This window comes from Acipenser ruthenus, chromosome 59 (genome assembly GCF_902713425.1).
Source record: "Acipenser ruthenus chromosome 59, fAciRut3.2 maternal haplotype, whole genome shotgun sequence".
Taxonomy (NCBI): Eukaryota; Metazoa; Chordata; class Actinopteri; order Acipenseriformes; family Acipenseridae; genus Acipenser; species Acipenser ruthenus.
This window is the reverse complement of record NC_081247.1, coordinates 90740-162828: the sequence shown is the minus strand read 5'-3', so window position 1 is coordinate 162828 and position 72089 is coordinate 90740. Positions and strand designations below refer to the sequence as shown.

The 72089-nt window shown below is 41.0% G+C and overlaps 2 protein-coding genes and 1 long non-coding RNA gene across 3 annotated transcripts in view; 2 read left to right on the top strand and 1 right to left on the bottom strand.

Annotated features, from left to right (window-relative positions):
• LOC131725018 (macrophage mannose receptor 1-like) overlaps positions 1 to 4700 on the top strand; it is a 14691-nt gene extending 9991 nt beyond the window's left edge. The window contains exon 7 of the mRNA XM_059018346.1: positions 4675 to 4700. Coding sequence (XP_058874329.1) covers positions 4675 to 4700 — 26 coding nt within the window. The remainder of the gene's footprint in view (positions 1 to 4674) is intronic.
• Positions 4701 to 5950: 1250 nt separating this feature from the next.
• LOC117965816 (uncharacterized) lies at positions 5951 to 9944 on the top strand. Its single transcript, XR_009320408.1, has 3 exons — positions 5951 to 5994; positions 6432 to 6473; positions 9903 to 9944. It is a non-coding gene; the product is annotated as an uncharacterized LOC117965816 (long non-coding RNA).
• Positions 9945 to 37535: 27591 nt separating this feature from the next.
• Positions 37536 to 55774, bottom strand: LOC117965817 (C-type mannose receptor 2-like). Its single transcript, XM_059018447.1, has 7 exons — positions 55727 to 55774; positions 48792 to 48839; positions 47492 to 47833; positions 45419 to 45760; positions 44551 to 44874; positions 42027 to 42368; positions 37536 to 37979 (listed from the first exon to the last, which is right to left on the bottom strand). The coding sequence occupies exons 2-7, from the start codon at positions 48826 to 48828 to the stop codon at positions 37585 to 37587; spliced, it is 1782 nt and encodes a 593-aa protein (XP_058874430.1). The 5' UTR covers positions 48829 to 48839; positions 55727 to 55774; the 3' UTR covers positions 37536 to 37584.
• Positions 55775 to 72089: the final 16315 nt, after the last annotated feature.

Genomic DNA, 72089 nt, shown 5'->3' with positions numbered 1-72089 from the left:
AAAGCAAATAAGATGGCAACAATGGCAAAGCATGCATTCACTATACTGAAAACTGAGATCTAAGACACTGCATTCACTATACTGAAAACTGAGATCTAAGACACTGCATTCACTATACTGAAAACTGAGGTCTAAGACACTGCATTCACTATGCTGAAAACTGAGGTCTAAGACACTGCATTCACTATACTGAAAACTGAGATCTAAGACACTGCATTCACTATACTGAAAACTGAGGTCTAAGACACTGCATTCACTATGCTGAAAACTGAGGTCTAAGACACTGCATTCAGTATGCTGAAAACTGAGGTCTAAGACACTGCATTCACTATGCTGAAAACTGAGGTCTAAGACACTGCATTCACTATGCTGAAAACTGAGGTCTAAGACATTGCATTCAGTATGCTGAAAGATGAGATCTAAGACACTGCATTCAGTATGCTGAAAACTGAGGTCTAAGACACTGCATTCACTATGCTGAAAACTGAGGTCTAAGACACTGCATTCACTATGCTGAAAACTGAGGTCTAAGACACTGCATTCAGTATACTGAAAACTGAGGTCTAAGACATTGCATTCAGTATGCTGAAAGATGAGATCTAAGACACTGCATTCAGTATGCTGAAAACTGAGATCTAAGACACTGCATTCACTATACTGAAAACTGAGGTCTAAGACACTGCATTCAGTATATTGAAAACTGAGATCTAAGACACTGCATTCAGTATAATGAAAACTGAGATCTAAGACACTATATTCACTATGCTGAAAACTGAGATCTAAGACACTGCATTCACTATACTGAAAACTGAGGTCTAAGACACTGCATTCACTATACTGAAAACTGAGGTCTAAGACACTGCATTCACTATGCTGAAAACTGAGGTCTAAGACACTGCATTCACTATACTGAAAACTGAGATCTAAAACACTGCATTCACTATGCTGAACACTGAGATCTAAGACACTGCATTCACTATACTGAAAACTGAGGTCTAAGACACTGCATTCACTATACTGAAAACTGAGATCTAAGACACTGCATTCACTATGCTGAAAACTGAGGTCTAAGACACTGCATTAACTATACTGAAAACTGAGATCTAAGACACTGCATTCACTATGCTGAAAACTGAGGTCTAAGACACTGCATTCACTATACTGAAAACTGAGGTCTAAGACACTGCATTCACTATGCTGAACACTGAGATCTAAGACACTGCATTCACTATGCTGAAAACTGAGGTCTAAGACACTGCATTCACTATGCTGAAAACTGAGGTCTAAGACACTGCATTAACTATACTGAAAACTGAGGTCTAAGACACTGCATTCACTATGCTGAAAACTGAGGTCTAAGACACTGCATTCACTATGCTGAAAACTGAGATCTAAGACACTGCATTCACTATGCTGAAAACTGAGGTCTAAGACACTGCATTCACTATGCTGAAAACTGAGGTCTAAGACACTGCATTCACTATGCTGAAAACTGAGATCTAAGACACTGCATTCACTATGCTGAACACTGAGATCTAAGACACTGCATTCACTATGCTGAAAACTGAGATCTAAAACACTGCATTCACTATGCTGAACACTGAGATCTAAGACACTGCATTCACTATGCTGAAAACTGAGATCTAAGACACTGTATTCACTATACTGAAAACTGAGATCTAAGACACTGCATTCACTATACTGAAAACTGAGATCTAAGACACTGCATTCACTATACTGAAAACTGAGATCTAAGACACTGCATTCAGTATATTGAAAACTGAGATCTAAGACACTGCATTCACTATGCTGAACACTGAGATCTAAGACACTGCATTCACTATGCTGAAAACTGAGATCTAAGACACTGTATTCACTATACTGAAAACTGAGGTCTAAGACACTGTATTCACTATGCTGAAAACTGAGATCTAAGACACTGCATTCACTATACTGAAAACTGAGATCTAAGACACTGCATTCACTATGCTGAAAACTGAGATCTAAGACACTGCATTCACTATACTGAAAACTGAGATCTAAGACACTGCATTCACTATACTGAAAACTGAGATCTAAGACACTGCATTCACTATGCTGAACACTGAGATCTAAGACACTGCATTCAGTATACTGAACACAGAGATCTAAGACACTGCATTCACTATGCTGAAAACTGAGATCTAAGACACTGCATTCACTATGCTGAAAACTGAGATCTAAGACACTGTATTCACTATACTGAAAACTGAGATCTAAGACACTGCATTCACTATACTGAAAACTGAGATCTAAGACACTGCATTCACTATACTGAAAACTGAGATCTAAGACACTGCATTCAGTATATTGAAAACTGAGATCTAAGACACTGCATTCACTATGCTGAACACTGAGATCTAAGACACTGCATTCACTATGCTGAAAACTGAGATCTAAGACACTGCATTCACTATACTGAAAACTGAGGTCTAAGACACTGCATTCACTATGCTGAACACTGAGATCTAAGACACTGTATTCACTATGCTGAAAACTGAGGTCTAAGACACTGCATTCACTATGCTGAAAACTGAGATCTAAGACACTGCATTCAGTATGCTGAAAACTGAGATCTAAGACACTGCATTCACTATACTGAAAACTGAGGTCTAAGACATTGCATTCAGTATGCTGAAAGATGAGATCTAAGACACTGCATTCAGTATGCTGAAAACTGAGATCTAAGACACTGCATTCACTATGCTGAACACTGAGATCTAAGACACTGCATTCACTATGCTGAACACTGAGATCTAAGACACTGCATTCACTATGCTGAAAACTGAGATCTAAGACACTGCATTCACTATGCTGAAAACTGAGGTCTAAGACACTGCATTCACTATGCTGAAAACTGAGGTCTAAGACACTGCATTCACTATGCTGAAAACTGAGGTCTAAGACACTGCATTCAGTATGCTGAAAACTGAGATCTAAGACACTGCATTCAGTATACTGAAAACTGAGGTCTAAGACATTGCATTCAGTATGCTGAAAGATGAGATCTAAGACACTGCATTCAGTATGCTGAAAACTGAGATCTAAGACACTGCATTCACTATACTGAAAACTGAGGTCTAAGACACTGCATTCAGTATATTGAAAACTGAGATCTAAGACACTGCATTCAGTATAATGAAAACTGAGATCTAAGACACTACATTCACTATGCTGAAAACTGAGATCTAAGACACTGCATTCACTATACTGAAAACTGAGATCTAAGACACTGCATTCACTATGCTGAAAACTGAGATCTAAGACATTGCGTTCAAGGCGGCTCTTTCCTGAAGTATGGAAGGAAAATGAATTGCATGTTTAATGATTGTTTACTTTATTTCTTTCTATGCTACCTGTGTTTTAATAAAGCTGTAATTAGCAATATTAAACCAAGGCAGTTTTTTAAAATTAAATTATATTTCAAAATTGTATAATGCAACAAAATTAATACATTCAAAGGGTTAGTGCGTCGTCGAAGGTTCCTCACTGATAATTCATCCTTTCTCAGTTAAAACGGCACATTTCTCAGAATCTAAAAAGGGAACGCTGCTCCTGTTCTGTGCTGCACATTACAGACTACGTGGGGTCTTATTGTTTGACATGGGGTTTATTTAATTATTCAGCTCAGTGTTTGTACCCCAGTCTGTGAGCAGGGACTCAGAGGCTCAGTCCATCTGATCCTACAGTAGCTGTCTGACCTCCAGAGCAGGGCAGGGTGTAGCCTAGAGATCTGAAGAACCAGAATCCAGCCCGGTCATTAAGAGTGTGAGAGGGAGCAGCTACCCCTCATTGTTATACCCAGGAGAGACGTGTGCTGTGATACACATTCTTACTGTCTATTCATTATATTTATTTGAAAACAATCAACCATGTCATTGTCAGCATTGCCCTGGTGGAGACAGCAGCATAGACACAGTTTCATTGAAATGCATTTGAACAATACACTTGAAACAGGAAACACTAAATAATCTTGTTGTGTGTTTTCTTTACAGATTCAGACCCCACAAGCCCCCCTTCCACTCCGGTCTCTCAAGGTATGCAGTGTAATCACTTCAGTGTGATTCACAAACCACAGTAGAATGGCAATCTCATGTGTCACATGAACCACTAGACCCCCCTGTGTCTGCTGGTTTTCATTCCAACCGAGCTCTCAATTACTTAACTAGACCCTTAAATGAACTGATAATTTGCTTAATTAGACCTTTTTACTTGTTTTCAGCTCTTGAACAGTTGCATATTTCAAGTTAGCTGTAACATTTGATAAGTAACTTGAACTGCAACTGTTTAAGAGCTGAAAACAAGTAAAAAGGTCTAATTAAGCAAATTATCAGTTCAATTAATGGTATAGTTAAGTAATTGAGAGCTCGGTTGGAATGAAAACCAGCAGACCCAGGACCGAGTTTGAGAAGCCCTGATCTAAACCGCTCACTGTAGACGTGTCAGTGCATTGAAATCCACACAAAGGAATGGTAATGAGGTCTAAACTGTCATGCAAGCATTCAAATGGTGCCTGATGGAAACATCTTGAATACTGTTGAAAATTGCCCCAACATTAGACACTCATCTAAACATCTAAATACAAGAGTTCATCTCTGAAAGTCTACCTCTACACGTCTGCTTCTTGTGTTCTAGGTACCAGCACCCCACCTGAGCCCTGAACTTAACTCACATTCTGTGCTGCACATTACAGACTACGTGGGGTCTTATTGTTTTACATGGGGTTTATTTAATGGCTGTGTGATCTCTTCTGTGCTGCACATTACAGACTACGTGGGTCTTATTGTTTGACATGGGGTTTATTTAATGGCTGTGTGAACTCTTCTGTGCTGCACATTACACACTACGTGGGGTCTTATTGTTTTACATGGGGTTTATTTAATGGCTGTGTGAACTCTTCTGTGCTGCACATTACAGACTACGTGGGTCTTATTGTTTTACATGGGGTTTATTTAATGGCTGTGTGAACTCTTCTGTGCTGCACATTACAGACGACGTGGGTCTTATTGTTTTACATGGGGTTTATTTAATGGCTGTGTGAACTCTTCTGTGCTGCACATTACAGACTACGTGGGTCTTATTGTTTGACATGGGGTTTATTTAATGGCTGTGTGAACTCTTCTGTGCTGCACATTACACACTACGTGGGGTCTTATTGTTTTACATGGGGTTCATTTAATGGCTGTGTGAACTCTTCTGTGCTGCACATTACACACTACGTGGGTCTTATTGTTTGACGTGGGGTTTATTTAATGGCTGTGTGAACTCTTCTGTGCTGCACATTACACACTACGTGGGTCTTATTGTTTGACGTGGGGTTTATTTAATGGCTGTGTGAACTCTTCTGTGCTGCACATTACAGACTACGTGGGTCTTATTGTTTTACATGGAGTTTATTTAATTATTCAGCTCAGTGTTTGCACCCCAGTCTGTGAGCAGGGACTCAGAGGCTCAGTCCATCTGATCCTACAGTAGCTGTCTGACCTCCAGAGCAGGGCAGGGTGTAGCCTAGAGATCTGAAGAACCAGAATCCAGCCCGGTCATTAAGAGTGTGAGAGGGAGCAGCTACCCCTCATTGTTATACCCAGGAGAGACGTGTGCTGTGATATACATTCTTACTGTCTATTTATTATATTAATTTGAAAACAATAAACCATGTCATTGTCAGCATTGCCCTGGTGGAGACAGCAGCATAGACACAGTTTCATTGAAATGCATTTGAACAATACACTTGAAACAGGAAACACTAAATCTTCTTGTTGTATGTTTTCTTTACAGATTCAGACACCACAAGCCCCCCTTCCACTCCGGTCTCTCAAGGTATGCAGTGTAATCACTTCAGTGGATTCACAACCCACTGCAGGAATCTGGCTTTATTATAAACTTTCTTTTTTTTTCTTTTTCTTGTTACAGAAGCAGAATCCTCGAGCCCCCCTTCCACTCCGGTCTCTCAAGGTAAATGCAGTTTGAAGAAGGCAGTTTGTTTAGTGTGATTGACAGCCCACACCATGAGTTATAAATGAATCTCAGTGTTCTTATCAACCTCACTAATTTAACAGTGAGTTCACCATTGCCCTGCTGAGGACAGCACCACACACAATGTCACTCAAATATATTTAAACAATAATGTAAAAAGGCAAATGATGTATTTTTTACTCCTGCAAATCCAAACCTCTCAAGCCTTCTCTCAACTCCAGCCTCTAAAGGTAAGGAGTGTATTAGTTCAGTTTGAATGTGGCTTTGTAATAAATTACTTATTGTTTGAATTTATTAGTATTTATTTATTGTCCTGGTGGAGACAGCAGCATAGACACAGTTTCATTGAAATGCATTTGAATAATACACTTGAAACAGGAAACACTAAATCTTCTTGTTGTGTGTTTTCTTTTCAGATTCAGACCCCACAAGCCCCCCTTCCACTGCGGTCTCTCAAGGTATGCAGTGTAATCACTTCAGTGTGATTCACAAACCACAGTAGAATGTCTCTCTCATGTGTCATGTGAACCACTAGACCCCCCCTGTGTCTGCTGGTTTTCATTCCAACCGAGCTCTCAATTACTTAACTAGACCCTTAACTGAACTGATAATTTGCTTAATTAGACCTTTTTACTTGTTTTCAGCTCTTGAACAGTTGCATATTTCAAGTTAGCTATAACATTTGATAAGTAACTTGAACTGCAACTGTTTAAGAGCTGAAAACAAGTAAAAATGTCTAATTAAGCAAATTATCAGTTTAATTAATGGTATAGTTAAGTAATTGAGAGCTTGGTTGGAATGAAAACCAGCAGACACAGGACCGAGTTAGAGAAGCCCTGATCTAAACCGCTCACTGTAGACGTGTCAGTGCATTGAAATCCACACAAAGGAATGGTAATGAGGTCTAAACTAGCATGCAAGCATTCAAATGGTGCCTGATGGAAACATCTTGAATACTGTTGAAAATTGCCCAAACATTAGACACTCATCTAAACATCTAAATACAAGAGTTCATCTTTGAAAATCTACCTCTACACGTCTGCTTCTTGTGTTCTAGGTACCAGCACCCCACCTGAGCCCTGCACTTAACTCACGTTCTGTGCTGCACATTACAGACTACGTGGGGTCTTATTTTTTGACATGGGGTTTATTTAATGGCTGTGTGATCTCTTCTGTGCTGCACATTACAGACTACGTGGGGTCTTTTTTTTTGACATGGGGTTTATTTAATGGCTGTGTGAACTCTTCTGTGCTGCACATTACAGACTACGTGGGTCTTATTGTTTGACATGGGGTTTATTTAATGGCTGTGTGAACTCTTCTGTGCTGCACATTACAGACTACGTGGGTCTTATTGTTTGACATGGGGTTTATTTAATGGCTGTGTGATCTCTTCTGTGCTGCACATTACAGACTACGTGGGGTCTTATTTTTTGACATGGGGTTTATTTAATGGCTGTGTGATCTCTTCTGTGCAGCACATTACAGACTACGTGGGTCTTATTGTTTGACATGGGGTTTATTTAATGGCTGTGTGATCTCTTCTGTGCTGCACATTACAGACTACGTGGGTCTTATTGTTTGACATGGGGTTTATTTAATGGCTGTGTGATCTCTTCTGTGCTGCACATTACACACTATGTGGGGTCTTATTGTTTTACATGGGGTTTATTAAATGGCTGTGTGATCTCTTCTGTGCTGCACATTACAGACTACGTGGGGTCTTATTGTTTGACATGGGGTTTATTTAATGGCTGTGTGATCTCTTCTGTGCTGCACATTACAGACTATGTGGGGTCTTATTGTTTGACATGGGGTTTATTTAATGGCTGTGTGAACTCTTCTGTGCTGCACATTACAGACTACGTGGGTCTTATTGTTTGACATGGGGTTTATTTAATGGCTGTGTGATCTCTTCTGTGCTGCACATTACAGACTACGTGGGGTCTTATTGTTTTACATGGGGTTTATTTAATGGCTGTGTGAACTCTTCTGTGCTGCACATTACAGACTACGTGGGTCTTATTGTTTTACATGGGGTTTATTTAATGGCTGTGTGGTCTGTAATGTGCTGCACATTACAGACTACGTGGGTCTTATTGTTTTACATGGGGTTTATTTAATGGCTGTGTGAACTCTTCTGTGCTGCACATTACACACTACGTGGGTCTTATTGTTTTACATGGGGTTTATTTAATGGCTGTGTGAACTCTTCTGTGCTGCACATTACACACTACGTGGGGTCTTATTGTTTTACATGGGGTTTATTTAATGGCTGTGTGAACTCTTCTGTGCTGCACATTACAGACTACGTGGGATCTTATTGTTTGACATGGGGTTTATTTAATGGCTGTGTCAACTCTTCTGTGCTGCACATTACAGACTACGTGGGGTCTTATTGTTTGACATGGGGTTTATTTAATTATTCAGCTCAGTGTTTGCACCCCAGTCTGTGAGCAGGGACTCAGAGGCTCAGTCCATCTGATCCTACAGTAGCTGTCTGACCTCCAGAGCAGGGCAGGGTGTAGCCTAGAGATCTGAAGAACCAGAATCCAGCCCAGTCATTAAGAGAGTGAGAGGGAGCAGCTACCCCTCATTGTTATACCCAGGAGAGACGTGTGCTGTGATATACATTCTTACTGTCTATTTATTATATTAATTTGAAAACAATCAACCATGTCATTGTCAGCATTGCCCTGGTGGAGACAGCAGCAGAGACACAGTTTCATTGAAATGCATTTGAACAATACACTTGAAACAGGAAACACTAAATCTTGTTGTTGTGTGTTTTCTTTACAGATTCAGACCCCACAAGCCCCCCTTCCACTCCGGTCTCTCAAGGTATGCAGTGTAATCACTTCAGTGTGATTCACAAACCACAGTAGAATGGCAATCTCATGTGTCACATGAACCACTAGACCCCCCTGTGTCTGCTGGTTTTCATTCCAACCGAGATCTCAATAACTTAACTAGACCCTTAATTGAACTGATAATGTGCTTAATTGGAGCTTTTTACATGTTTTCAGCTCTTGAACAGTTGCGTATTTCAAGTTAGCTGTAACATTTGATAAGTAACTTGAACTGCAAATGTTCAAGAGTTGAAAACAAGTAAAAAGGTCTAATTAAGCAAATTATTAGTTCAATTAAGGGTCTAGTTAAGTAATTTAGAGCTCAGTTGGAATGAAAACCAGCAGACACAGGGGGTCCCCAGGACCGAGTTTGAGAAGCCCTGATCTAAACCACTCACTGTAGACTTTTCTGTTCATTGTGATTGAAAGCCCACCTCATGTGTCATGTGATCCAATTAAAGCTGCATCCAGTCCCTGAAGTAGTTACTGATCTCATTTCACCTGTTAAAGCTGGATTGGAATGGCCCAGCACTGTGATTGGACACCCCTGCACTAGAGCTATATAAGCTGAGGAAGAGTGTGTGCAACTATTCAGCAACAACACTAGGAGAGCTGAAGACTGTTTTTTGGCTTGGAATCCTAATGTACAGAGTTACATTATATTGTACAGTACAAAGAATATGTATTTTTAAACAAAATCTACTGCCTGACAATGTCACTCTGCACTCGAATGATTTTCTCATCAGTAGGCTATGCTGCAGTGTGTACAGGTTACATTGTCGCATGTGAGATGCAAGTGCAGTCTGGCTCATGGATAATCTGAACCACAGTGCTGTCATAAAGAAGTGCAGGCTGATGGCAGCTGTAGAAGCACATTTTAAATATTACTGCAAACATTAAACCAACACTCATGACTGGCACATGAATAGCACATGAGAGTCACACACATAAAAGCATATTAAAGTAAATAATTATTATTATTATTATTATTATTATTATTATTATTATTTTTATTATTATTATTATTACTATCATCAGCAGGCAGTCCACTCCCCGAGGAGCTCCACCTGATCTCTCACAGTATGGTCTGGCCGGAGGCTTGGCAGTACTGCAAGGATCGCTACACTGACCTAGTGAGCCTCACAAGCCTGGCTGCACAGAACAGAGTGTCGGAGCTCGTCAGGAACAGCACTGCGTCGCGATTCTGGATCGGACTGCACAGAACCGTTGTGTATGATAAGTGGTACTGGGTTGCTGGTAAGGATAAGAAGGCCCGTCTAAACTACACTAACTGGGCCCCCGGGGAGCCCAACAATCCTTACTATGAGCACTGTGGGGAGATGGTGCTGCGGGAGGATGGGGGGGCTGAGTGGAATGATCTGTGCTGCTATGAACAGCTCCCCTTTATCTGTTTCAAAGATTAAAAACATCCTGAAAAGCTTTTACAGCAGTGGCTCTCAAACTATCTCCAGCTGGGACCCCTTTTAAAGGCACTTTAGTCTGAAAAAAAACATTTACTAAGAAAATGATAGAAATACCTCAATCTAAATTGTGTGAACATGGAATGTGTGAATAATAAAGCAGAAAGAAATCTCGTATCTGACAGAGTTTGCAATGCCATGTCCGCTCTATAAAGAGCTGCTGCAATGCACTGCAGCCATCGCGGATGGTAGGTCTGCTTGAGATGTGGTCATTAAAAACCTTTCTGTGACCCCCAGGGGGTCCCAACCCCCAGTCTGAGAACCACTGTCTCCACAGAACCCAGAGCTTTACTATAGGAGTAGTGCAGCAAAATACTACACATTCCTATCGAAGAAAATCCTATGTAGCAATCTTTAAGGATATACATCACTGTGATATTCCATTCCGTACTTGTTTAATATCCTATTGTGTGTGTGTTCTGTACAAGGCTCGAAATTAACGTACATTTGGTAGCATTTTGCTGCCAAAACTCTTAATTTGTTACTAGTTTTTTTATGCATTAGCATTTTTCTGATCCCTTACGCTGCAGTTTATATGACCGACCCTGAATGAACAGGAACACAATTACCGCTATTAGTTTTTTAAACACGTACATTACTAGCATCTTTCATAAAGCAGGACACCATTTCTAATAGAGCTTCCTGATCTGTAGATGCCTGAGGTTTGTACCGCTGTCGTGCCGAATTCTGCCCCTTGCTGGATTTTGAGACATGCGCATGCGTGTGTGTTTTGTTGAAGTTTGTCTGTGTGATTTATTTAAGCTATTAATTTATTCAACGTTGTTTACTGTGAACTTTCGCTATATCTAGCCTCAGACGACTCATGTCATTTTTAAATATATATTTAGAGACTCAAATTAAAGGTCGACCCATTTAAAATCATCTAAATGTATAAATCATGCGCCCGTTTCCACACACTGCATGTGCAATACGATCTGTGTTAGTGGTGAGCAGTAGTCTTATTAGCAGTGCAGTATTGCACCACTGAGAAACTGTACATGCAGACTGGGGTAATTGTTTTCCATATCTTAATGTGTCTTTGGAGAAAATACGATTGATCGCTATTTAGCTTCAGAATCACACATTAAACAAAAGGCTACTTCAGAGGCTGCTGAACAGAACGGAAAATAAACAGCTTTCAGAAACCAAACTGGAAAGTCAGCGCAGACAATAAGTACTCCTGTCTGCAAGTTAAATCAGTACTAAAATGATCCAGCACAGCCACCTCGCTTCAACCTGCTGCTTACTTTTTCGCAGTTGGAATTTTAGACCCGAATAGCCACGTTTTCTTTGTTTTGACTCGGTACTAATAAAATAAATTATTGGATGGGACAAATATGACAACGAACGTGCTGCATACATTGCCTTTATTAAAGTATACCAGATGCCCCTGTGTAACCGAGTTTTTGGGCTGTTTCTAATCGATTTCCACATCTGTATAACTTGGCAAAGCTTTGCCTTAACTTCCAACCAATTCAGTGGATGCAGACGTGCAGTCTCTCAATGTATGGGCAAGTCAACTGCGGGGGATGCTGCATACTCGCCTTTAACAAATGCCAGCACTCTGTTTCAGTAAGGAAGCAAGTACCACTATTTTTAGGCTTTACAGTGTTCTGAAATACTGTCTACTTCGGTTTATTTAATGTTTAAACAGGTCCGCGAAATCCTAATTTTATTCTGCAACATAGCAGTGAAAAATATGGAAATTTACCGCGATTTAAGTAGACCCCTAATGATAACACGTTGCGTGAATCTTTTAAATGTAGTGGTACCGTGCTGGAATTAGCTTTCATTTTCAAAACAGATCGATTGTGGTTGCAACCTTAATCAATCAATCAATCAATCAATCAATCAACCGATCTTTATTTTATATAGCACCTTTCATAGCGGACCACCATCACAAAGCACTGTACGAGACGCAGAAACAAGATAATCCATCATCATTATAATGTCATACAATGCAGGATTCAACGATAATGAGGCACATGTTCATTTTTTTTTAGTCGCTGTATTTATAGCTGTGTATGATTTGTTAGTTACGGAAATCTCAGTCAACAACTGAAGACAGATAAGAGGATAATTTCGCACCACTTAATGTGCACCGATGAAACAGAACTTGGTTAACCATACTGATTTAGATGACAGATATGGTTGCATTCTTGTAGAACTTAAGGATAAAACGAAATACATTTTGACAAGGAATCGCATTAGTTCCATTACTTAGTTGAGTTTAGGTGGTTTCAATAAATACTTTCTGATTTAAATATAGGCCTACTAGGTGATAGTTTGGGTTATTCAGTCTATTTAAAACAGTCAGTAGGTGTTTGTTTTTTAAAATTATTTTTATATATAATTATTAGTTGAATAAACCTCTACTGAATAAGATGATTTTGCTACCTACTTTCCAGACAGGTAGCAAATCCTCACGACTGCCTTAAAAAGATAGCTTCTAGCCCTGGCTCTGTATGATTCTCTCTTGTTTCTGCTCCGAGCATGATCATCTGTGCTTACTAACTATTCCAGCAATCACGGCTTCTGAAAAGACTCCTCAAGGCTGATTGTGATGAAGCAAGGTGGGGAAGCATACAAGTGTTGCTCATACTTCAGTGTACAATGCTTCAGGGCTTCAGTGCACTGCACAACGCTAAAATGCTTCCCCACCTCACTTCCTCACAATCAGCCTTGAGGAGTCTTTTCCGAAGCTGCTTCACTTGTTTTTTTTTAATTCCGGATCCACAGCTGTTTAAAATGCAGCGCGTAGATAAACTGCTGCATCCTGGTACCTTTGCTGTGGTTCACTTGGTCTGATTGAGGACGTAGCAGCAGCTCGGTTTTAGTTATTATCATCTAGAACGCTGCCTTTGAAATATCTACATGTTCCCAACTGAAGTATAAAACACAAGCACAAGAAAAGGGTCCAGTGATAATACTGTGGGGTCAGTAAGCTTTCAGAAAATGAATCGGACCACCTTGGTTAGCAGTGCTTTAGTGTAGGATAGAGGGGAGAAGCACAGAGGGGGGACGGGTTAACTTGCCATTCTCATTAGTGTTTCTTTTAAGCACTTTCTTGTCTTTAAATATAACAATAGTTTTACAATATTGTGTTAGTTTTTACATAGTTAGAAGTTTTTATATATTTAAGAGCGTGTGTCTGTAGTTCGGCCTGTATGAGGTCATCAGCACCAGTATACAAAAACTCCACTTGGAAAACAAAAGAGAATGAAACCTTTTATTTTCCTTGTTTGCACTTTTGTGTTGCTTCCCTGAGCTGCAGCAGAGCGGACAGTCATACCCTCTGCTGCTGCAGGTAGTGGCAGGAGTGAGTCTGGTTAGGGTTAGGCCTGTTTAGTGACATCAGAGTGACACAAAGAGTGTCCAGAAAGCTTCAAGGAGGGAGGAAGCTTGTGTGCCTGCCTGCCTGCAGCTGAAACGACCTGCCTCTAGGGAATGCAAACAAACTGGACAGCCAACAAGGCCTGGTTTCTGATGAAGCAGATTGCACCTCATGCTGTTCTATTGAATGTAGTAAACAGGCACACCGTAGTTATATTTGAATATGATGCTGCAGTTTTAACTAAACAGGAAACATGTAATAGAGTGAGTCATAGCTCACTGTTTATAGTCTGTATTTCTGTGTGGATTTCTTGGGATTATAAGATAAATAAAGGTTTACTGTTTGAATCAGTCTTTTTGTTTCTTGATTTCTGTATATATAACAAATATCACTATATCACTAAGAACTTCACAACATTTTAATCATCCTGAAATATAATCCACTGTTACAGAGGAGCTGGTCTAAACACAAGATGTTTGGAGTTATGCTGCCACCTACTGAGGTACTGCAGGATTTATAAAGATACTAGGCAAGATATCAACTATACTACATTGCAGACAGCAACTTTGTTCTTCATATTTCAATTGGTTTATTCAGTATGTATGAATTGATATATTTTAAAGATCATGTACAAAATAAAAAGGCTATACTGTTTAAAGTGATAAAACATAATAATAGTACAACACTACACTTTGTACTATTATTTATTTATTTAAATAATACATACCAAGACCGAGATCAAGACTGAGACCAAGACCAAACATACCCAGACCGAGACCAAATGTACCGAGACCAAGACCAAACATACAGAGACCAAGACCAAACATACCGACACCAAGACTGAGACCAAACATACCGAGACCGAGACCGAGACCAAACGTACCGAGACCGAGACCAAACGTACCGAGACCGAGACCGAGACCAAACGTACCGAGACCGAGACCAAACGTACCGAGACCGAGACCAAATGTACCGAGACCAAAACCGAGACCAAGACTGAGACTGAGAACAATCGTACCAAGACCGAGACCAAACATAAACATATATTTTTGTTGTGACCAACCAAACTAAATTAATTTTCGCTAGAAGAATAAGAACAACAACAACAACGATAATAACTATTTATTGTTTGAAAGCTAATTTTCTTTTGATAAACCAAATAAACACAAAAAATGCAACAACTGAAAAATGTGTTCTATTGACTTTTTCCAGTTACAATCAATTCACTTAGACACTACATACCCTGAAAAGGTGTATAAAAACATTTACATTAAATAGTTACATATAATTGGAAACATCTTAAAGAGGGTCCTGATCAAAATGAAAGACTTGACAGGTATGTACAGACAGTCATATTTCTCTGCATTTGTGTTACTCACACCATTTTGTTAAGATAACTAATATATCACAGGAAATGTATTTGGTGGCAGGAGGACAGTTTGCTTCATGGGGGAGGCTGAGAGACGCTGTAGCAGTACGAAGTCTGATGTGTTAAATTTAGTAATTTGAATGCTGCTCTACAGTATAATGGCTACATTATGTTGTATAATAGCTGTCAATGTATACATGTGAGTGAAATTATTATTATTATTATTACTTAGTCGTTGCCAATTATTTTTTATTATTTTCTCTCCAATTTGGAATGGACAATTATTTTTAGGCTCAGCTCACCGCTATCACCCCCGCGCTGACTCGGGAGGGTGAAGATGAACACACGCTGTCCTCTGAAGCGTGTGCTGTCAGCCGACCGCTTTTTTTCACACTGCAGACTCACAATGCAGCCACCCAAGAGCTACAGCGTCGGAAGACAACGCAGCTCTCGGGCAGCTTACAGGCAAACCCGCAGGCGCCCGGCCAGACTACAGGGGTCGCTGGTGCGCGGTGAGCCGAGGACACCCTGGCCGACCTAACCATCCCTCCCCCGGACGACGCTCGGCCAATTGAGCGCCACCCCCTGGGAGCTCCCGTCCTCGGTCAGCAAAGGAATAGCCTGGACTCGAACTCGCTATGTCCAGACTATAGAGCGCATCCTGCACTCCACGCGGAGCGCCTTTACTGGATGCGCCACTCGGGAGCCCCATATGAGTGAATTTTGAAGGATAAAAAAGGATATATGATAAAAGAGGAAATAAAATAATCTTGAATTTTTACGAATGAGACCAATCTGTGTGTTGCCTGCTATCAAGACCAAGACCAGACCCGACCCGACATGCCAAATAATTCATACTGCTCAATCCTTTACTTGAACACATTACAATTCATAGCAATATAGAGTTAATATAAATGTAGTATAACTATGGAGATAGTGATATCTGGTAGCCCTTCTTGACACACAGCACATTGCGATCGTGTAACAAAGCATCGTTCATTGTGTTGTTATTATTATTAACCACGCCGATGCACGTACAGTACAGGACACCGGACAGTTTAGCAGAATGCAGTTCATGTACCGCGTTACAAACGGGACGGCGCTGCACAGAGCGGGACAAACTGTGCGATTCAAATCTCCTGCAGTACTACAGACGGGCCGCCGATACTCATCTCTGATTAACCCAACATGAATATAAATACGATCCGAACTCAGTCTGTTTCAAAGAGCGTTCAGAGTGACGGCGTCGGAGAGTCTGCAAGCAGGTTTAATAATAATGAATGCGCCTGCTGTGTCTGCTCGAGCCTCGCATCAAACTCGCCGTTCTCTATATAATATGAACACATTACACACCCCTGTACCACACACGGGGTTTCCAGCGGGTGGAGTGAATTCAATTCCAATAACTCACCGCTCTCTTTCTCTCTCTACCTTATATTCTTTCTGTTTTCTCGTGTCTTTTTCTCCAAGCAACCCAAACAATGTAACTTCCGATTTAAAGATCCCCCCCATAGGGGAAACCAGTGCCTACATGTTGTTAAGTACCGGTTTGCTAATACCTCACTTGGGGCTCACACCAGGGACTACTTCCAGTAAGAGACGTATGAACCGCAGTGAACAAAATAAATAAAAACTTGCATTCATAACAAAAAACAAACATATTCGTCCCATATAAATCTACACACTTTTTGTGATGCTGGAACAGGGTATATATAAGGAGTGTTGATAATTTCACCCTAAACTTGCACACTGAAAGTAACATGTCAAAGCAAGAAGGAATCCAGTCTTCAGGGAACCAGGGAGAGAGGCAGATAGATAAGTTCCTGCTTTTTGTAATTGTAACTACTACATTTGGTGACATTGTAAGGTGGTGTTTGAATTGGCTGAGTTTGTGTGTGATTAGTACCAGGTGAGTGGCTAAATTGATTAGCAGTTGATTTTGCTATTTGATTGGTTTCCACACAGTTTAGTTGGTTCTTTTGCCAAGCAGGGGTAACAACATTTATTCAAGCAGCTTATTTTAGCGCCAGCACGAAGCGCCAGCCAACAGAAGAGCCTCAACAAAAGAGCCGGGAGTCTAGCTGTGGGAGTCCAGCGAGGGGAGGCCTGCGCTGAGACGCTGTTCGACTAGATCCGAACCTACCAGCGCTCTGGAAGAAGCCATCTACTAGTCAGGTCTGTATCCTCCACCCCACTGCTCCTACTGTGCCTTTTGTCTTGCTTGTCCTGCTATGACTGTCTCTCACATCCCTGTTCTGTCCTCCCGTCCTCGTCCTCTGCCCTCCCTCCGCTACTGCTCCTCCAACCCCTCTAACCTCATTTCTCTGCCTCTCCCCCCCTCCCGCACACTCTCTGGTGCACTCTGGAACTGTCACTCTTCTGCTAACAAAGCTGATTTCATCTCTGCCTTTGCCTCCCACCTCTCGCTCGATTTCCTTGCTCTCACTGAAACCTGGCTGTCCCCTGATAACACTGTTACTCCTGCTGCCCTGTCCTCTCTCTACGTCCTGTCCCATACCCCGCGTCTCACCGGACGGGGAGGTGGGACGGGTCTTCTCCTCTCTCCCTCCTTACTCTTTTCTGTCCCCTCTGATCTCACCTCCCTCTCTGTCACTACCTTTGAATTTCATGCAGTCCAACTAACCTCTCCCTGTCAACTCCTGCTCATTGTTTTGTACCGCCCCCCTGGGCCTCTCACTCACTTTCTGGATGAACTCGACTATCTACTCTCCTCCCTCCCCTCTCTGTCTACCCCGACTGTCCTGTTGGGTGACTTCAACATCCATCTCTCCAACCCCAGCCACTCTGCTGGATTCCTCCCTCTCCTTCACTCCTTCGACTTCTGTCTCTCTCCGTCCCCTCCTACCCACAAAGCTGGCCGTCAACTGGACCTCACCTTCTCCAGGGCCTGCTGCCCCTCCAACCTCTCTGTCACCCCCCTGGACCTCTCTGATCACTATTTCATCTCTTTTTCTCTGTCTCTCCCCCCTCTCCCTGCTCCTCCTACCCCCACTGTCACCTCTCGCCGTAACCTCCGCTCTCTCTCCCCCTCTGTCCTTGCCTCCACTGCTCTCTCTCACCTCCCTCCTATCGACTCCTTTTCACAACTCTCCGTAGACTCTGCTACCTCCACCCTCTTCTCCTCACTCACCTCCTCCCTCGACTCCCTCTGTCCCCTCACCTCCCGACCCGCTCGCCCCTCCCCTCCCCATCCCTGGCTCTCCTCTGTGCTCCGCTCGGCAAGAATCACACTGCGATCTGCTGAAAAGAAATGGAAGAGAACCAAACTCCCTGCTGCCCTAGACCTTTACCGCACTCTTCTCTCCTCCTTCTCCTCTACTCTCTCCTCTGCTAAATGTGCTTATTTCCAATCTGTAATCCAAGCCTCCACTAACAACCCACGTAAACTATTCTCTACCTTCTCCTCCCTCCTAAACCCTCCCCCCCCTCCTCCTCCCTCCTCTATCTCCCCTGACGACTTTGCCTCCTTCTTCTCTTCTAAAATCTCTGATATCCGCAAACTCTTTAACACCTCTCCCTCCCCCGCACCCCCTCCTGCTCCAACCCCTACACCCACTACATCCCCTACTAACTCACCCTCCCTCTCCACCTTCTTGCCCCTCTCAGACTCTGACCTCTCCTCCCTGCTCCAGGGTCACAAACCCACCACGTGTGCCTTGGACCCCCTCCCCACTCACCTCTTTCAAGCTGCTGCTCCTGCTCTACTCCCCTTCATCTCCTCCCTCCTCAACACCTCTCGACTTTCTGGCATCTTCCCCTCTGCCTTCAAAAAAGCCTCGATCATTCCCCTCCTCAAAAAACCTACCCTCGACCCCACCTCCCTCCAGAGCTACCGTCCTGTCTCCCTCCTACCCTTCCTCTCCAAAACCCTCGAGCGGACTGTACACCGCCAGCTCTCTGCTTTCCTGTCCAACCACTCTCTGCTTGACCCTCTCCAATCTGGCTTCCGCTCTGCTCACTCCACTGAAACCGCCCTTCTCTCTGTCACCAACTCACTTAAGTGTGCCCGAGCTGCCTCTCTCTCCTCTGTCCTAATTCTCCTCGACCTCTCTGCTGCCTTTGACACTGTTGATCACTCTATTCTACTATCATCTCTTGCTGACCTGGGGATCTCTGGCACTGCTCTGGCCTGGTTCTCCTCCTACCTCTCCAACCGCACTTACCAGGTAACCTGGCGTGGAGCAACCTCCACACCTCACCCTCTCTTGACTGGAGTCCCCCAAGGGTCAGTCTTGGGTCCTCTCCTGTTCTCTCTCTACACCCGCTCCCTGGGCCCCCTCATCGCATCCTATGGTTTCTCATACCATTTCTATGCTGATGATGCTCAGATTTTCCTCTCCTTCCCCACCTCTGACTCCACCATCTCCTCCCGTATCTCTACCTGTCTGTCTGCTATTTCCTCCTGGATGCACTCGCATCACCTCAAACTCAACCTCTCTAAATCTGACCTCCTTTTCTTTCCCTCCTCCTCCCCCTCCTCTGATCTCTCCATCTCTGTTCCTCTGGAATCTACCACACTCTCTCCCTCTTCCTCAGCTAAAAACCTTGGAGTCACCCTGGACCCCTGCCTCTCTTATTCCCAGCACATCTCCACTCTGGCACGCACTTGCAGATTCTTCCTGAGCAACATCCGAAGAATCCGACCCTTCCTCACCAACTATGCTACCCAGCTCCTGGTCCAGGCCCTGGTACTCTCCCGCCTAGACTACTGCAACTCCCTCCTGGCTGGCCTCCCTGCGTCCGCCACCCGTCCGCTCCAGCTCATCCAGAACTCTGCTGCTCGCCTGGTGTTCTCTCTACCTCGCTTCGCCCACGCTACTCCACTACTCCGCTCGCTCCACTGGCTCCCGATCACCGCTCGCATCCAGTTCAAGACTCTTGTACTAGCCTACAGATGCCTTGATCAGACTGCACCCAGCTACCTCCAGACCCTCATCTCTCCCTACACCCCCACTCGATCTCTCCGCTCCGCCTGCACTAGAAGACTGGCTCTACCTCCGCTACGCTCCCCTGCCTCCCGAGCCCGCTCCTTCTCCACCCTTGCTCCGCAGTGGTGGAACGACCTTCCTACAGATGTCAGGACTGCCCAGTCCCTGACCACATTCCGGCGCCTCCTTAAGACTCACCTCTTCAAACAGCACCTGTAGAACTCCTCTGTTGTATCCTGGGACACTATCACCCTTCATTTAAATATGCTTTATTTTGCTCTTATCTGCCCCCTATTTTACTGCATTTAATCCTGTACCTCAGAATATTGTAATCTCCCAAGTGTTTAATCTGTAGTATTTTGTACTTAATCATATCCTGATGTAACTATCACTACTTAATCATATCCTGATGTAACTTTCACTATTATCTGCTGTATTATTGAATTGTGGTTTGTCACACTTGAGAATTATTGTATTTCTTGTTCTTATTGTATGACTTATATTGTAACACTTGAATGTATTTGTATTTGCTTGCGATTGTAAGTCGCCCTGGATAAGGGCGTCTGCTAAGAAATAAATAATAATAATAATAATAATAATCTAATCAGCAGAATATGCCTGTGTAATCACAACTCAGAGGCAGGCAGACCTATGGCAGCATGGGACTACAGACACAGGCAAGGGATTCTGGGAATTGTAGTTTGCTTGCAGCATTGTGATGGACTAATTGTATAATGAGATGGCACCGTCATTGTAGGTGAAGTGTCTGTTATGCTCATTTCAGCCCAGATTGATTAATTGAGAGAGAAACCAGAATATGATCTGTAAATAATTGGCTAGAGGCAGAAAGAAAGGCAGAAGAAAACAAAACACCAAGGCAGGACTCGGACTAGAGAGATAGACGTACCATCAATTTTCAATCGTCCTTCTTTTATATTGTCTTCTTAACCAAAGACACTGGCATCATAAAGAACATTATATGTTTTGACTTTAATAATTAAATTTTTTATTGATGTCGATTTTTTTTATTTTTGCTCGCGTCCGGTGTGCATAGCGCTTTTAACCTGCAAGCCCATTGACGTGTTTGATTTGGCATTGTATGTTGCAGAGCTGCGCTTACACTCTGACTTTTAAGAATGTGTTTATTTATTTAGCTTTTTATTTTTTTTTACAGAACTGCCCCTTTAGTCACAGTCGCGCCCCTCGTGTTTATGTATGAATTACTGACTCATAATATTTGTGATTTGATTACACCAGCAGATGAACTGATAATGTATGGATGTTATTTTGTGAAAACAATACAATATAAAAAAATAAATAAATAAATAACACTACAACATTTTATAAATAAATACATGATACACCAGACTGAAGCACATTCGTTTACTCTTAATATCATAACAAATATACTTAATGTAAATACGTACCTTCTTTTATTTGTTGGAAAAAGGTCTGGAACTGAAGTAAAGTGCTTTTTAATACAGTGCTACTTGAGTATTTAAAATATGGTTATCTTCAAAATTAAAATATCAGCAACGGTGTGTTAATTAAACGAAGCGCCTGACGCCGCTCGGAACTTTCACATTTTTAAATCCTGACGTAAACGAGCATATTTAAAGTTACATTTTTATTTGTTTTTCTATGATCGAGTGTGAATCCGCTCTGCAGCGCACTCCATCACCCACACTGCTCCCTTACCTGCAGACCGCAGGGCAATTGCTGTACAAAGGCTGTTTTATCAGTCCCTGCTGTGGATTAAAATAATAATGGTTTTAAGAATAAATAATTAAATTCACATAGGGAGGTGTCGGGCCGCGGGGCTTCCTGTGCTGTAAACCTGGACTTCATGGAGACGGGCAGAACGCAGCTCTCGCTATTCCTTATCCAATGCTGCCATCGTGTGGCCATTTACTAGAACTGTTTGTTCTAATATTTATTTTTTATTTATCTGACCACTCAGTTGCCCTTTGAAATGACTCGAATTAACATTAACCTCTGTGCAAAAATACACATTCAGATAAATTCTTAGAATGCAGCAAAAATAATATTTACAGAATAAGCAGGAGAGTACTGTGTATAAATAATGAAGTTTTTTGTATTTGCTCTTATTTGAAATCATTCTCATGCATTTATCATGCTTACTGCCTGTTCTTACTGGACTCATATAAGCAAATAGTTACTATCAGGTTTAGCTGCTCTTAGTCGAATTCACTCTTATAATTTACTGTGTGCTTTATTATTTTGCTCTTACCTGAATTGATCTTATTGTACTTTCATAACTGCCCTTATCTGTATTACGATATTCTGTAATGTGATCTTGTATAATGTGATCCTTTGTACTGTGATAACTTGTAGCAATTGTAAGTCGCCCTGGATCAGGGTGTCTGCTAAGAAATCAATCAATCAATCAACCAATCAATCAATCAATCAATAAATAAATAAAGTAATAAAGTAATTGCTGATTTCACTACCTGTACTACTCATTGCAAACAGCAGAGGGCACCAGCAACCGCTTGTTACTGAACTGTGTTTAGATTAAAAAATATATATTTATAGTTTTTTAGAACCAACTGTTCTACTAAATGGCCACACGATGGCAGCATTGGATAAGGAATAGCAAGAGCTAAGTTAAGCGCCCGCTTGTCAGCACCGCATCTTCACTCCACGTAAAAACCTTCTATTGGTTTTAATTTAATTTAATTTCTCAAGACTCGGTTTTCATAAATGAATCTATTTTGTGCATAAATTAAACACAGCAGTTGTTTCTTGTTGCATCTAAATCAATAACCAGGCTTTTAATAGCTATGCTATGGGAGTAGAGATCACATAGATTTTGTTTAAAAATGTTGGTTAGGGTTAGGGTGAAGGAATACATTACATATCAAAATACATCATTCATGGGTAAAGAAACTAAATCTTCCTTAAATGCGCTTTACTTGCACTTATCTGCTCCCTATTTGTCTGCATTTAATCCTGTACTTTATAGAGTACTGTACTGTAATCTGCCACAAGTGTTATTCAATTTGTAGTATTTCGCATTTAATCATATCCTGATGTAACTATCACTGACGCTATTATCTGCTCTGATATTGAATTGTATTTTGTATTATTATTATTATTATTATTATTTATTTCTTAGCCGACGCCCTTATCCAGGGTGACTTACAATTGTTACAAGATATCACATTATACATTATTTCACATTATACAGATATCACATTATTTTTACATACAATTACCCATTTATACAGTTGGGTTTTACTGGAGCAATCTAGGTAAAGTACCTTGCTCAAGGGTACAGCAGCAGTGTCCCCCACCTGGAATTGAACCCATGACCCTCCGGTCAAGAGTCCAGAGCCCTAACCACTACTCCACACTGCTTGTAATATGCTTGTACTTACTAGAACTGAAGTCATTGTATTTTATCTTGCTCTTAATTGTATTAATACTTGTACTGTAACACTTGAAATGTATTTTTTGTTTACGCCTGTAAGATGCCCTGGATAAGGGCGTCTGCTAAGAAATAAATAATAATAATAATAATAATAATAATAATAATAATAATAATAATAATAATAATAAAGACATGAAGATCTTATTCTGGTTTCTTGACCTGCACTGACAACACATAATAAATAAATAATACATCTCTAATAAAAACATATTGTGAAAAAGGCAGAACTAAAATCTGAATTTAGCAGATTCAGGTAAGATAGGTAAGACAGACAATTAAAATAAAAAATAAAATCATAATTTTAAAGTGTGGATTTGGAAGAAGAAATAAAAAGAATCTGGAAGATGAATTTATAAAGTGTATAGAAATGAAACTGCTGAGGATGAGAATTCACTGGACAATGAAATGAGGAGGGATCAGATGTGAAGTACAAATCCCACACACATTCACATATACAATAACATGAGAAAACAGGTCGAACACATCTAATACAGAATAAAGACAATCCATGTGTATGAGATTAGAAAGAAAGAAAGAGTGATTAATACAAATACAATTGATAAAAATAAATATAAAAAGACAAAACCTACTTGTGTTATAAATAAATTGACTGGCAATAACTCTGTTAAAGTAACGTTAAGGTTTGGAAATTGCAAGTTCAGGAAGCCACACAACCTTAACTCTGCACCCTTATGTGTGTGTTTCACGTCACACCTGACATCATCAATGACATTATCAATGACATCACTAAGCACATGACACATTCTCCCTGAAGACTGGCCATGCGGACCCAACACTGGAAATCACAGTCCTTGTGATTGGGAACATGTTCAGTAACTGCAGGAGGAATGTTTTACTATCCGGTAATCTGTAGATAAACAAAGTTAAAGAATAGAAAATATTCAGTGGCTCTCAAAAGTATTCACCCCCCTTGGACTTTTCTACATTTTATTGAGTTACAACATGGGATCAAAATGGATTTAAATTAGGAGTTTTTGCCACTGATCAACACAAAAAAGTCCATAATGTCAAAGTGAAAAATAAAATCTACAAATTGTTCTAAATTAATTACAAATTAATTACAAATACAATTTAAATCCATTTTGATCTCATGTTGTAACTCAATAAAATGTAGAAAAGTCCAAGGGGGGTGAATACTTTTGAGAGCCACAAAACATCATGTTAATGTTACAACATGAAAAACTAAACACACTGAGAGTGCTGAAGAGGGCTTGAAATACAGTGTATTACTCAGCTGTTTGGTTCTAGTTTTGTAAAATGAACAGGTGGTTTATCTCTTTAAAATAAATAGGAGTTAAAGACTGGCGTAAAAGCTTTGAAAAGATGTCCTGAGGTGTCTTATTGTGATTAAAAAGCATCCCATTCCACAAGAAAAACCTGAGAGGCGTTGGAAAACTAAAGCTCTTTGAATGAAATGCTTTTTATTATATGAATAACTACCCAGTGGAGTGACAGAGCAGGCTAATAAACTAAATGTATTGAATGAATAATGAAATCAGATCATATATGTCAGAGAGTGAGAGGTTTGTATTAAACAGTCCAGTTACAGTAGCCTTTAAAAGGTTGAAGAAAGTTTAACCTGAGAAATCATTTCAATTAACTGAAAAGGATGAAAGAAAGCTAAAGGTCTGATTTCTTAAGTTAATGTTTTTTGTTGTATGAAGTCACTCTTTTTTATTGATTGTTCATACACACTGAATGAAAGCAGTGAAGCAGCACAGTAGATCACTGGTATGCAGAGCAGAGAAAGACCAGCAGAAGCAACAGGACCAGCTTGCATTGTAGATATTTCAAATGAATAATTATTCATTGTATTGAAGAAGACTGGCCCCTCCCCCTGCAAGGACTGTGATTTCCAGTGTTGGGTCCGCATGGCCAGTCTTCAGGGAGAATGTGTCATGTGCTTAGTGATGTCATTGATGATGTCATGTGTGATGTCAGGTGTGACGTGAAACACACACATAAGGATGCAGAGTTAAGGTTGTGTGGCTACTTGAACTTGCAATTTCCAAACCTTAACGTTACTTTAACAAAGTTATTGCCATTCAATTTATTTATTAACACAATTAGGTTTTGTCTTTTTTATATTTATTTTTATCAATTATATATGTATTAATCACTGTTTCTTTCTTTCTAATCTCATACACATGGATTGTCTTTATTCTGTATTAGATGTGTTCTACCTGTTTTCTCATGTTATTGTATATGTGAGTTGTGTGGGATTTTTACTTCACATCTGATCCCTCCTCATTTCATTGTCCAGTGAATTCTCATCCTCAGCAGTTTCATTTCTATACACTTTATAAATTCATCTTCCAGATTCTTTTTATTTCTTCTTCCAAATCCACACTTTAAAATTATGATTTTATTTTTTATTTTAATTGTCTGTCTTACCTATCTTACCTGAATCTGCTAAATTCAGATTTTAGTTCTGCCTTTTTCACAATATGTTTTTATTAGAGATGTATTATTTATTTATTATGTGTTGTCAGTGCAGGTTTTTTTTACCCATGAATGATATGTTTTGATATATAATGTATTCCTTCAAACTAACCAACACATTTTTAAAGAACATGTATGTGATGTATACTCCCTGTTATGCTGTTTGACCAATTAAAAAATTAAGACATAAAAACCTGGTTATTGATTTAGATGCAACAAGAAACAATACTGCTGTGTTTAATTAATGCACAAACTGGATTCATTCTGAAAACCGAGTTGTGAGGAAAATTAAAACCAATAGAAGGATTTTAGATGGAGTGCAGATGCGGCGTTGAACAAGGGTGCTGAATTTAGCTCTTTTTATTCCTTATCCAATGCTGCCATCGTGTGGCCATTTGGTAGAATAGTTGGTTCTAATAAAACTATTTTTTTTTAATCTAAACACAGCTCAGTGACAAACGGTTGCTGGTGCCCTCTGCTGTTTGCAATGAGTAGTACAGGTATTTAAAATCAGCAATTACTTTATTTATTTATTTATTTATTTATTTATTTATTTATTTATTGATGGATTGATTGATTGATTTCTTAGCAGACACCCTGATCCAGGGCTGCTTACAATTGCTACAAGTTATCACAGTACAAAGGATCACATTATAAAAGATCACATTACAGAATATCTTAATACAGATAAGAGCAGCTATGAAAGTACAATAAGATCAATTCAGGTAAGAGCAAAATAATAAAGCACACAGTAAATTATAAGAGTGAATTCGACTAAGAGCAGCTAAACCTGATAGTAACTATTTGCTTATAAGAGTCCAGTAAGAACATGTAGTAAGCATGATAAATGCATGAGAATGATTTCAAATAAGAGCAATTACAAAACACTTTATTATTTATACACAGCACTCTCCTGCTTATCCTGTAAATATTCTGTTTGTTGTATTTTAAGAATGTGTCTGAAATGTCTATTTTTACACAGTGGTTAAGGTTAATACGAGTCATTTCAAAGAGCAACTGAGCTGCGTTCAGATATATATATATATATATATATATATATATATATATATATATATATATATATATATATATATATATATTTATATATATAATGTTAGTTTTATTAGAACCATCAGTTCTAGTAAATGGCCACACGATGGCAGCATTGTATAAGGAATAGCGAGAGCTCCGTTCTGCCCGTCTCCATGAAGTCCATGTTTACAGCACAGGAAGCCCCGCGGCCCGACACCTCCCTATGTGAATTTAATTATTTATTCTTAAAACCATTATTATTTTAATCCACAGCAGGGACTGATAAAACAGCCTTTGTACAGCAATTACCCTGCGGTCTGCAGGTAAGGGAGCAGTGTGTGTGCTGGAGTGCGCTGCAGAGCGGATTCACACTCGATCATAGAAAAACAAATAAAAATGTAACTTTAAATATGCTCGTTTACGTCAGGATTTAAAAATGTGAAAGTTTCGAGCGGCGTCAGGCGCTTCGTTTAATTAACACACCGTTGCTGATATTTTAATTTTGAAGATAACCATATTTTAAATACTCAAGTAGCACTGTATTAAAAAGCACTTTACTTCAGTTCCAGACCTTTTTCCAACAAATAAAAGAATGTACGTATTTACAATAAGTATATTTGTTATGATATTAAGAGTAAACGAATGTGCTTCAGTCTGGTGTATCATGTATTTATTTATAAAATGTTGTAGTGTTATTTATTTATTTATTTTTTTATATTGTATTGTTTTCACAAAATAACATCCATACATTATCAGTTCATCTGCTGGTGTAATCAAATCACAAATATTATGAGTCAGTAATTCATACATAAACACGAGGGGCGTGACTGTGACTAAAGGGGCAGTTCTGTAAAAAAAAATAAAAAGCTAAATAAATAAACACATTCTTAAAAGTCGGAGTGTAAGCGCAGCTCTGCAACATACAATGCCAAATCAAACACGTCAATGGGCTTGCAGGTTAAAAGCACTATGCACACCGGACGCGAGCAAAAATAATGAAAACTATTGATTAAAATGGAGTAATGCACAACACAAGCGGCGCGAATGAAGCGAGCAAATACAGAAATACATTTGTTTTATTTGTATTTTGCTAAGCGCTGTTCGCATCGCAATGGACCAATCAGAAATAAGGTCAAAGGTAGCTGCTGTCAGACTGTCTGTCTTGCTCACGCAGACATTAAAACAGAAATTAAAAAAAATCGACATCAATAAAAAATTTAATTATTAAAGTCAAAACGTATAATGTTCTTTATGATGCCAGTGTCTTTGGTTAAGAAGACAATAAAAAGAAGGACGATTGAAAATTGATGGTACGTCTATCTCTCTAGTCCGAGTCCTGCCTTGGTGTTTTGTTTTCTTCTGCCTTTCTTTCTGCCTCTAGCCAATTATTTACAGATCTTATTCTGGTTTCTCTCTCAATTAATCAATCTGTGCCGAATGAGCATAATAGACACTTCACCTACAATGACGGTGCCATCTCATTATACAATTAGTCCATCACAATGCTGCAAACAAACTACAATTCCCAGAATCCCTTGCCTGTGTCTGTAGTCCCATGTGTGATGTCATAGGTCTGCCTGCCTCTGAGTTGTGATTACACAGGCATATTCTGCTGATTAGATTCCTTCTTGCTTTGACATGCTACTTTCAGTGTGCAAGTTTAGGGTGAAATTATCAACACTCCTTATATATACCCTGTTCCAGCATCACAAAAAGTGTGTAGATTTATATGGGCCGAATATGTTTGTTTTTTGTTATGAATGCAAGTTTTTATTTATTTTTTTCACTGCGGTTCATACGTCTCTTACTGGAAGTAGTCCCTGGTGTGAGCCCCAAGTGAGGTATTAGCAAACCGGTACTTAACAACATGTAGGCACTGGTTTCCCCTATGGGGGGTTCTTTAAATCGGAAGTTACATTGTTTGGGTTGCTTGGAGAAAAAGACACGAGAAAACAGAAAGAACATAAGGTAGAGAGAGAAAGAGAGCGGTGAGTTATTGGAATTGAATTCACTGCACCCGCTAGCAATCCTGTGAGTGGTACAGGGGTGTGTAATGTGTTTATATTATATAGAGGACGGCGAGTTTGATGCGAGACTCGAGCAGACACAGCAGGCGCATTCATTATTATTAAACCAGCTCGCAGACTCTCCGGCGCCGTCACTCTGAGCGCTCTTTGAAACAGACTGAGTTCGGATCGTATTTATATTCATGTTGGGTTAATCAGAGATGAGTATCGGCGGCCCGTCTGTAGTACTGCAGGAGATTTGAATCGCACAGTTTGTCCCGCTCTGTGCAGCGCCGTCCCGTTTGTAACGCGGTACATGAACTGCATTCTGCTAAACTGTCCGGTGTCCTGTACTGTACGTGCATCGGCGTGGTTAATAATAATAACAACACAATGACCGCTGCTTTCTATACGATCGCAGTGTGCTGTGTGTCAAGAAGGGCTACCAGATATCACTATCTCCATAGTTATACTACATTTATATTAACTCTATATTGCTATGAATTGTAATGTGTTCAAGTAAAGGATTGAGCAGTATGAATTATTTTCACTATATTCTGTGTCGGTTGGCAGTTCTAAGATTTGTTTTTGTTTACAATGAGAAATGGATCAATCGGAAGCAGAGATGGAGTCTCGAGGCCGATCTCGAGGCCACATTTTAAGGTCAAGGTCTTGGTCTCGGTCTCGGCACGTCTGGTCTTGGTCTGGGTCTCAGGCTCGGCACGTCTGGTCTTGGTCTTGATAGCAGGCAGCACACAGATTGGTCTCATTCATAAACATTCAAGATTATTTTATTTCCTCTTTTATCATATATCCTTTTTTATCCTTCAAAATTCCCTCACATGGGGCTCCCGAGTGGCGCATCCAGTAAAGGCGCTCCATGTGGAGTGCAGGATGCGCTCTATAGTCTGGACATAGCGAGTTCGAGTCCAGGCTATTCCTTTGCCGATCGAGGACGGGAGCTTCCAGGGGGCGGCACTCAATTGGCTGAGCGCCTGGGGGAGGGAGGTTTTAGGTCAGCTAGGGTGTCATCGGCTCACCGCACACCAGCGACCCCTGTAGTCTGGCCGGGCGCCTGCGGGCTTGCCTGTAAGCTGCCCAGAGCTGCGTTGTCCTCCGACGCTGTAGCTCTGAGGCGGCTGCATGGTGAGTCTACAGCGTGTAAAGAAGCGGGCGGCTGATGGCACACACTTCTGAGGACAGCGTGTGTTCATCTTCGCCCTCCCGAGTCAGCGCAGGGGTGATAGCGGTGAGCTGAGCCTAAAAATAATTGTCCATTCCAAATTGGCAACGCCTAAATTAAAATAATAATAATAATAATAATAATAATTTCACTCACATGTATACATTGACAGCTATTATACAACATAATGTAGCCATTATACTGTAGAGCAGCATTCAAATTACTAAATTTAACACATCAGACTTCGTGCTGCTACAGCGTCTCTCAGCCTCCCCCATGAAGCAAACTGTCCTCCTGCCACCAAATACATTTCCTGTGATATATTAGTTACCTTAACAAAATGGTGTGAGTAACACAAATGCAGAGAAATATGGCTGTCTGTACATACCTGTCAAGTCTTCCATTTTGATCAGGACCCTCTTTAAGATGTTTCCAATTATATGTAACTATTTAATGTAAATGTTTTTATACACCTTTTCAAGGTATGTAGTGTGTAAGTGAATTGATTGTAACTGGAAAAAGTCAATAGAACACATTTTTCAGTTGTTGCATTTTTTCTGTCACAACAAAAATATATGTTTATGTTTGGTCTCGGTACGTTTGGTCTTGGTACGATTGTTCTCAGTCTCAGTCTTGGTCTCGGTCTTGGTACGTTTGGTCTCGGTATGTTTGGTCTCTGTTTTGGTTTTGGTCTTGGTCTCAGTACATTTGGTCTCGGTCTTTGTACGTTTGGTCTCGGTCTTGGTCTCAGTATGTTTGCTCTCGGTCTCTGTATGTTTGGTCTTGGTCTCGGTCTCGGTACGTTTGGTCTCGATCTTGGTCTCGGTACATTTGGTCTTGGTCTGGGTATGTTTGGTCTTGGTCTCAGTCTTGATCTCGGTCTTTGTACGTTTGGTCTCGGTCTTGGTCTCAGTATGTTTGGTCTCGGTACGTTTGGTCTCGGTCTTGGTCTTGGTGTGTATTATTTAAATAAATAAATAATAATAGTACAAAGTGTAGTGTTGTACTATTATTGTGTTTTTATCACTTTAAACAGTATAGCCTTTTTATTTTGTACATGATCTTTAAAATATATCAATTCATATATACTGAATAAACCAATTGAAATATGAAGAACAAAGTTGCTGTCTGCAATGTAGTATAGTTGATATCTTGCCTAGTATCTTTATAAATCCTGCAGTACCTCAGTAGGAACAGTAGGTGGCAGCATAACTCCAAACAGCTTGTGTTTAGACCAGCTCCTCTGTAACAGTGGATTATATTTCAGGATGATTAAAATGTTGTGAAGTTCTTAGTGATATAGTGATATTTGTTATATATACAGAAATCAAGAAACAAAAAGACTGATGATTCAAACAGTAAACCTTTATTAATCTTATAATCCCAAGAAATCCACACAGAAATACAGACTATAAACAGTGAGCTATGACTCACTCTATTACATGTTTCCTGTTTAGTTAAAACTGCAGCATCATATTCAAATATAACAACGGTGTGCCTGTTTACTACATTCAATAGAACAGCATGAGGTGCAATCTGCTTCATCAGAAACCAGGCCTTGTTGGCTGTCCAGTTTGTTTGCATTCCCTAGAGGCAGGTCGTTTCAGCTGCAGGCAGGCAGGCACACAAGCTTCCTCCCTCCTTGAAGCTTTCTGTCCACTCTTTGTGTCACTCTGATGTCACTAAACAGGCCTAACCCTAACCAGACTCACTCCTGCCACTACCTGCAGCAGCAGAGGGTATGACTGTCCGCTCTGCTGCAGCTCAGGGAAGCAACACAAAAGTGCAAACAAGGAAAATAAAAGGTTTCTTTCTCTTTTGTTTTCCAAGTGGAGTTTTTGTATATTGGTGCTGATGACCTCATACAGGCCGAACTACAGACACACTTTCTAAAATATGTAAAAACTTCTAACTATGTAAAAACTAACACAGTATTGTAAAACTATTGTTATATTTAAAGACAAGAAAGTGCTTAAAAGAAGCACTAATGAGAATGGCAAGTTAACCCGTCCCCCCTCTGTGCTTCTCCCCTCTATCCTATACTAAAGCACTGCTAACCAAGGTGGTCCGATTCATTTTCTGAAAGCTTACTGACCCCACAATATTATCACTGGACCCCTTTTTGTTTGCTTGTGTTTTATACTTCAGTTGGGAACATGTAGATATTTCAAAGGCAGCGTTCTAGATGATAATAACTAAAACCGAGCTGCTGCTGCTTCCTCAATCAGACCAAGTGAGCCACAGCAAAGGTACCAAGATGCAGCAGTTTATCTACGCGCTGCATTTTAAACAGCTGTGGATCCAGAATTAAAAAAAACAAGTGAAGCAGCTTCGGAAAAGACTCCTCAAGGCTGATTGTGAGGTGGGGAAGCATATTAGCGTTGCACAGCACACTGAAGCCCTGAAGCATTGTACACTGAAGTATGAGCAACACTCGTATGCTTCCCCACCTCGCTTCATCACAGTCAGCCTTGAGGAGTCTTTTCAGAAGCCGTGATTGCTGGAATAGTTCGTAAGCATGGCAGATCATGCTCTGAGCAGAAACAATAGAGAATCATACAGAGCCAGGGCTAGAAGCTATCTTTTTAAGGCAGTCGTGAGGATTTGCTACCTGCCTGGAAAGTAGGTAGCAAAATCATCTTATTCAGTAGAGGTTTATTCAACTAATAATTATATATAAAAATAATTTAAAAAATAAACACCTTCCGACTGTTTTAAATAGACTGAATAACCCAAACTATCACCTAGTAGACCTATATTTAAATCAGAAAGTATTTATTGAAACCACCTAAACTCAACTAAGTAATGGAACTAATGCGATTCCTTGTCAAAATGTATTTCGCTTTATCCTTAAGTTCTACAAGAATGCAACCATATCTGTCATCTAAGCATCTGATATGCCATCAGTACGGTTAACCAGGTTCTGTTTCATCGGTGCACATTAAGTGGTGCGAAATTATCCTCTTATCTGTCTTCAGTTGTTGACTGAGATTTCCGTAACTAACAAATCATACACAGCTATAAATACAGCGACTAAAAAAATGAACATGTGCCACATTATCGTTGAATCCTGCATTGTATGACATTATAATGATAATGGATTATCTTGTTGTTACTGGATCTTGTAAAGTGCTTTATGATGGTGGTCCACTATGTAAGGTGCTATATAAAATAGATTGGTTGATTGATTGATAAGGTTACAACCACAATCGAGCTGTTTTGAAAATGAAAGCTAATTCCAGCACGGTACCGCTACATTTAAAAGATTCATGCAACATGTTACACTAATTGGTTTGTTCATAAATATGTATGCTCACATTCTGCCTTTTCACTGTATTTTTAAATGCTGTACAATTTTGAATAAATTAACTAAGAAGTAATAATAGAATAAGGTATATCAACCAAGATTTTTTAAAAAATATGCTTGGTTGGTTTTTATTAAACAGTGACATTAATTAGCTATGTGTGTAAGTTATAGTTTGACTGTGCAATATATATATATATTAGCTCAAAGAGCCAGCTGCCCAACGTTTCAATATGTTGTACATATCTTTCTCTAGGGAGCCTGTGTTTGAATCAAAACATTGGAGGTATTTATAGGTTTTTGACGGCATGACAACTATTTGTTACATTCAAATCCATGATTTATTCTTACATGATGTAATGGTGTTCTATATATTGTGACATCATTTTTACTTCTATCTTTGAATCTGTATTCATTCTAATTAACACTACTTTATATAAACTTATATTTTTATTATATCATGCAATGCTGGCTCTGAGGATCAGTCTTGATTTGGCCTCCCCAGCGCATCAGCATGCACAACCTTTGAATGAATTTTGTTTATTTATTTAAATGTTATATATTTATTGAAGTTCATTAGTTCATTCTTTTCTGTTGAGTCCCACTGGCATAATCGTGTTCAGTCTATTTATCCATTTACTTTCTTTTATTCTTCTATATGTCGCATTGTCTAATTTTAGCTGTTCTAATACTACAAACTTTACATCATTTATGTCATGTCCTTGACTGGTGAAGTGCTGTACTGTTGGTTCATTCATTTTTTTATTTCTAATTAATGAAAGGTGGTTCTGAATTCTTTTTTATAAAGTAGTTCCAGTCTCTCCAACATATTTGATTTCATCACATTTTTCACAGGCTATTCCATAAACAACATTGCTATTTTTACAGTAGGTATTAGTTTTTAGTGGATATGTGGTGTTCTTATGTTTAATTATATTTTTACGTTTGTCTATGTATTTACACACTTTACATTTACTGGTGCACATGTTCGTAGAACCTATTTTGTCAATTATTCTTTTATGTTTACTGTGAACTAAAATATCACCTAAATTAGCTTCTCTTTTGAATGCTACAACTGGGGCATTAAGAAATACTTTTTTTTAATTTTTATAAATAAATAAATGCACCTCAAGATTGTATTTCGTCTCTTATTCGTACTAATAAAGCAAGGATCATGGTAGCGCTATAGCTAGCTATTTGCTCCTGTTTTATTTATTTATATATATATATATATATATATATTCGTAGTCAGAATTTTGATAAAGTAATAATTATCTGCTATTATGTGTTGATTTTTAGCGTGGGTGAAACCAGGATTAACATTAAAACAAAACTGGAGCCTCCATTCTCCATACAGATTAAATTAGCATTTTATAGACCCTGAATAAACTTCATATCCTGTTAGGTCATTGCCTGTTATATTATAACATTGTAATGTTTTAACACTTATTTAATTGTACTTTTGTTCTATAAAATAAACTTTTAAATTGTAAGCACGTTGTGATTAGTGACAGTATTTATACTCGATATGATTTGCATTGTGTTCCTCGCGTGTATCTTCACCGGACGCTGTCGTGAAGAATTCTGCACTGCTTTGAGATATGCGCATGCGTAAGTGTCTCGCTGAAGTTTGTCCGTGTGATTACTTAAACTGTTCATTTATTCATCGGCGTGGTTCACCATGAACTTTTGGTATTACAAATGAAATGTACATTTTAGACAGCAACACAGTATAAAAACATCAAAACACAAAATAGCTCTCGAACGGCCATTTCCTCACATTAAGCTTCTTTAAAACTGACCAGATGAGATTTTTATTTGAATATTTTAGTGATAAGCAGGGATCCTAGCAATCCGTTTGCTGCGGAATAACACGGAAAAACGCGGATTAACTACAATAAAACGGAAAAAACGCGGATTAACTACAATAAAACGTTAAAAACGCGGATTAACTACAATAAAACGGAAAAAAGCGGATTAACTACAAGAAGACGTTAAAAACGCGGATTGTGTGTTTCTGGAGATTTTTTGGTTTTACACTTGGGGAGGGGCAAAAAAACATTCAAGGTTTTTTTTTTGTTTGTTTGATAATAACAGAATCAATACACGTATAATACCTAAACATTAACACAGGCAACTCTGCTTTAAATTTCCATCAACATGCCTGTCTAATAAAACTGCTTCCGGTATTCAAGTTCAGTTTACTTCAGTATCCAGAGCTGTTCAAACAATAACAATCACCCCTAAAGAATATATATATATATATATAGTTTGATTGATTTATTGATTAATGGTGCTGGTAAGCTTGTAACTTGCTTAGAATTTGAAAGTGTAACCATTTATATTTTATTAATTAATTAATTAATTTATTTATCCAAAGCGACGTACACGGGTTCCACTGTAATACAAGGTTACAGTTCAAGAATAATTAAAGATATAAACTAAAATACAACAGAAAGAGACACAGCAAGTGTAACACGAACAAGAAGACATACTTCCTGTGTTAACTGTTACCCAGTAGTACTGTTTGTGTGTCTTATACTGTGGCAGGAAAACTCATTTTAGCCCTGCGGAATAACGCGGATTTTTCTCTTATTGGAGAATTTCATTTTTTTTATTGTGGAAAACTAGGATCCCTGGTAATAAGACATAGTTAAGTGATCCTCTGTTTAATCTGTATAGTTTACTCATCGCCGTGGTTTGCTGTAATCTTTCTTCACCACACATTAAATGTTCATTTAGACCTCATATCCTGTATATCTATATACATGCATCGCTTTACACACAGCAGAAGGGCTTTGCTCGAAACATCCTGAAATAATATAAACCAGTTAAATCATTTACACCTTGTGTACATCCAAAAAAAATCATTTTTCTATCTTTCAATTTTGTACACTGCAGTTACACCTCCTTCAAACGTATATATACCTCCTTCAAATATATACTTTGTTCAAATATATTATTTTGCATTACTGTCATTCGTGTGCGTTTGCGTTCCTGTGTTTCATTGCTATCTTTATCATGTTAAACCGTGCTGCTCTGTATTGCAATAAGCATTTCATAGCATGCTAACATTGTTTGGATTCTGCGTCAATCTTTTCATGCTGCTATTCACAATTCAGTGGTGCAATACTGCACTGCTAATAAGACTACTGCTCACCACTAACACAGATCGTATTGCACATGCAGCGTGTGGAAAAGGGCGCATGATTTATACGTTTAGATGATTTTAAATGGGTCGACCTTTAATTTGAGTCTCTAAATACATATTTAAAAATGACATGAGTCGTCTGAGGCTAGATATGGCGAAAGATCACAGTAAACAACGTTGAATAAATTAATAGCTTAAATAAATCACATAGACAAACTTCAACAAAACACACAAGCATGCGCATGTCTCAAAATCCAGCAAGGGGCAGAATTCGGCACGACAGCGGTATAAACCTCAGGCATCTACAGATCAGGAAGCTTATTTGAAATGGTGTCCTGCTTTATGAAAGGTACTAGTAATATACGTGTTTAAAAAACTAATAGCGGTAATTGTGTTCCTGTTCACTCAGGGTCGGTCATATAAACTGCAGCTTAAGGGATCAGAAAAATGCTACTGCATAAAAAAACTAGTAGCAAATTAAGAGTTTTGGTAGCAAAATGCTACTAAATGTATGTTAATTTCGAGCCTTGTACAGAACACACAATAAGATATTAAACAAGTACGGAATGGAATATCACAGTGATGTATATCATTAAAGATTGCTACATAGGATTCTCTTTGATAGGAATGTGTAGTATTTTGCTGCACTACTCCTATAGTAAAGCTCTGGGTTCTGTGGAGACAGTGGTTCTCAGACTGGGGGTTGGGACACCCTGGGGGTCACAGAAAGGTTTTTAATGACCACATCTCAAGCAGACCTTCCATCCGCGATGGCTGCAGTGCATTGCAGCAGCTCTTTATAGAGCGGACATGGCATTGCAAACTCTGTCAGATACGAGATTTCTTTCTGCTTTATTATTCACACAATTTAGATTGAGATATTTCTATCATTTTCTTAGTAATTTTTTTTTTTTTCAGACTAAAGTGACTTTAAAAGGGGTCCCAGCTGGAGATAGTTTGAGAGCCACTGCTGTAAAAGCTTTTCAGGATGTTTTTAATCTTTGAAACAGATAAAGGGGAGCTGTTCATAGCAGCACAGATCATTCCACTCAGCCCCCCCATCCTTCCGCAGCACCATCTCCCCACAGTGCTCATAGTAAGGATTGTTGGGCTCTCCGGGGGCCCAGTTAGTGTAGTTTAGACGGGCCTTCTTATCCTTACCAGCAACCCAGTACCAGTTATCATACACAACGGTTCTGTGCAGGCCGATCCAGAATCGCGACGCAGTGCTGTTCCTGACGAGCTCCGACACTCTGTTCTGTGCAGCCAGGCTTGTGAGGCTCACTAGGTCAGTGTAGCGATCCCTGCAGTACTGCCAAGCCTCCGGCCAGACCATACTGTGAGAGATCAGGTGGAGCTCCTCGGGGAGTGGACTGCCTGCTGATAATAATAATAATAATAATAATAATAATAGCAATAATAATAATAATAATAATTTCATTTACTTTAATATGCTTTTATGTGTGTGACACTCATGTGCTATTCATGTGTCAGTCATGAGTGTTGGTTTAATGTTTGCAGTAATATTTAAAATGTGCTTCTACAGCTGCCATCAGCCTGCACTTCTTTATGACAGCAGATTGGTTCAGATTATCCGTGAGCCAGACTGCACTTGCATCTCAAATGCGACAATGTAACCTGTACACACTGCAGCATAGCCTACTGATGAGAAAATCATTCGAGTGCAGGGTGACATTGTCAGGCAGTAGATTTTGTTTAAAAATACATATTCTTTGTACTGTACAATATAATGTAACTCTATACATTAGGATTCCAAGCCGAAAGACAATCTTCTGCTCTCCTAGTGGTGTTGCTGAATAGTTGCACACACTCTCCCTCAGCTTATATAGCTCTAGTGCAGGGGTGTCCAATCACAGTGCTGGGCCATTCCAATCCAGCTTTAACAGGTGAAATGAGATCAGTAACTACTTCAGGGACTGGATGCAGCTTTAATTGGTTCAATTAAACAATTTAGAACAGGCTTGGAACAAAGACCGGGAGTGGAAGGGACCACTTTGCACACCCCCCCACCCCACCCCCGTCTAGTGGATCACATGTCACATGACACATGAGGTGGGCTGTCAATCACGCTGAACAGAAAAGTCTACAGTGAGTGGTTTAGATCAGGGCTTCTCAAACTCGGTCCTGGGGACCCCCTGTGTCTGCTGGTTTTCATTCCAACTGAGCTCTCAATTACTTAACTAGACCCTTAATTGAACTAATAATTTGCTTAATTAGACCTTTTTACTTGTTTTCAGCTCTTAAACAGTTGCAGTTCAAGTTACTTATCAAATGTTACAGCTAACTTGAAATATGCAACTGTTCAAGAGCTGAAAACAAGTAAAAAGGTGTAATTAAGCGCATTATCAGTTCAATTAAGGGTCTAGTTAAATAATTGAGAGCTTGGCTGGAATGAAAACCAGCAGACACAGGGGGTCCTCAGGACCGAGTTTGAGAAGCCCTGGTTTAGATGTCCCGAATTGCACTGCAGGGAGCTGGTGTCAGGCAGGCAGTTGCCTCACGCTAGGTTCAGCTTTCACATTATTTTTGCACACAAATCTCACATGGCTTCAATAGGTCTAGTGGTTCACATGACACATGAGAGAGCCATTCTACTGTGGTTTGTGAATCACACTGAAGTGATTACACTGCATACCTTGAGAGACCGGAGTGGAAGTGGGGCTCGAGGATTCTCCTTCTGTAAAAAGAAAAAAAAGGAAGTTTATAACAAAGCCATATTGCTGCAGTGGGTTCTGAATCCACTGAAGTGATTACACTCATACCTTGAGAGACCGGAGTGGAAGGGGGGCTTGTGGGGTCTGAATCTGTAAAGAAAACACACAACAAGAAGATTTAGCATTTGCTGTTTCAAGTGTATTGTTCAAATGCATTTCAATGAAGCAGTGTCTATGCTGCTGTCTCCACCAGGGCAATGCTGACAATGACATGGTTTATTGTTTTCAAATAAATATAATAAAGAGACAGTAAGAATGTATATCACAGCACACGTCTCTCCTGGGTATAACAATGAGGGGTAGCTGCTCCCTCTCACTCTCTTAATGACCGGGCTGGTTTCTGGTTCTTCAGATCTCTAGGCTACACCCTGCCCTGCTCTGGAGGTCAGACAGCTACTGTAGGATCAGATGGACTGAGCCTCTGAGTCCCTGCTCACAGACTGGGGTGCAAACACTGAGCTGAATAATTAAATAAACCCCATGTAAAACAATAAGACCCCACGTAGTCTGTAATGGGCAGCACAGAAGAGTTCACACAGCCATTAAATAAACCCCATGTCAAACAATAAGACCCCACGTAGTCTGTAATGTGCAGCACAGAAGAGTTCACACAGCCATTAAATAAACTCCATGTCAAACAATAAGACCCCACGTAGTCTGTAATGTGCAGCACAGAAGAGTTCACACAGCCATTAAATAAACCCCATGTAAAACAATAAGACCCCACGTAGTCTGTAATGTGCAGCACAGAACGTGAGTTAAGTGCAGGGCTCAGGTGGGGTGCTGGTACCTAGAACACAAGAAGCAGACGTGTAGAGGTAGATTTTCAAAGATGAACTCTTGTGTTTAGATGTTTAGATGAGTGTCTAATGTTTGGGCAATTTTCAACAGTATTCAAGATGTTTCCATCAGGGACCATTTGAATCCTTGCATGCTAGTTTAGACCTCATTACCATTCCTTTGTGTGGATTTCAATGCACTGACACGTCTACAGTGAGCGGTTTAGATCAGGGCTTCTCAAACTCGGTCCTGTGTCTGCTGGTTTTCATTCCAACCGAGCTCTCAATTACTTAACTAGACCCTTAATTGAACTAATAATTTGCTTAATTAGACCTTTTTACTTGTTTTCAGCTCTTAAACATTTGCAGTTCAAGTTACTTATCAAATGTTATAGCTAACTTGAAATATGCAACTGTTCAAGAGCTGAAAACAAGTAAAAAGGTTTAATTAAGCAAATTATCAGTTCAGTTAAGGGTCTAGTTAAGTAATTGAGAGCTTGGTTGGAATGAAAACCAGCAGACACAGGGGGTCTAGTGGTTCATGTGACACATGAGATTGCCATTCTACTGTGGTTTGTGAATCCACTGAAGTGATTACACTGCATACCTTGAGAGACCGGAGTGGAAGGGGGACTTGTGGGGTCTGAATCTGTAAAGAAAACACACAACAAGATTTAGTGTTTCCTGTTTCAAGTGTATTGTTCAAATGCATTTAAATGAAACTGTGTCTATGCTGCTGTCTCCATCAGGACAATAAATAAATACTAAAAATTCAAACAATAAGTAATTTATTACAAAGCCACATTCAAACTGAACTAATACACTCCTTACCTTTAGAGGCTGGAGTTGAGAGAAGGCTTGAGAGGTTTGGATTTGCAGGAGTAAAAAATACATCATTTGCCTTTTTACATTATTATTTAAATATATTTGAGTGACATTGTGTGTGTGTCTGGGTGCGTGTGCGTGTGTGTGTGTGGTGCTGTCCTCAGCAGGGCAATGGTGAGCTCACTGTTAAATTAGTGAGGTTGATAAGAACACTGTGATTCATTTATAACTCATGGTGTGGGCTGTCAATCACACTAAACAAACTGCCCTCTTCAAACTGCATTTACCTTGAGAGACCGGAGTGGAAGGGGGGCTCGAGGATTCTGCTTCTGTAAACAGAAAAAAAGAGAAAGAAAGTTTATAACAAAGCCATATTGCTGCAGTTGTTCTGAATCCACTGAAGTGATTACACTGCATACCTTGAGAGACCGGAGTGGAAGGGGGGCTTGTGGGGTCTGAATCTGTAAAGAAAACACACAACAAGAAGATTTAGCGTTTCCTGTTTCAAGTGTATTGTTCAAATGAATTTAAATGAAACTGTGTCTATGCTGCTGTCTCCACCAGGGCAATGCTGACAATGACATGGTTTATTGTTTTCAAATAAATATAATAAATAGACAGTAAGAATGTATATCACAGCACACGTCTCTCCTGGGTATAACAATGAGGGGTAGCTGCTCCCTCTCACTCTTAATGACAGGGCTGGTTTCTGGTTCTTCAGATCTCTAGGCTACACCCTGTCCTGCTCTGGAGGTCAGACAGCTACTGTAGGATCAGATGGACTGAGCCTCTGAGTCCCTGCTCACAGACTGGGGTGCAAACACTGAGCTGAACAAGAGCACAGACTGAACAGGGAGCCTTCAGTCACAGCAGCACAAGGGGTACTGATAGCTGCAATCCACATCACCCCATTACCTCTGGAAGGATATTGACCATCCCATCAGCCTGAGCAGGGAGCCTGTAATTGATTCTCAAAGTGGAAACTGCTAGATTCGTCACCACCAGGACCTACTGAAGAGATCTAATCATGCTTCCCTCTTTGAACCTGAAGGTACACACTGAATTAAATGAGAACACAGTCTGACCAGGGTCCTCACCCTCACAGCAGAAGAAGGGCAACTGATTGTTGCAGCCATAGTCATTCCATCCATCAGTCTTGCTCATCGCCACACACTTCTCACCCCCTCCCCAATTGTTTGGTTCCCCATAGTTCCACTTGTGAAATGTGTAGTTATCCCCCTGGTGTGACCACTTCCAGGGCTCATTGAACAGGCCTATCCAGAAGGGCTTGCCCTGCGCTTTCTTCACTAGGTCTTCATTTTCACTGGCGTTCTTTATACTGACTAGGTCGGTGTGGTGTTCTCTACAGTACTGCTGAGCTTCAGTCCAAGTTTTCAGTTCTTCAATCAGGGTGTAGCTCTGAGTGATGTTGCTGGGCTCTGTAAACACAAACAGCAGATCAAAATCAATGTCATCTGTGGAAGTGCGCTGGCTGTCCTGTTGTATAGTGATTGAATCCGAGTCACACTCGGCTCAGCTATCAAGGTCATGAAAAGCAGCATCTCTAGCAGTGCATGGGAGTCTCTTTAGTTTATGTCTGAAAAGTATTTAATAGCAAAGTGGGGGATGGGGGAGTCTATTTAATGATTTAGGAATAATGACTGTTCTTTTTCAATTCATTCATATTTTCCTCACAGTCGATGCACAATCAATATGAAGCAAACAGTATCATTATGACCCCCCCCCCTGTACTGTACTTTCCTGTACTGGCTGCTATTTATCTGTTTTGAAGTCAGCCTGTTCCAATGACAGTTTCAACATTCTAAACTCTGAGGGCATCGACTGCATGATAATGACCAGCGGTAGGAGGCTGTGTGGTCCAGTGGTTTAAGAAAAGGGCTTGTAATCAGGAGGTCCCCGATTCAAATCCTACCTCAGCCACTGGCTCATTGTGTGACCCTGAGCAAGTCACTTAACCTCCTTGTGCTCCGTCTTTCGGGTGAGACGTAGTTGTAAGTGACTCTGCAGCTGATGCATAGTTCACACACCCTTGTCTCTGTAAGTCGCCTTGGATAAAGGCGTCTGCTAAATAAACTAATAATAATAATAATAAAAATAATAATAATAATATTGTACAGTCTTATTGTACATGGTGGTGGTGCGAGACCCGTGTGTCATAAGATTGTCCATGTATGATAAGCGGGATGATAAAACTGCTAACCTCAATCTCTAAAAACAAACTCTACCACCAGTGTATGATCACAACAACACTGTTTAGAAGAGAAACAAAAGTTGCATTTGTCACGAGCAACAAGACTGGCTCATCACTGTGGAGGCTGTACCTCAGGAAACATGGCATTTATGTAGCCTAGTGTTGGTTAGGGAATCACCTGCCAACCGAGCACCTGCTGTGCTATGAGCTGTGTATGAAAGTCTGTCCTTTGCTCATGGTGACTGAAAATAACTTGTAACAGGGAGATGCAACTTGTATATATTGCAGAATACCTGTCAGACCTCATTTGCATAACAAACGAATCAGTCATGTGAGGTTCAGCCCACTACACACAATACAGCAAAACTACAACCCCCTTTATCACCTATTATTCAAATACAAATAGTTATTTAACTGTTAAACATATTTCTTCTACACATCTAATAAGCCCTTGTGACATTGAATGATTCTTAGTGTTAGATCTCCCTCTCGACCTGTAAGGGCACGGTGTAAGTGGTACAGAGTACTCTTAACTAAATGGCACGACAATTTATTCCGTAGGGTAGGTGGAAGTCGGTCGTTTAGGAAAGGGATGGAGCTGTGGTATCCAAACTCAATGACCCCGACGGTAAACGGTGTGGCATCCGAGGATTAGAGGAGCGGATGCGCTCTTTAACCTAGGGGTCATGAGCGAGGATATAAATAGGAGACATAGCGTAAAGTGATCTGTTCCTTGGTAAATAGTTAGAGACAACCTACAAGGATCCTGTGTTACCGTACTGTAAACCGTGAGTTTGTTTCATCTGTTAGTGTTTGTTATAACTGTTTGTCTGTTTTAAACTAGACTACCTATAACACGATCCGGAGCTGTAGCAGAAGCCAGCATAAACTCGGACATCACTTTCACCCCTGCATTTCACACAGAACTGTATTACACCACTTGCACATATTCATTATCACTAGGAACTGTGTTTGTGTTTTGTGTTTAGTGTTGGTGTGTAAAACTGGACTTTTGGTTGCGGGTCAAACCCGGGGAATTACAAATACCAAGTGATACACGCCGCTGTAGCACTACAACATTATTATTTACAGGTGTTTGCCATAAGGCTCTGGACATTGTTAATTAAATCAATAAACACCCTTGCACCTGGAAATCGTTGAATATTTCTTTGAATACACATTTTCTTATATTTCTTATGAAGGAAAAAAATCATAAGAAAATGTGTTATGAATAACAAATCTTCGTTACACTTTTCTTAATAACAAACTTAGAAACACTGTATTTGAGAAGATGTTTCTTCTTTTGAACATTTCAAGATTATGGCCCCTGTGCAGTATCCAGGGGACATGGCTTCAACCCCCAGTCCAGTCAGCTGTATCATTAACAAAGGAATTGAATCTCAACTCACCGCTGTAGCACATGAAATAGTTTCCCTGACTGCAGAGTGAATCCTCCCACTCTCCCTTCGCATTGACTGAAGCACAGAAGAGGTATCGTTCCCAGTTAGTGTAGATGACATCACCTCCACTGGACCACTGCCAGTTCTCTTTGTCACGATACAGCCCGATCCAGTGAACAGAGTCATTAGTTGAAGGTATAAGACCTATAAGCTCATTAACCCTGGCCTGGTCTTGAATACTGGGCAGGTCTCTGCTTTGGTTTCTGCAGTAGCTCTGAGCTTCCTGCCATGTCTTCCAAGTTCTTTCATAGAAACACTGACCAGAGGAGCCGCCTGGGGAGAGGGGACAGCACAATAAAGATGAGTGAAAACGTGTTCTTCACAGAAAAGATTTCCACTGGAAATGGAACCAACAGTCACAGATTACTGGTCCTGTAAGAAGGTGGGACACTAGTAGAACTGTATGGTGATAATAAATATACTAACAACATGCTTGTGGTTTGTACTGTAACACAAGTATCATTCTGGCATGAGTGACGAAGGTCATGGAAACACCAGGTAGCCAAAGAAATCGTTGTGAGAAAAACTCAATTCACTGTCAATCAATGTTAATGTTATTTTAGAATGTGTAAAGGTACATGTCTTGTTATTATACGATATTGCACAGCACAGCACAATACCATAAAGCCTAAGGAAATATAACTGGGTTTTTTACCCTTTTAACCTCATTTAGACCCTCTGTGATTGATTCTCAAAGTGGAAACTGGAAGATTTGTCACAACCAGGACCGACTGAAGAGATCTAATCATGCTTCCCTCTTTGAACCTGAAGGTACACACTGAATTAAATGAGAACACAGTCTGACCAGGGTCCTCACCCTCACAGCAGAAGAAGGGCAACTGATTGTTGCAGCCATAGTCATTCCATCCAGCAGTCTTACTCATCGCCACACACTTCTCACCCCCTCCCCAATTGTTTGGTTCCCCATAGTTCCAGTTGTGAAATGTGTAGTTATCCCCCTGGTGTGACCACTTCCAGGGCTCATTGAACAGGCCTATCCAGAAGGGCTTGCCCTGCGCTTTCTTCACTATTTCTTCATTTTCACTGGCGTTCTTTATACTGACGAGGTCGGTGTGGTGTTCTCTACAGTACTGCTGAGCTTCAGTCCAGGTTTTCAGTTCTTCAATCAGGGTGTATCTCTCAGTGATGTTGCTGGGCTCTGTAAACACAAACATCAGATCAAAATCAATGTCAGCTGTGGAGGTGTGCTGGCTCTCCTGTTGTATAGTGATTGAACCCGAGTCACACCCGGCTCAGCTATCAAAGTCATGAAAAGCAGCATCTCTAGCAGTGCATGGGAGTCTCTTTAGTTTATGTCTGAAAAGTATTTAATAGCAAAGTGGGGGATGGGGGAGTCTATTTAATGATTTAGGAATAATGACTGTTCTTTTTCAATTCATTCATATTTTCCTCACAGTTGATGCACAATCAATATGAAGCAAACAGTATCATTATGACCCCCCCCCCCCCCCCTTGTACTGTACTGTACTGTACTTTCCTGTACTGGCTGCTATTTGTCTGTTTTGAAGTCAGCCTGTTCCAATGACAGTTTCAACATTCTAAACTCTGAGGGCATCGACTGCATGATAATGACCAGCGGTAGGAGGCTGTGTGGTCCAGTGGTTTAAGAAAAGGGCTTGTAATCAGGAGGTCCCCGATTCAAATCCTGCCTCAGCCACTGACTCATTGTGTGACCCTGAGCAAGTCCCTGTTCTTTAACTATCTTTACAAAGGACTGCCATTACATTTCTCTCAAAATAACTGTCCCTTTATTTATTTATTTTCTGTGACACACACACAGACACACACAAAGACACCACACAGACACACACAAAGACACACCACAGACACATACACATACACATACAGACACACACACAGACACGCCACACAGACAGACACACACAGACAGACACAGACACACAGAATAAGTTGCAATCAGGATTCACTGAATACTGAGTGCTAACTCTTACCTTAGAATCACTAGAGCCCCTAGTCATAATAATAATATAGGAATAGTAAATGTCGGCCAAACAACTGGTGATCTCTGCATTCCTCTACAATGCTGCAATTCAAGAACCAAGCAACTCGTCTGAGATGATCGAATGGCAAAGTCAATCTACTGCTCAGCTGGAAGGCTATCAGCAAGACAATGCCTGGCAATGTTAGAAGAATCCAAAGATGAGATCTGCATCCAGAGTTGCCCACTATGCTGCTGTCGGGGGCGACAGGCCCTCAAAGATGAGATCTGCATCCAGATTTGCCCACTATGCTGCTGTCGGGGGCGACAGGCCCTCAAAGATGAGATCTGCATCCAGAGATGCCCACTATGCTGCTGTCGGGGGCGACAGGCCCTCAAAGATGAGATCTGCATCCAGAGTTGCCCACTATGCTGCTGTCAGGGGCGACAGGCCCTCAAAGATGAGATCTGCATCCAGAGTTGCCCACTATGCTGCTGTCAGGGGCGACAGGCCCTCAAAGATGAGATCTGCATCCAGAGTTGCCCACTATGCTGCTGTCGGGGGCGACAGGCCCTCAAAGATGTTGAAATCCAAAAGGACACGGTCCAGAAGAAAACCCCTAATTTCCTGATAACTAACTTCTGATATAACAAGATTATACAAGATATGACAAGTATTTTTTTAAACGGCCTCTGAAACACACCAAACACATCTAATAACTGTATGTTTTTGTGTCCTTTCAAGGGCAACTTGGATTCAGGGTTTTGACTGAAAATATTTGCAAGCTGAAATTGTTTGAGATATTAGCAGCTGTAGGAGTGGGTGGATTTGCAAACTCATACAAGCTCCCCTCCCAGGGATGCTTAATAATTATAAGAACTAAAATGAATGAATAATCAATTGCAATATAGCAACAATAATGTCTTTACCTTTGTAGCACATGAAGGCTTTCTGAAGGTGGCAGGGTAAATCAATCCACTTTCCCTCTAAATTGACAGAAGCACAGAAGATGTCTGCCCTCCAGTTGGAGTAGATGACATCATCGCTGTTAGACCACTGCCAGTTCTGTGTGTCATCACGATACAGCCCGATCCAGGAATCCCCGAGAGAAGCTCCTGCAATATTTAAAAGCTGCTTTGCATCTTCCTGGCTGCGCACAGTGGCCAGGTCTATGTGATTCTCTCTACAGTACCTCTGAGCTTCAGACCAACTCTTCTTAGTTTCCACAAACACGTGTTTTCTGATCTGGTTGTATGCAGGCACACAAAACCCTGATAAAGAAAAAACAACATGATTAACACTAGAACGAGCAAGGCGGTCATTTTGACCGTTTTTTGGATTTTAATTTAAATATTAAGACACAGAGCTGTGCTTTCCTGACTTCCTAAATCTATGTACTAATTACCTTGACAAAGAAAGAATCGTGTCGCTCCAAAAATTAGTGAGATAAAATACTGTCATACCTATTCCGACCAGGAGCAGTCAAATTGACCGCTGCATAGAAAACCTATTATAACAATGAGGTGATGCGGTATTATTTGTATTCATCAGTCAGGACTTGCAGACATGTACTGAAGTTTGATTATATCAGTCTGCATTCCTCAAGTGAGCGGTCTGTTGACATTTCTATTGTTTCAATGAACCTCCTGATAGCCCATCAATCAGCCTTGACAGCTCACGGTGCCTGGCTGTGTGCAGAGCGGTGCGAGCCCATTGTATATGGAGCAGGGGAGCGGAGCGGACATTTCCAGCCTGCTCTTTCACAGCACTAACAACTGAGCATGGTTTGATTTTACATGTTCTGCCAGGGAATTTGCACAGAGAATTAAAGAAAAAAGAAGCAGTCACTATACAGTATTTTCCATCATGCCTGTGCATGATAACCATTCATTTTCCAGTTTCAAACCAAAATTTCATCTTAAGTGGACAAGCGGTTCGCTACACATTTGTAACAATGTAGGTGTGACAGAAAGACAGACAGCCTCCATATACCCCCCACAGTACCGATCAATGGCTTGTGCTGAGCTGAGCAGATATAACTGCAGCCAGGTCTGCTCTGTAGAAGTGGAGCAGTGCAGTAAACACACACACCCAGGAATCACATGTTAGTTTCACAGTGAACGTGATTGAGGGACACTGCAGCTTTAAGAACTGCGATAACTTTTCTGAGAGAGAATGTGGAAAATATCAAAGCAAACAGTGAGAAAACCAGAAATAAAGGAAACCCACCTGCAAGCAGAAGGATGAGCAGGCCTCTCTCCCCCATCACAGCAGACTCTGCATTAGAAACAGAAGACTTTCAATTAATCACCTTCATAGAGGGAAAGCTTCAAATATAATAAACAGCAAAACAAAATAAAAAACAGAATACTCAATCACATTGGAACCTCAACAGAAATGTTGTTGTTATTATTAGTAGTAGTCCTATTTGATGACCAACAGGAGGGCTCTATCAGCTTTCACTCAGCACATGGTGTTCCAGGTGGTCTCCCATCCAAGTACTAACCAAGCCCAACCTTGCTTAGCTTCTACGATCATCCTAGATGAGGCTTACTCAAGATGGTATAGCTGATGTAATAGCTGATAAAAAAAATGCTAATCAGCATCCCCTAATCAAAAAGGCGGTGCTAACACAAACCCCCCATTAACTATCTAACAAATAGTACAGGGTTCTCCTCGTTGCGGAGCGGAGGGGGGTCGAGGAGAAATCAAAGATCCTGTTCAGGTTGTTCTCGAGGGGAGGCTGAGGAGGGTCCAGCAACTTTGGTTCAATCAGCAGGACTGGCTCTCCGGTCCTAAGGACCCCCTCGAGATACCTGTTTGAGGGCCTTGAGGTGGAGGTGACTCAGAGGTGTGCGGTGCTGGCGTGGATGGGTTTGCACTCTGCTTGAGTTTAGGGCACCTTTTATTTTGGTGCCCCAGGTCTCTGCAGTGGTAGCACTGCACCTCCTCTGAGGAGAAAAAAATCACACAGTTGGCCTCCACAGTTTCCATCCCTGCCAGGTGGATGGTAACTTGACGTCAGAAGGACAGGACGTGGTGGAGGGGCTGGTCTTTGCACCCTAGGGGGGATGGGGTGGATCGTTGTTTTCAGCTCCCCTAGGGCCTGAAGATGGGGCTTCAGAAGTTCATCCTTTAAGAAAGGTTGGACGTTAGAAAGGACGACCCTGCTGCCCAACCCCTCCATGAGTTCTATGAAGATGTACATCCCCCCAACTGCGAGTCCCCTCTCAACCCGCAGTGTGTGTCGCCACAATGGTCGACGGTCTGACCACCTTGGCCATGGCCATGGATGGGAAAATGTTAATTTGCATATAAAGAATTATATTATATTAAGTTTTAGGCTACCAATAATCAGTATAATAATTTGAATTAATAGTAGAACACGCTAAACTGTAAAATTCTGCCAATCTCACTGTTGGGTAGATTGTCTATGGAAGGTTCCCAGCCCAGAATAAAAAAGGAGACTCTAAACTAGGAGGGCTATCCTTGCCTGTTATATATTATTTGGCTGCAAGGATATATTCGGCAATATCGGATTTTCAAAAATGTTAATGCCGGTTGTGCGCACATGAAACCATTTGGAAAACAATCTGACAATTCAGATCTCCTAACTGGTCCCAAAGAAAAGTGTTTAAAAAAAGAAAACAAATAAAAACAGTTATAAAAACAGTTATTAAATACACTAAATGTCTGGTATAATGTTTAAAACAATGTTAGGATTAGACAAGGATTATTTAAAAGCGGAGAACAAAGATATATCTTCCACAAAAAGAGAGGCAACTAACAAGACCCTGAAGTAACATGTCCACTGTAATGAAGAACATCCTTCCTGCTTTCCATCATCTGTGTGTTATTGATTGATAATAATACTATTACTAATAATAATAATAATAATAATAATAATAATAATAATAATAATAATAATAATAATAATAACGGTCATCATAATCTGTGTTAGATAGCGTCTTTCATTATAAGGATCCTAAAGCTCTTTACAATTAAAAAGCCATAAAAAAGACCATGTAGGTCACAAATAAAAACTAAAGCTTAAAAAAATCTGATAACAACCAAACACGTGTGCCCTTTTTACATACAATAGAGTATCCCAAAGCTCTTTTGCAACAACAACTATAAAGACCATACAGACATCACAGAAACAAGAAACAAGCAAATAAAATTAAAAAAGAGAAAAAAAACACATTAAAATCTGACACGTCACAATTAAATATATGCAATACACAAAATGTATGCAATAAAATAAAGAACAGAAGGCTTTATATTATAGCCTAGTAAAAACGAGTGTGCAGTGTCTTCGTATACACACAGATAGGATATTAAATAACTTCTGCTGTATTATAAGATTTCACAATTATTTTCAGCAAATCGAGAGATCTTGCTGGGAGCGCAGGACCGATGAGGGAGGCAGTGCCTGTTGTGGAGCAAATGCTGTTTATCATCGAGTCTGTCACATAGTTATGCTATTATTCACTTAGTTTACTTTAGAAATGTATTAAATTAATTAAAACATGTTATTATTATATGATAACATTCTTTAAAATATGCATTCGCCCTTTAAAAAACAGTTGTCACATGAATTTCAGTTTACGGTGCCGCTTATCAATTTCAGTGCAAGACTCCAGTGACTGTTTAGCCAGAGAGCATGCGCAGACGCATAAAAGGAAAAGTCGCGTCAGGAACATTAAAGGATTAAGTATTGGGGAGAAATCAAATAGGCTATTCAAGACAAATAACAATGAAGAGGGGCTGTGAGAAATGCTGTTTCAGCAAAAATAGTGGGTGGACTGAGTCCACCCTTCCAAAAAAGTGAGTGGACTGCATCCACCCGCGTCCAGCCCCCAGTCTAACACTGTGCGCACCACACCCGCGTCCAGCCCCCAGTCTAACACTGTGCGCAGCACACCCGCGTCCAGCCCCCAGTCTAACACTGTGCGCAGCACACCCGCGTCCAGCCCCCAGTCTAACACTGTGCGCACCACACCCGCGTCCACCCCTGAGTCTAACACTGTGTGCACCACACCCGCGTCCAGCCCCGAGTCTAACACTGTGCGCAGCACACCCGCGTCCAGCCCCCAGTCTAACACTGTGCGCAGCACACCCGCTTCCAGCCCCCAGTCTAACACTGTGCGCACCACACCCGCGTCCAGCCCCCAGTCTAACACTGTGCGCAGCACACCCGCGTCCAGCCCCCAGTCTAACACTGTGCGCAGCACACCCGCGTCCAGCCCCCAGTCTAACACTGTGCGCACCACACCCGCGTCCAGCCCCCAGTCTAACACTGTGCGCAGCACACCCGCGTCCAGCCCCCAGTCTAACACTGTGCGCAGCACACCCGCGTCCAGCCCCCAGTCTAACACTGTGCGCAGCACACCCGCGTCCAGCCCCCAGTCTAACACTGTGCGCACCACGAGTGAACGGCCTGGCTTTTACCATCGCTGCTATCAGGTTGCGCTCTGCAGTAGAATCACAGTGCCACCTTGTGGCGGAAATAAATCAAAGCACCAAGTGCGTTTCAAATAAAGTTCTCTCTCCTGTGTGTCAGTGAGTTGTCCACCACCCTTCCACAAACTGTTTGAATTGGAGGAGCTCTGAAAAAGTGCCAGCAGTAATATTAGTAGTATGATAATTGTTGTTGTTAACATTATTTTAGTAGTAGCATTGATTATGACTACACTGTTCTTTAATATGCGGATAGATAGATAGATAGATAGATAGATAGATAGATAGATAGATAGATAGATAGATAGATAGATAGATAGATAGATAGATAGATAGATAGATTATTATTATTATTATTATTATTATTATTATTATTATTATTTCTTAGCAGACACCCTTCTCCAGGGCGACTTACAGTCATAAACAAAAATACATTTCAAGAATCACAGTACAAGTAATAAAACAATTAATAGCAAGATAAATACAATGACTTCGATAGATAGATAGATGATCTTTGGTGAGTTACAGGAATATAATTCCATCTAGGGTTTCTGTGACGTCATAAATTATAATCCATGGATACCCTTGTGATGCTAATATTAAGAAGACGAGGTTCATCAGTACAGTGTTTTTTTAAACGTCGTGTTTCAGCGCTGTACATGCGTTCTGTGTCGTTATCCGTTAGTGCTTCAGCTTTATTTGGATGATCGCCTTTACCTGGTTTTAATTTTCCACATCATGTTAAAAGCAGTGTGGACACAAGAGTAAAACAAATAATACTGTTATCCTTTGACAGAATACAGAACACAATATACCAAAAAAAAAAAAATCCTCCCAAATTCAATATTCTGTTCTCAAAAGAACACAGTTAATAATACATGGACGAGGACACGCCAATATTTCTTGCTACATAAAAAAACCGAACCACTTACTGTAAAACACAACTCCCCTAAATCCTGCTATGCAAATCACAAATACTAAAAAGAATCTTAGTAATAGGCCTGTTGTATAAAATTGATAACTTTATCTGTGGCTTACAAAACATACAAGATTTCCATTACACGAGAGTAGATGTTAAAACTTCATGCTGATTTGAACTCGGCTCTCGCCAAGATAAGCACCAACTAAGACGTAGCTTTACAGTAAACTAATGTGATCCATATGCGTCTCCATCCATTTACGTTTCCTTCCATATGATGATGTAGATATCCTTCTGTCTGGTGTTAATGGCTGAAGTGTAATGCTGGCTCCAGGGATCAGCTTATTTTGCCTCCCTGGCGCATCAGCACACACAACGGCTGCGATGCTGGCTCCGGGGATCAACCAAAGTGCGGCCTCCCCAGCGCATCAGCATGACAACCGTCTGGATTGAGCTAAGTAGGGTACATCTCTGGGGTTTTCAAGTGGGCACCTTCCATCCTCAGTGTTTCGTCGACTAGCCCACGACACCTCAAGAGGGCTCGACGGTGATTCTGGCGTCCCAGCATCACCCCCCTCCGTCCCCCACTCAACTCAGCCCAGCATAAGAAGCATATGATTGTGTCACTATCGTCTTACCGACAAGAACAAAAACATCTTCTATACTCCTCCTCTTCATCGTATATTAATGGTCATAACAGTTCAATATTCTAACGTTCATAAAATACACGATGGCGGTTTTACGCTTGTTGACGAAGATAAAAAATGGACTGTTCTATTTCTTATTGGTGTGTGTGAGAATGGGGGGGCGTGTTGACTTTGTCAGGACTCATACAGAAGGCAGCGCGGGAAATCCATGCAATTTGAAGTTATTTATGGTGGGGGATTTACTTCATATAGTATTTTATATTTTATTCATTGATTTTTGTTTAAAAAAATCGTAATGTAAAAGACTCCCGGCTTTCACTGTACTAACAATATAATCATCTTCAGAAGCGTAGAATTGTGATTTTCGTTCCATCACTACAGAATAGGGAACATGTTTCACCCGGTTGCGTGTTTCAAAAGCATGTTTATTTGTGTGTGTTGATCGGAGACATGGAAAAGTAATATTAACCTGAATACTGAATATGAATTAAATAAAAATGCAGAGAAATAAAATATTAAATGACCTAACTAAATAAAATACTATTCGCTCTGTTATCTGCATAACAATATGATTCCACACTGAGCCAAGCTGTTTGAGACACGGGATCAAGCTTTGTAAAGATCCAGTCAGATCATTACTGTGGTAATAATTGTAAGTGTTTTTACACATGACTTTCCTTGTTTGGTTTCTCCTATTGTTTAGCGGACTGTCTCTCCTATTGTTTAGCGGACTGAATTGTTTGAATTTCACATTTATTAGGACATGTCAATACTTTACAATGCTATCGTATTTAAAATGGCAAATATGATTTTAAATAGTAGGGGGTTACTTAACTCGTTGTGTTTGAGATTTTAAAGATGAGTCGAGTTTGTGTTTTTTAAAGACGAGTCGAGTTTGTAATAGGCGTTGTTCAAGTCTAACTCCACAGTTTTGCAGCTCCAGAACACCGCTAAGCTGCTATCATGCCGCCCGCACTGTGACAATCAGGCGCTTCATACATCAATCGTTAACTCGATGACAATTAAACTTTTAAAAAAACGTTTGCCTGCAACAGACATTCATATATTAATATACCGAATCTACTCCAGGTGAATCACTTTTACAAGGAATACATGTTTTAACCAAACGCGATGGCAATAGACAGAAGAGGGCTGTATAATGACAAAGAGACATCCACGTCTCTCGAATGATATCATCGGCAGTACAATAAAAATAACAATACAATAATAAAGCGGTTTACGCTCTGGCTTTGATTTATACCAGCGCGTCTACCCTTCAGCGCACGTTTCTAGCATGTTATTTACTTATCTATTTTGCAATCCCTTTTCTATTTCTCTGATTCATTCAGTACCAAAACCCGACTGGACGTCAAAAACAGAGAAAAGGAAAAACGAGTCGAGTTGTGCTGCTGCCCCGGAACCCTGTGAGATATATTGATCAAATAAACTGCTTCACACCATCAGTCACTTATTGGGTTGTTATGCGATGAAAATAAAAACCTACAAGTACTATTGAATGAAGCAAACAATACTATATGGAATACACATCATCAATTATAATGATTTCGTTTCACTGTGTTTGCATAAAGACCCAGTATTGCACTTTGAAGCATTGAAAACATCTGATTTGAATGTTTTCTTGGCAGGTTTGAGTCGGGTAAGCAAGGCTATGCAAAGCACAGCTCATCCCATCGACCAAATGATTTTTATGCTGCTACAGATTGAATTGAATATATTTCTACAGTTTATATATTTTTAGAAGAATTCCTGCTCAAATGACTCCCGCATTTAACCAATCAGAACAGACTTAAACAGAATAGGGCTGTATAAGAAAAACATATACATCTAAAACAATACAAAATAAAAATATTAAAAAGCAATACATCTCAATATAATGATAATAGCAATAATAATATTTTTGTTGAGTTTATTTCCTATAGAGTAGTAAACTCCTTCTGCAAGAAGCAGTTATAAATGTAAAATGTTCAACGTGGGCTATTGAGGAAACTGCCTCCTTAAAATCTATATTTAAAACCTATTGAGACTTTAACATATAAACATGCTGCTGTTTTTAATGGATATTTAGTAATCTACGTACAGACAAAATACATCTAGATAATGTTTTTGGAAAGTCTTACCTTAGACGCAAAGCAGTGCCAAAGTGTTCTCCCTGGTCTGAAACGCGCTGACACTGTGACGCTCAGTTTAGACATGCTGTGATATACTGAGCATGATGGGCGGAGACAAACAGCACAGCCAGTGACGTCATTCAGTAAGCAGTGATAGTCACACCCATTTTAGAAAAGGTACACGTTTTATATATATTTTAAAATATACAGCAGCACCAAACATGATTAAGACAATTTCCCCACGTTTTAATATCAGTGCTTCAATACATTATAAAATGGCACACAACATGATTCAGACAACAGTGTAGATATGAAATAGAAAGTTTAAACTATCTCAGGAACAAACGAAATGATAATCTGCAAAAAATAAAGACTCTTAGTTTATAGCTATGTACTTCAATCCAAATAGTTCAGCTAAAGTTGTACTGAGGGCGCTGTGTGTGAAGTGCAGGTTTATTTAATTTAATGATTTAAGCGCTGTGACGGCGCAGCCTATCAGAATGGCTGCCTGTGCTGTTGCTAGGTAAAACTGAAACTGGGTTCTAGTTTAGTGAATGAGACAGAGGGAGCCGAGACAAGCAGGCTTTAGCAGCTCAATTCTTCGAATTAACTCGCCGAGTGAGATTTTAAAACGTTAGAGAACAAAGTTTTTTTTATGAATAAACACTTTTTTACAATTCTCACTATTACACGTTTGCTTCACCAGAACGCTGTCGGGAGATACGTCTTTAAAATAAATTGCTTTACACGATCAATCACTTATTCAAATACATTTTCAGTTTAAAAATTATTTCGCATGAAACAAATAGATTGAAATGACACAATCAATTATAATTTAGTTTGCATAAAGACCCAGCATTTACCTTTTTGACCAGCATCATGTGTTGCAGTATTGAAAACCTCTGATTTGAATGTTTCCTGAGCTCGTTTGATCAGGGATAAGCAAGGCTGTGCAAAGAGCTAGATGCAACTCAATACAACCTATAGTTACAGAAAGCGTTTCTGTACTGTTCCATAATTCATCTTATTTAATTATATATTTTGTTTCAGAAAATGAACTTCACAAAGGACCAAAGAAATTCAAAACCATTAACATGGTGGTTGGGAGGCTGTGTGGTCCAGTGGTTAAAAAAAGGGCTTGTAACCAGGAAGTCCCCAGTTCAAATCCCACCTCAACCACTGACTCATTGTGTGACCCTGAGCAAGTCACTTAACCTCCTTGTGCTCCATCTTTCAGGTGAGACATAGTTGTAAGTGACTCTGCAGCTGATGCATAGTTCACACACCCTAGTCTCTGTAAGTTGCCTTGGATAAAGGCGTCTGCTAAATAAACAAATAATAATAAAAAATAACGTGGCACCAGACTCAACCAGCTCCCCTATGGTTTAATAGCCACAGCTGTTTATGATACAGTGGCAGCAAACATTGTTGAGAGAGTTCTTGTACATTTCAGTATCCTTGTTTTTTGATATACAGTGCGTTATGTTTAGTGTCACATTATAGCAGTGGTTCTGAACTGCTATCACTTTGAGAACTGTCTCAACATCCCCCCCCCCAAACCCCCCGCAACAGCCGTCAGGTTTTTATTAAATTCAATGCTCAGTCACATAGACTCTCACCCAGGCTGGGGAAACTCTAGCCCTTTGAGGCTGCCCTACAACAGAAGTGGGGCAGGTGGATCTGGAAGGCCTCTCATGTCTGGACAGGTAACGAGCATGAGCAGGAGCTCCATGTAATTCTCTGCAGATGTCGACCTGCAGATGCTCCCATGGCCCAGCCTGCCACTCTACTGGGAACAAGGTTGCTGGTGTTGGCTGGCTGGCCTTACTGCTAAGGAGGCACGCCGTGCACTCCTTCACTAATAGCTCCACATCCTGGTCAAGGTTAGGCCACCAAACGGTATCCCTACAGCGTTGTTTGAGCTTTACAATGCCCAGGTGTCCTTCGTGTGCCATGTGTAGCACCCGGGCTCTCAGTGTCTCCAGGATCAGCGTACGATGGCCCCTTGCGATGCACACATCCTCCCAGCAGGAGAATGGGAGCAGCTTCCCGTCCACCCTGGGTGGCCATCCCTCTCTGATGTAAGTGTCATGAAGGACAGTTAAGTCAAGGGTAAGTATAATTATTTTAATTGTTAAAGGTAGCCAAACTATGCCACGCGGTGGAATATACAGGCACCAAGTCCCGAAATTTTAATATACTTTCATGATTAAATCTAATATTTAATTAACTTTTATCCAAACCATTCTTTGCAGGTTCTTTTTTTTATCCCAGAACCACACAACACACTCCACCCAAGATACTATTATAAATAGGCTTTATTTAGTACAAAAAAATGATTTTAAATATAAAAACTTCAGTCACAACATACCGTATTATTCTTTATTCTTGCTCATCTGGTTAACACAGGATAGCATACTTAGTACACACTTTTAAAACACATCATTCAATAACGAGGTTATAGCAACTAAAAAGATAAGATCAGTATTTGGCAGAACAATTGAATAAAGTCCACTAAATCGTGGTGCAACTACTTGTCCAACGCGACCAGCTAGAAATCTGAGTATGCGAGAGAAAAAAAAAAAAAAAAAAAAGGAAAATCAATGTCAATCTCACGAGTCTCTGTCCCGGTTCCGTTGATAGCTGAGAAAATATCCAACTCGTTACACCCGTGCCTGCAGAGGACTCTAGAAAGAATAGTCCATGTCCAGCGCAGCTCACTCTAGCCTCCAGGAACGCGCACAGATTCTCCCGTGCAGCAATAGCAGTTCCAGCTGCAACAACGCCGATCCCGGTACACACTCTAGTCCCAGAAAATCAGTCTACAGCACAACGTGTATAAGCACAGATTTTAGTCCTTACACAGATTTACTGCATAGTCAAACTTCACTCAATTGGTCTATCAAAAGAAAGAAAGAAAGAAAGAAAGAAAGAAAGAAAACACAGTCTCGGCTTATTCCAAGCAATTCCACCCGGCTGATCACCGGAGGGGGTAAAACAATCACAGTATTGGAATCACAAGAATAACATCTGTCAGCGGCTTTTTTTTAGTATTGTACTTCCCCGTGTGCTGCCTGAGTCGCGTCTCTCTCAATCTTCATACTCTTTCATCTTTCACACTTGTACTTTGCTTGAACAAAAGTTATTGTATTTCTTGCTCTTATTGTATTACTTGTATTGTAACACTTGAAATGTATTTGCTTACGATTGTAAGTCGCCCTGGATAAGGGCGTCTGCTAAGAAATAAATAATAATAAATAATAATAATCTTTTCTTTCTACAGCTCTGTTCCCACACTCTTGACCACCTGCTCCCCTACTTAATCCATTAATATCGGGTCAATCTTGCGGGTCGTTATTCCTCCTCCCTTGTCACCGTTCATTCATTTTTCTCTCTTTTTGTTTGTGAGTCAAAGCACTCTTTTTATTGTCTGTGAGGGATAGAATAGGACAGGTGAAAACAACAGAGATGATTAACTGTGGGGGTCAGGAGTCAGGGATCCCAAACTGGTTTCAGGTGTGGTGTTCAAGCATATTCATTAACAATTAGTGACTATAACAAAAATAAACCACGCAGTGATAAAAAAAAAGAAACTTCACACACACAGCAGCTGAGACGTAGAAGAGGGCAGAGGGTGCAGCACACATCTTGTAACACACTGACAGACAGACAGTCCCTATAACAGCGATGAGAGTGTGGCAATACCCAGAGATGAGATGATAGGTTTCTGCATAGGCATATGAGAAAAAAAAAATCTCTCATAAGAGGATTGTTCAGCAGCGACATTACAGCGCCTGTGTCAGCAAGCAGAGGAAGCAGCACATCACCACACAGAACCACGTTGTTTGAACACTATTGATTTCTGCAGCACAGAATGAATAGAAACGGGTGCAGGGCGTTCTGAGCCAGGCGGTGGAGAAGGTGGTGGAGCCTGCCCTGAGAGGCACCAGAGGGCAAAATGGTTGGGTAATGCGACACTAAACATAACACAGGCACTCTTGTACCTGACCACCCCTGCTGGTTTGTGCTGCTTGGGGTGGCATTTGTGTCCCATGTTACCAGACCCAGACTGTATGCTTCCTTACTTGAATCCCTGAGTGGATAAGCATCCCCTCTTCCAAAACAGACAATAGATTTTAATAAGGAAGCCGCCCCACAAGTGCAATGGCACTCCAGTCCTTATCCATGTATAATGCACAATGACTGGGTAGGATATCTGCTCTTCATTGTACCTCTTCAGTGGGTTTCTGCAATGATGACTGTCCAGACAGGGATCACACTGAATGCTGTACCAGTCTTGCCACTTGCGATGATCTATTCAGGTTAAGAACATGATTTAAAATCCCCCTGCCCCCATTGTAGAGTCACTGGAGTTCGACCCTGGGGCTCTATTTGGACCTATTTGTGCCCTGTATCAGTATTGCTAATTCTGTAGAAACCAACTTGCTCAACACATGACCTGTACTGGAACCCTGTTGCCATGGAGACATTCAAATCTCCCTGCTTTGTATCTGATTCAAATCAGATGTTTTAACTACTGCAATGTGAGCAGCTCAGTTAAAGAAATGAAAAAACAAAATCAGAGCAAAGTATATTTGCGGCTTGGTTATACAAACACAGCATGATCGCTGCACTGCATATATTTATACAAACACAGCATGATCACTGCACTGCATATATTTATACAAACACAGCATGATCGCTGCACTTCATATATTTATACAAACACAGCATGATCGCTGCACTGCATATATTTATACAAACACAGCATGATCGCTGCACTTCATATATTTATACAAACACAGCATGATCGCTGCACTTAATATATTTATACAAACACAGCATGATCGCTGCACTTCATATATTTTCTTTAATTTGAAACTTTGCAACTCCATCCAGCATCCCGCTCCCCCATGCTGGTCTGCAGGTGTGAGAGTCACTCAGGGCTCTCTGTGCTGGACAGTGTTCTTTCAGGTGTGAGAGTCACTCGGGGCTCTTTGTGCTGGACACAGTGTTCTTTCAGGTGTGAGAGTCACTCGGGGCTCTCTGTGTGCTGGACACAGTGTGCTTTCTTTCTTTCTTTCTTTCTTTCTTTCTTTCTTTCTTTCTTTCTTTCTAACTTATTGTAGTCATCCTTTTAGACTGTTAAAAAGCAAAACATACCAATTTAATGGCAACTAAGGACAGTGCTATTAATACATCTTAATATATATTAATCTTATTATTATTATTATTATTATTATTATTATTATTATTGAGATGTATTGCTTTTTAATGTTATTTTTTGTTGTTATTATTATTGTTTTACTGCAATTGATTGCATTCATATATTTTTTTCTTATACTGCCTGTGGCAGAACGAGCCCTGCCTGTAAATACTGTCGGTGTTTGTATGTGCTTTGGTGGTGGTTGGCAGGGACGGGGTTAATTCCTGTCCCTGCCAAAAACATGTGAGAATGTGGCTGTTTCCAATTGGAATAACGGGGGCTAATTGGTAACAGCCACATCCTATACAAGGCTGCCAGGGAGCTGGATCAAAGTGAAGAGGCAGGGTTTGATCCACCTGTAACGTCACACGGATGGCTCTGTGGTGACGTCAGGCCAGATGCAGGGACGCAAACAGACGAGGCAGTACTGCGGCGCCGTGTTTATTTAAACAGAAAAACAAAATAAAAGGTTGTAACAAAAACAATGCTCACAGAGTATAAATAATAAAAAAAAACAAGTAATCTTAATACAAAGTAATCTTAACTAAACAAACACGGTGCTGGAGCTTCCACACTCATAGCAGTATTTTTACTTTCGTTTTGCTTTGCTTTGTTTTGCTTTCCTTCTACCTTCTCTCACTCTCTCCCACGCTGACGCTCACACGCACACACACTGACACACACACACACACAGACAGACAGACAGACATGCACACACACACACACTGACATGCATGCGCACACTGACACTGACACTGACACTGACACTGACACTGACACTGACACTGACACTGACACTGACACTGACACTGACGCACAGACAGACGCCCGCTCACACGCACACAGAGACAGCTGCAGGCTTTTATACAGGTGACCATCTCCTGATTAGCAACAATTAATCAATTAATTAACTCGGGAGATGGTCACCTTCTGCACGAGGTTTTTGTGTGGATGGGGCTTCCCATCCACGCTGCTAAACAATAACAAACATACAGCTTTGCCTTCTTATAAATAAATATACATACAAAATACACAGGGGCGGGGATACACTGTGCTAAAATAAACACACATTTTCTTAAAACAATAAAAATCCATTTTAAATGAAACAATAAAACGCAGCACTTTTAAACAGCAGGGCTTTACCCTGCCCCCTTTTCATGTGTAGAGCTCCTCACCCTGTCAGAGTGCTGTTCCTTTATACACAGAAAGAAGTGAAGACGGCCCTGCTTGTGGCACGCACTCCCTCGTTTGTCACACAGCCCTTTTCTGTTTAAGTCTCTTTTGATGGGTTAAATGCTGGAGTCATTTGAGCAGGAATTCTTCTACAAATACATATAAACTGTATAATTAAATTACATTCAATGTACCAGCATTGAAAGTCCTTTAGTTGGTGGAATTGGCCTGGGTGTACTTTGCTTCCAAATAGTTCGGCTAGAGAGGCATCTGCATTGTACTTGTGTGAGGCTTTCTGCAGTGCGCTTGTGTGAGGCTTGCTGCCGTGTGCTTGTGTGAGGCTCACTGCAGTGTGCTTGTGTGAGGCTCGCTGCAGTGCGCTTGCATGAGGCTCACTGCAGTGTACTTGTGTGAGGCTCACTGCAGTGTGTTTGTGTGAGGCTCGCTGTAGTGCGCTTGTGTGAGGCTCACTGCAGTGAGCTTGTGTGAGGCTCGCTGCAGTGTATTTGTGTGAGGCTCACTGCAGTGCGCTTGTGTGAGGCTCACTGCAGTGTATTTGTGTGAGGCTCACTGCAGTGTATTTGTGTGATGCTCACTGCAGTGTATTTGTGTGAGGCTCGCTGCAGTGTACTTTTAAGGTTGATCCCCGGAGCCAGCATCGCAGCCGTTGTGTGTGCTGATGCGCCAGGGAGGCAAAATAAGCTGATCCCTGGAGCCAGCATTACACTTCAGCCATTAACACCAGACAGAAGGATATCTACATCATCATATGGAAGGAAACGTAAATGGATGGAGACACATATGGATCACATTAGTTTACTGTAAAGCTACGTCTTAGTTGGTGCTTATCTTGGCGAGAGCCGAGTTCAAACCAGCATGAAGTTTTAACATCTACTCTCGTGTAATGGAAATCAGCCAGTTGTCGTCTTTTCTATTTGAGAGTGATAGAGGTATCAGGAAGCGAGTCCCGTCACTGTGAAGTGCAGTGGTATATTGTTTTGCATTTGCACACTTATGTAATAATTTGTATGATTGTTGTATTGAGGGGTCTCTGGTTTATTTAACTCCAGCAAGCGCTGTGACGGTGCTGCCTATCAGAGTGGCTGCCTGTGCTGTTGCTAGGTAAAAGTGAAAGGTCAGCTATGGCCTAAATTTAAAACCCTGACATTTTTGCAGTCCCGACCCGACCATCTCCACAAATCCATACCACTGGACCTCCAGTCCTTATCCATGTATAATGCACAGTGACTGGGTGGGATATCTGCTCTTCATTGTACCTCTTCAGTGGGTTTCTGCAATGATGACTGTCCAGACAGGGATCACACTGAATGCTGTACTAGTCTTGCCACTCCCGATGATCTATTCAGGTTAAGAACATGGTTTAAAATCCCCCTGCCCCCATTGTAGAGTCACTGGAGTTTGAACTTGGGGCTTTATTTGGACCTATTTGTGCCCTGTATCAGTCTTGCTAATTCTGTAGAAACCAAATTTCTCAACACATGACCTGTACTGGAACCCTGTTGGTATGGAGACATTCAAATCTCTCTGATATGTATCTGAAAAAACAAAACCAGAGCAAAGTATATTTACGGCTTGGTTATACAAACACAGCATGATCACTGCACTGCATATATTTATACAAACACAGCATGATCGCTGCACTTCATATATTTATACAAACACAGCATGATCACTGCACTTCATATATTTATACAAACACAGCATGATCACTGCACTGCATATATTTATACAAACACAGCATGATCACTGCACTGCATATATTTATACAAACACAGCATGATCGCTGCACTTCATATATTTATACAAACACAGCATGATCGCTGCACTGCATATATTTATACAAACACAGCATGATCGCTGCACTTCATATATTTTCTTTACTTTGAAACTTTGCAACTCCATCCAGCCTCCCGCTCCCCCATGCTGGTCTGCAGGTGTGAGAGTCACTCAAGGCTCTTTTCTTTCTGGCTTATTGTAGTCATCCTTTTAGCCTTTTAAAAAGCAAAACATAACAATTTAAAGGTAACTAAGGACAGCGCTGCCAGAATTAAAATGCGTCCCTCAGGGACTAGACTACTCCTCTAACAAGTACAGGGACAGAAGCATTTTCTGTTAACATACTTTCATATGAATACATCCATAACTTCTTATACACTAAATCCTGGGCGACAAAGAATCAATATGAAGCTAGAGAGCTGTATTATTATTATTATTATTATTATTATTATTATTATTATTATTGTACTGCTCTATCCAGTAGAAGTCTATAGCACTGTCCTTGGGTTCAGTGTCCTGCTCTTGTGTTGCAGCTGGGAGCTCCTGGATAACCCTGCTCAGAGATCTGTGTGCAGCTGCTGTACCTCCAACTGCAATATGAGGAATAGGAGGGGCACGTTAGGTAGCTGTGGGGTTTTTTTCTACAATGGTGAGTGACAGTGGTGGAGGAATAGCCGGTGCAGCCAGTGCTGCTGCACAGGGACCACACACTTAGGCGGCCCCAGCAAGCAAACTCAAATGCTGAAATCGTTATATAATCAATATATTCATTTGCAGGGCCATCCACCTCGGTGATTATTCATTTAATAATCTGTTTATTCACTCATTCATTCATTCATTCTACGGGGCCCGGGGTGGCTTCCTTGTCTATGTACAAAAACACGGATCTGACTTCTTCATTACAATACAAGTTCCCCTGTAGTCCTGCTGAAGAATAACATGTTGTACCATTTCTGCCAAAACCTTCAAATCCACAGCATAGAACTACAATTGCCACAAAGCTATGACTGAACTTTAGTGTTTCTAGTATTGGAATACAGGGACTGCCCACCACCCCTAACAGTGTGCTTCCCTGCAGGTCCTAAAGTAATACTCCTATTGAAGCTGCTCCTGGGCACTGTAGAGACCATGCCTGCACTGGATCCCTTCCTGTTCCGAACCCCTCCTGCTATCTCCTCTCCCAGAACCCCAGCAGGCTGTAGCCTGGCTGCCTGTCCTGGCTGCTCCCCTGCTCCTGATGGCTCTCCGGGGAGCCCTGTCTCTGGGCTGCTACTTGTGCATGTGGCGTCGTCCCAGACTGCTCCAAGTCCAGCACTGATCTCCTCATTCCTGCCCTCCACTGATGAAATGCACACAGCAGATGGCATGGTTTCCAGCAGTGATCTCCTCATTCCTGCCCTCCACTGATGAAATGCACACAGCAGATGGCATGGTTTCCAGCAGTGATCTCCTCATTCCTGCCCTCCACTGATGAAATGCACACAGCAGATGGCATGGTTTCCAGCAGTGATCTCCTCATTCCTGCCCTCCACTGATGAAATGCACACAGCAGATGGCACGGTTTACAGCAGTGATCTCCTCATTCCTGCCCTCCACTGATAAAATGCACACAGCAGACGGCATGGTTTCCAGCAGTGATCTCCTCATTCCTGCCCTCCACTGATGAAATGCACACAGCAGACGGCATGGTTTCCAGCAGTGATCTCCTCATTCCTGCCCTCCACTGATGAAATGCACACAGCAGACGGCATGGTTTCCAGCAGTGATCTCCTCATTCCTGCCCTCCACTGATGAAATGCACACATCAGGTGACACGGTTTCCAGCAGCTCTCCAGCACAGTAATTCTAATTTCATCTTTTGTATGTTAAGAAATAAAACATCTGCATGAAAATCCTCTCTGGTCTGTCTCTGATTTCTGCCACTGAGTAACTTTTAGAAATGAGAGTGTAGATGTTTTTCAAGGGAATCAAACATCTTTCTGCTGGAGAACTGGGTAACAGGATTGGTACATGGCTTCTGTAGCAACCCTTACAAAAACAAGTAGAGCATTTTTTTATATATCACGTCTAACATTCAATTTGTGATAGCGGAAGTTAACAGTAAACCACGGCTGATTAAACAGATGATGGTTAACATGCAGAATAACAGAAAGTACTGATTATAAGAGAAACCTCAAAATGGAGCGAGGCAACCAGTGGTGTACCACAGGGATCAGTATTAGGTACTTTGCTATTCCTAATCTACATTAATGATTTAGATTCTGGTATAGTAAGCAAACTCGTTAAATTTTCAGACTACACAAAAATAGGAGGAGTGGCAAACACTGTTGCAGCAGCAAAGGTCATTCAAAATGATCTAGACAGCATTCAGAACTGGGCAGACACATGGCAAATGAAATTTAATAGAGAAAAGTGTAAGGTACTGCACGCAGGCAATAAAAATGTGCATTATAAATATCATATGGGAGATACTGAAAATGAAGAAGGAATCTATGAAAAAGACCTAGGAGTTTATGTTGACTCAGAAATGTCTTCATCTAGACAATGTGGGGAAGCTATAAAAAAGGCCAACAAGATGCTCGGATATATTGTGAAAATTGCTGAATTTAAATCAAGGGAAATAATGTTAAAACTTTACAATGCATTAGTAAGACCTCAACTAGAATATTGTGTTCAGTTCTGGACACCTTGTTACAAAAATGATATTACTGCTCTAGAAAGAGTACAAAGAAGAGTGACCAGAATTATCCCGGGTTTAAAAGGCATGTCATATGCAGACAGGCTAAATTGAATCTATTCAGTCTTGAACAAAGAATACTACGCGGCGATCTGAGTCAAGCATTCGGAATCCTAAAAGTAGAGACAATGTTGACCCACGGGACTTTTTCAACCTGAAAAAAGAAACAAGGACCAGGGGTCACAAATGGAGATTAGATAGAGGGACATTCAGAACAGAAAATAGGAGGCACTTTTTTACACAGAGAATTGTGAGGGTCTGGAACCAACTCCCCAGTAAAGTTGTTGAAGCTGACACCCTGGGATCCTTCAAGAAGCTGCTTGATGAGATTCTGGGATTAATAAGCTACTAACAACCAAACAAGCAAGATGGGCCGAATGGCCTCCTCTCATTTGTAAACTTTCTTATGTTCTTATCTACCTAAAAATCAGGAACTGTTTTAACATTAACAATCAAGGAGGGCTTGAACCCACAGTCCTGAGGTTATAAGTCCGCTGCTCTAATATCCGAGCTACCTGGCCAGCAGGTCCCGTGATCTAAAAATATAGCGTTTTCTATGGTGGTCGAAATTTTAAGAAAAAAAAAGTTAAAAACACCAACCCTCCACTGGAATAATGAGGTAATGCTGTTGACCATGTACATTTCCCTGAGGCATGTTTTTTGAACTTTTTTTTAAAAGTAAATGTTTTTCATGAAAATATCACTTTTTGTTTTTTGACAAAAAATGTAAAAAACAAACAAAATACAACTTTGAAAAACATTAGCATATAAACAGAACACTAATAAACCCATAGTTCGAACATTTAATAATAAAAAATAATAAAATCAGTGTAAAATGAGTGAAAAACGAGTTAGACATACTTGCAGCAGTAGGAGGTTATGGGTTCTGAAATGTCATGCGCTTCTACTGCTGAACGTCTGCTCAAGACTCCACCCAGTGGCGGAAAGGGGTAATGCATGTCCAAAACCATACTGAGCCAGCCAGAGTGCTGAGAATCACACAAAAACCAGATGTGCTCAAAGGCCCAGGCAGGGTGCCTGTATCCAAACCATACTGAGAGAGCCAGCCAGAGAGCTGCTGAACACCACACTGAGCTGCACAGTACGGCTTCAATTCATATACCGAGTGAGCCAGCCAGAGAGCTGCTGAACACCACACTGAGCTGCACAGCATGGCTTCAATTCATATACTGAGTGAGCCAAAGAGCTGCCGAGCACCACACTGAGCTGCACAGCACGGATTCAATTCATATACCGAGTGAGCCAACCAGAGAGCTGCCGAGCACCACACTGAACTGCACAGCATGGCTTCAATTCATATACTGAGTGAGCCAGTCAAAGAGCTGCCGAGCACCACACTGAGCTGCACAGCATGACTTCAATTCATATACTGAGTGAGCCAGTCAAAGAGCTGCCGAGCACCACACTGAGCTGCACAGCACGGCTTCAATTCATATACCGAGTGAGCCAGCCAGAGAGCTGCCGAACACCACACTGAACTGCACAGCACGGCTTCAATTCATACAATGAGAGAGCCAGCCAGAGAGCTGCTGAACACCACACTGAGCTGCACAGCACGGCTTCAATTCATATACCTAGACAGCCAGCCAGAGAGCTGCTGAACACCACACTGAGCTGCACAGCACGGCTTCAATTCATATACCCAGAGAGCCAGCCAGAGAGCTGCTGAACACCACACTTAACAGCATGGCTTCAATCCAATGCTGTTTTTTTTGTTTTTGTAACGGGTACTATGTTTGTTCTGAATGACTCTGTTTGAAACTCTGGGGCTGGCAGAGTGTTGTATATATGGTAAATAATAGTCTAAAAAATGTTTATCTTTTTATAATAACTATAGTCTTGTTGCTATAGACAGCGTAGCAGTGTTTACACATGTAACGGGCATCCAAAAAAGCCTTCAGATTTACAATGCAGAAATAATGCTGGTCATGAAAAAACAGAAACACCGTCTTTGCTTTAAGCTGGGGGGTTGTTTGGTATCTTGCAAAAGTATCTGTTTCGGGACATCTGTAAAGCACTACAATTTTAACTTCAAGAAGCTGTTCAAATTTAGAAACGTCTGCAAATGAAACCATCTGATCTTTAGTCAAGCCCACTGCTTCCTGCATTTTTACCCCCTCAACCATACATGCACTATGACTTCTATCCCCTTTAGGAAGCATCAAACCCGCTAAACAGTAAGAAAAGCACAGCTGATCGTCTTTGTTATAACAGATTGTGGCAATGTGGCCACGCCCTTGTGCGCAGTGTGTGTTATATGTTGTATGTTACGTGTTGCGTGTAAATGTTGGTCTATAGAGATGGTACACGGGATATAAACGGGTCTGTGTTTCAAGTGTATTTAAAAATGTAGATTTGTATTTAGGCACGAGGATGGCACAGATCACTTCACATGCTGGTTAAAATGTAATGTGTGGTCACGGGAGTACAGTTAATTAATTCACGTGCAGTTGTACTGAGATTCCAATTGAATGATTGACTAGCAATCGACTCTCGGCACAACTGCATAAAAGCAGCATGTTTTCACTCACTCGGGGTTGGGTCGGAGAGAGAGAGAGAGAGAGATAAAAAAAATATATATATATAGATAACAACTGCTGCAGCATGCTGGAAGTGCCAGCACGGTACTTGTTAACGTTCGTCCACTTGTTTTGTGTGTTAGTTCGTTTTGTTTACCTGTTTATTTTGGCCGCAAGTGCCGTGTCCTGTTTTGTGTTCTGTCTGTTTAAACCTTTTATTTCATTTAATAAACGCTGAGTGCCACCATTGCACTCAGCATTACTCATCACCACCGTCTGTCTGTGTGTTTCTTCCGGGTCTGACGTGTCACCACTCAGCCAGCCTTGCGACACAGATGAACAGATGTTGGGCTTTCTTGTTAATGATGTCACTGCTCATAACGGTTGATAAACCGCGACGCACTCCCCCGCCTCGAGGACAGCGAATAACATTCACTACAAACTTCAGGGTCTCATCAGCCAGAATTGAACTATGACTTTGCAGTAGGTATTCAATATGAAGAAGAAAATCATCAATAGACAGAGTAGCACCAGTCATGTTTAGAAATACCGGGATATCCAGCGAATCAGCCCTTAACTCTAGGTGTACAACATCATCAGGTTTCAGGGTTTCCCTAATTGTGGCTATCATACTTTTTAATACCTCATACATTACAACAAACATTTCACCATAAGAACCAAGATCATACAGCCGTCTGAAATTAAACCTGTACCTCAACTCTGTCTTATTAAAGCGAGGGCGTTAAATAATCTGTAACCCATTCTCAGTGTTTTCAACAGATGGCTCTTCTGAAGGGTTCATACTAGCGCTATCAATCGAAGAAAAAGATTCCTGACTACTATCAGCATCCGCATCTCTTATAACAGCACCTCTTTGGATCGGTAGAGTAACAGGCCTTGACATACCCGAAGTACCAGGTCTTTCATTATAAACAGTGCAAGGGTCAGACAATTTTGAAGTACCAGGTCTTTCATTATAGACAGTGCAGGGGTCAGACAATTTAGAAGTATTTTTAGCATTTACAGGCAAAGGATTATTAGGCCTTGACATACCAGAAGTATCAGGTCTTTCATTATCAACAGTGCAGGGGTCAGACAATTTTGAAGTACCAGGTCTTTCATTATCATCAGTGTAGGCGGCAGACAATTTTGCTAAAGCATCATCCAAACACTATAGATCATACAAAGGGTTAGGGTTGGGGTTTTGGGGTTTGGGGGTTTGGGGTTTGGGTTTGGGTTTGGGTTAGTGTTTAGGGTTAGGGTTAGGGTTAGGGTTTAGGGTTTAGGGTTAGGGTTAGGGTTAGGGTTAGGGTTAGGGTTTAGGGATAGGGTCACACTAGGTTCCGTGCTAAAGGAAGCTAAACTTGGGTAGTATGAGATACCTGGTTCCACATACTTAGATTGCAGGGATAAAAACATTAATAGGCCTTGGGGCTGAGCTCCTGGATCCCACAGGCAGCCAGTCTGGGTTTGTGCACTTAATGCAAATGCTGTTTCTCTTATTTTAATTGCTAAAAATCTGAATTTTGCAGGAATCGCCCTGGGATCAGTTACAGACTGTTAGTCTGATACTACAGCCCTTGAAATGGTGTTTCTATATGGTTGCAAAGCTTTAAAACACTTAAAAATCTACTATTTCAAGTGGCTCGCAATGCACTTATAAGTGGCATTTAAGGACAGGGGCAGCGTCGGAACCGAAAGGCCCAGCAACCTGTGCTTTTCAACCTATTATCTGCATGTCCTACAGGTACTCTGTAGCAATTCTCAGCCACCTACCATATTCGCTGATTTTTTGAGAGCCTGCCGAATTTGTTTCAAATTCTCCATAGGCTTAAAGCAGTGGTCGACATATTTTAATTGCTAAAAATCTGAATTTTGCAGGAATCGCTCTAAAAACACTGGGGTCAGTTACAGACTGTTAGTCTGATACTACAGCCCTTTAAATGGTGTTTCTACATGGTTGCATGGCTTTAAAACACTTAAAAATCTACTTTTTCAAGTATTTTAATGTTTGTCGACTACACTTATTAGGAGCTGCTGCCATCTACTGGTGGAAAATAATTATGACATTTGAGAACATAATGCAAATGCTGTTTCTCTTGTTTTAATTGCTAAAAATCAGATTTCTGCAGGAATCGTTCTAAAAACACTGCCTTCTGATTGGTCCTTTAGCATCCTTCAGAGTCCACTAATCACCAATCAAAAGCCAGTGATGTAATATGCTATATAAAAAAAGCTCAAACATGTGATGTACATTGTAATGGACACCAGGTCTGAAAGGGTTAAGGACAGGGTGGTCTCCCAGCGCCTGTGCAAGTGTTCACCCCGAGCTCGCGGTACTCCAGCCCGGCCCCATAACACTCGTGCACCCGAGGGAACAGGGGACGGATATTTAATCGATGTTCCCTCGGCACACGTGGCCCCGGATAACCCCCGTGCAGCTCCCCGGGGGGACGAGCAGGTGTTCACCCCGAGCTCATGGAACTGCAACCCGGCCCTATAACAATTGTGCACCCGGGGGAACAGGGGACGTGCATTTAATCGATGTTCCCTCGGCACACGGGGCCCCGGCTAACCCCCGTGCAGCTCCCCGGGGGGACGAGCAGGTGTTCACCCCGAGCTTGTGGAACTCCAGCCTGGCCCCATAACACTCGTGCACCCGAGGGAACAGGGGACGGATATTTAATCGATGTTCCCTCGGCACACGGGGCCCCGGATAACCCCCGTGCAGCTCCCCGGGGGGACGAGCAGGTGTTCACCCCGAGCTCATGGAACTCCAACCCGGCCCTATAACACTTGTGCACCCGGGGGAACAGGGGACGTGCATTTAATTAATTAATCGATGTTCCCCCGGGACACGGGACCATGGCTAACCCCCGTGCAGGTCCCCGTAACGTTGTGGAAGTCTGCCGAAGACTC

What these genes read in the sequence shown, in the direction of transcription:
- LOC117965817 (XM_059018447.1), bottom strand. Translation starts at nt 48,828, where the DNA reads ATGGGGGAGAGAGGCCTGCTCATCCTTCTGCTTGCAG. An exon ending in GCTCATCCTTCTGCTTGCAG is followed by an intron (nt 47,834 to 48,791) that starts GTGGGTTTCCTT and finishes TTTCTTTATCAG; the next exon opens with GGTTTTGTGTGCCTGCATAC. An exon ending in GCCCTTCTTCTGCTGTGAGG is followed by an intron (nt 44,875 to 45,418) that starts GTGAGGACCCTG and finishes CCCTCTCCCCAG; the next exon opens with GCGGCTCCTCTGGTCAGTGT.